This window comes from Borostomias antarcticus (assembly GCF_949987555.1).
Source record: "Borostomias antarcticus genome assembly, chromosome: 12".
Taxonomy (NCBI): domain Eukaryota; kingdom Metazoa; phylum Chordata; class Actinopteri; order Stomiiformes; family Stomiidae; genus Borostomias; species Borostomias antarcticus.
Genome location: NC_140245.1, coordinates 22,380,602 through 22,452,385, shown reverse-complemented (window position 1 = coordinate 22,452,385; position 71,784 = coordinate 22,380,602). Strand labels below are relative to the sequence as shown.

The 71,784-nt window shown below is 46.5% G+C and overlaps 4 protein-coding genes across 4 annotated transcripts; 1 reads left to right on the top strand and 3 right to left on the bottom strand.

The window, feature by feature from the left end:
- Positions 1 to 17,509: 17,509 nt before the first annotated feature.
- On the bottom strand, positions 17,510 to 30,078 carry cyp27a2 (cytochrome P450 family 27 subfamily A member 2). The gene is made up of 9 exons (XM_084447400.1): positions 29,333 to 30,078; positions 28,086 to 28,276; positions 27,048 to 27,247; positions 26,246 to 26,443; positions 24,766 to 24,929; positions 23,711 to 23,877; positions 21,549 to 21,630; positions 21,056 to 21,262; positions 17,510 to 18,405 (listed from the first exon to the last, which is right to left on the bottom strand). The coding sequence occupies exons 1-9, from the start codon at positions 29,573 to 29,575 to the stop codon at positions 18,286 to 18,288; spliced, it is 1,572 nt and encodes a 523-aa protein (XP_084303526.1). The 5' UTR covers positions 29,576 to 30,078; the 3' UTR covers positions 17,510 to 18,285.
- A 13,683-nt stretch (positions 30,079 to 43,761) lies between these two features.
- Positions 43,762 to 51,716, bottom strand: map3k2 (mitogen-activated protein kinase kinase kinase 2). The gene is made up of 17 exons (XM_084446666.1): positions 51,403 to 51,716; positions 50,436 to 50,508; positions 50,179 to 50,297; positions 49,948 to 49,988; positions 49,478 to 49,577; positions 49,199 to 49,312; positions 48,926 to 49,022; positions 47,892 to 48,022; positions 47,332 to 47,411; positions 47,185 to 47,252; positions 46,967 to 47,059; positions 46,669 to 46,878; positions 46,112 to 46,260; positions 45,896 to 46,027; positions 45,509 to 45,638; positions 45,187 to 45,364; positions 43,762 to 45,018 (listed from the first exon to the last, which is right to left on the bottom strand). Exons 2-17 carry the CDS (start codon positions 50,488 to 50,490, stop codon positions 44,799 to 44,801), a joined length of 1,917 nt encoding a protein of 638 aa, XP_084302792.1. The 5' UTR covers positions 50,491 to 50,508; positions 51,403 to 51,716; the 3' UTR covers positions 43,762 to 44,798.
- Positions 51,717 to 52,933: 1,217 nt separating this feature from the next.
- On the top strand, positions 52,934 to 56,329 carry sumo1 (small ubiquitin like modifier 1). Its single transcript, XM_084446673.1, has 5 exons — positions 52,934 to 53,057; positions 53,890 to 53,961; positions 54,232 to 54,309; positions 54,427 to 54,498; positions 54,687 to 56,329. The coding sequence occupies exons 1-5, from the start codon at positions 53,046 to 53,048 to the stop codon at positions 54,753 to 54,755; spliced, it is 303 nt and encodes a 100-aa protein (XP_084302799.1). The 5' UTR covers positions 52,934 to 53,045; the 3' UTR covers positions 54,756 to 56,329.
- An 8,079-nt stretch (positions 56,330 to 64,408) lies between these two features.
- fzd7b (frizzled class receptor 7b) lies at positions 64,409 to 66,309 on the bottom strand (the record flags this gene model as incomplete). Its single annotated transcript, XM_084446617.1, has 1 exon — positions 64,409 to 66,309. The coding sequence occupies one exon, from the start codon at positions 66,307 to 66,309 to the stop codon at positions 64,636 to 64,638; it is 1,674 nt and encodes a 557-aa protein (XP_084302743.1). The 3' UTR covers positions 64,409 to 64,635.
- Positions 66,310 to 71,784: the final 5,475 nt, after the last annotated feature.

Here is a 71,784-nt window from a genome sequence, read left to right as displayed (position 1 = left end):
TCCTCTCTCGCGATCTCTTGCCCCCACCTTTTCCCTCACTCCCGTCCTCTCTCGCGATCTCTTCCCACTCCCGTCCTCTCTCGCGATCTCTTCCCACTCCCGACCTCTCTCGCGATCTCTTCCCACACCCGTCCTCTCTCGCGATCTCTTCCCACTCCCGTCCTCTCTCTCTCTCTCTCTCTCTCTCTCTCTCCCTCTCTCCCTCTCTCTCTCTCTCTCATCACAGACGGTGAACGTGATCTCATAGCAGACGGGGAACGTGATCTCATTGACCGACGCTTAATGGCCGAAATATTTGGTGAAAGTAGTACGAATTTAGATGACATTAATCCCACAATCCCTAGTGATTGGTTTGCACAGATCGGAGGCGGGTTAGACTCATTAGAATCATTTGTAGATCCAGATGCTTTGGCCGTAAATCCTTACATTTTGTTATCTCCACTACAGCCTACTTTTGACGACAATGCAACCCCTCACGAGCCAATATGTACAGATGCCTCTAGCCTAGTTGAACCAGACGTACTGGTGAATAATATTGCATTACAATCGGCCATTGAGAAGGCGGTCCTGGCGTCATTTGCCGGAGATACACAGTCCTCAGCGCTTAAATCAATGACGCGTGATATTTGCGCATCAGTTGATCAATCTGTCACGTCTGGAATAAACACTATTGTAGCCAAGATATTGGAAAGCGTGACAGGAGCATACCAGAACGTCTTTACACAGATTATTGCGCGTCAGGATGCTATGTGTAATTCCATGACGGAAAAATTGGCTTCGATAGAATGCGTGTTAAAGGAATTACAGTGCGTCAATGCGAGCGTCGCATCACACCATACTTTATACGATCGCAAGTTTTTAGATATTATAAAACGTCTTAAAAACCAGGGGGCAGTGACCGATAGTGTGGCTGGGGTTGATTGGCGACAGCTGGCTGACTTAATAAAGACGATCGCTAATCTTACAGCTGCGCAGCGTGAGAATATTCCCTCTTTCAGCAGATCAAGCGACCGGCTGCCGCTCATCGAGAGACCCAGCGCCAACGTCAGTCCACGACGTGTCAGTCCACACCGTCGTATATTGTTTTAAGACTAATCAGCTATGAATGATTTGATGTGAGAATTATGTGATTGTTTTTTTTGTTTTCTTTTCTTAAAGGTCTGATTATGTCTGCTGTTAATTGGCCTAGATATGACGAAATATCATCTGAGGAATATGATGATGATAATGATGAGGATATTGACATTCCAGAATTTTTTAATAATGCTTTGACCGAAGCCCGTCGCATATGTAATGATGGAGTTTGTGATTATTTTAACCGTGTATTGAGTGATTCTGTAACTGTTATGGATTATAATAATACAATTTGTGATATCTCTGAACCAGACGTCTCTCACTTTAATTCATGTTTGACAGAGTCACTACAAATGTTAAATGTGATACCCCCAAATGTGTCTCAACATTTTAATTCATGTTTGACTGAAGCTAGGGGAATATTACAACAGGGGGGTCATAATTACTCACCACCTATTTTAAACGATGATGATATAATTACATTGCGTCGATCAGGTGGAAATATTGGAGAATATGTAATATTAGCCCAACCACGTTTCAATAGTGTAAGCCTAAGCCGCCGTTTTAATTTCAGAGGCTTTACGGCTGGGGATATTGTATCTTATGTAAACCATATTCATGATACGGTGAATTCGCTAATAACCTTCTCGAGAAGGATAGGGGGGGAGGGGTCTATTTTAAACATGCGTGTTACGGCGGATAGTTTTCAAGGCACAGTCCAATCAATATTATCACCCGATAACGGTTATGATCCAGAATTAATGGTAAGGGCTTTTGAGAATATATTACAAAGTGATGAGAGTATACCGAGTGATGAATCACTTCAACTGTCGTGTTCGATAGCTATGTCACAGGCGGGCGGGGGCCGGACAAAACTAGCCAGGCTAGCCCATAATGAACTACTTAAAAAAAAAAAATTATCGCTGTTTTTTCCTATGAATAGCGTAAACAAGCTATGCTTTAGTATATGTATAGCTCGTTATCTAAATAAGGAACAGACAATGAATGAGTTGGAACAAGTAGCAAAATGTTTACACCATCGTTTGGGTTTCACAGAAAATCATGAAATTTCATTTAATGAAGTGTCCTTATTTGAAAAAATGCTTAATATAAAGATTGTAATTTTCCATAGAACCTTAACTCATGAATTACTGAAATACCAAACCACCGACCAGCATAATGTTAGTACCGTTTTTCTATATCTCCATGAAAATCACTATTATTTAATAACAAAGTTAAACCGGTTTCTTGGCACCTCATATGTTTGCACCTACTGCCACAGAGGTTATAATGATGAAAGATTTCATGAATGCATTTATAAATGCGGGGTATGTAATCATTTAGATTGTTGTAAATATCCAAAAAAGACAATAAAATGTATTGATTGTAGGCGTATATGTAAATCGAAATTCTGTTTTGATAAACACAGGTTATTACAACCAATGAAAAACGGGTCATTATCTCCATCACAATGCGCTGTGGTTAAATACTGTGAAGAATGTAACAGACGATATTATAAAACATCAAAGGCACACAAATGTATTATAGGCAAGTGTCCATTTTGTTCGGAAAACCTGTCGCCCGATAATAATCATTCATGCTTTATTCAACCGGTGATTGTTAAACAACCCAATGAAAAGTTAATATTTTACGATTTTGAGACAAGATTTGAGGATGGTAGACATATTGCTAATTATGTACATGCTATCACTTTTAATGATCAAGTGTTTAGTGCCCGTGGGGATGGTTGTGTGCGTGATTTATTGAATCATTTTAGGGTATTAAAATATAGGGAATACACATGGATTGCGCATAATGCATCAGGCTTCGATAATTATTTGCTATTGTCCGAATTAACAAAAATGAATGTTACACCCTCTCTGATTTTGTCTGGTGCTAGAATAATATTTATGTACGATAATTTATTTAAACATCGCTATGTTGACAGCTATGCACATTTTCCAATGAGACTCGCAAAAACACCTGCCGCATTCAATTTGCATTGTGAAGACAAGGGTTATTTTCCTCACAAGTTTAATATAAAAGAGAATGAATATTACATAGGCCCATACCCCTCTCGTGAATATTATGGCTATGCTTTTATGTCCAATAAGGACCGAGTTGCATTTGATATTTGGTATGACAGTGTGAAGCACGACATATTTGACTTCCAAGAACAGATATCACAATATGGTGCTAATGATGTGGTTTTATTGAAAGCTGCTTGTTTGAAATATAGATCTGAATTCATAGAATGTACAGGTGTAGATCCGTTCAACTACACTACGTTAGCTTCCTGTTGTATGAATGTATTTAAATCAAATTTTTTAACCCGTGATACGATTGCTTTAACTTATAATGGATGTTATACATCGCAACATAAGAGTCATTCAAACGTCTCCATCCAATGGTTGGAATATCTAATCTATTCACGAGGCGTGCCAATACAACATGCGGTAAACACGGGCGAGGCCCAGTTTGGGCAATACTATGTCGATGGCTTTTACGAATGCAATGGCCAGAACCACGCATTTGAATTCAACGGATGTTTTTTTCACGGACATGATTGTCAATATGACTCGAACTGTATCAACCCATTATCAGGCGTTTCTTATGGGGCTTTGCACATGCGATTTAACGATAAATTAGAAATTCTTAGGAGCGTTTATAATCTAACGGTTGAAGTAATGTGGGAGTGTGAATGGAATCGAATGAAACAGACAGACCCTAACGTTATAGCATTTATGAATAACTATGAAATACCGGAACGTCTGAGACCTCGAGATGCGCTTTTTGGAGGTCGGACAAACGCGTATAAATTATATCATAAAGTCTCATGTGATGATGATGAGGAAATAAGATATTTAGATTTCACGAGCCTTTACCCGTTTTGCCAGGCTACAAAAACATTTCCTACCGGCCATCCTGAAATCATTTTTAAAGATTTTCTACCGATAGAGAACTATTTTGGTTTGATAAAAGCGCGTCTACTGCCACCTAGAGGGTTATTACATCCAGTGCTTCCTTATCGGACGGCGGGTAAATTAATGTTTCCCCTATGTGCCAAATGTGCTGACCAATTAAATCAGCTGAAACAATGTAATCATAATGACGGTGAGCGCGCCATATTAGGAACCTGGGTGAGCTTGGAAATATTGAAGGCCATAGAAAAAGGATATATATTGGTGAAAATGTATGAAGTATGGCATTTTCCCCAGCAATCTGATTCTCTATTTACTGACTATGTTAAAACATTTTTAAAATATAAGCAGGAAGCAAGCGGTTATCCTGATAATGTAGTGACCCAGGAAGATAAAGACAGATACATCGACGATTATCGTGAGAAACAGGGTATCAGTTTAAATCCCAGCAATATTACATTAAACCATGCGCGACGGTCTATTAATAAATTAATTTTAAATAATCTATGGGGCCGTTTTTCAATGAGAGAGAATTTGCCTACCACAGTACTGTTAAGAGACCCCGAAGAGTTCTCACGTTTCATTTTTGGACGGGGTGTGGATGTCAAATATTTTTCTTTCGTCTCAGAGGACGTCGTTTTATTGCAGTATGTGAATACATCCGGAACTATGACTCGTACTAACGATATTAATGTATTTTTAGGGGCCTTCACAACTGCTTATGCGAGATTAGCCCTCTATGATCTCATGGATAAATTGAACGATCGATTATTATACAGTGATACGGACAGCGTGGTATTTTTACAGAAGCCAGGTGTTTGGGCTCCAACGCTAGGACCGTATTTAGGTGATCTTACAAATGAAATTTCGGAGGGTAATTATATTATAGAGTTTTGCTCCGGGGGTCCAAAGACTTATGGATACCGTACTTCTGACGGTGCAGTTTGTATGAAGGCCAAGGGGATCACGTTGAACGCCGTCAACTCAGAGGTGATTAAATTGGACAGCTTGAAACAATTAGTAAGACAGTTCATTTCTGAACGTGATGATTCAACACATCTTTTAGCCCACACCGAAAATATCATACGCGTTAAAAAGAACCTTACTTTGAAGAACCAGACTATTGTTAAAAAGTTCAGAATCGTCTACAATAAGAGGGTGTTATTATCAGATGGTACCACGTTACCCTACGGTTATTAAATATGGAAAAACAATCATCCGTCCTAAAGGATGATGTCAATTTTGATTTTAGACTAGCCCACCCATTTTCATGTATTATAAGCGGTCCGTCTAACTCTGGCAAAACGTATTTCGTGGAGGGGTTACTACGAGAGGCCGATCGTCTAATATCTCATAAAATTGATCATATCGTATACATATATGATTGCTGGCAACCGCTATATGACCGATTGTTAACAATAAGAAACATTCATTTTGTGCAAGGATTACCTCAAAAGTTAGATGATGATGATTTACTGCCCCCAACTAAAAATTGTTTATTAATATTAGATGATATGATGAATGAGGCGTCTAGTAATCTTGAGGTTGGTAAAGTCTTTACACAATTTGTCCATCATCGTAACCTGTCTGCCCTATATTTAATTCAAAACATATTTGTACAGGGCTCTGCTAGTAGAAACATAAGCCTTAATACCAATTATATGATTTTATTTAAAAATCCTAGAGATACCTCGCAAATTTCTGTATTGGCACGCCAAATGTACCCCGGTAATACACGTTATTTTATGGACGCATTCAAAGATGCAACCTCTATACCTTACGGCTATCTTTTAATCGACTATAAAACCATGACACCGGACGCCTACCGGCTCAGAACTGATTTGTTAGCCCCGTACCAAGCCGTGTATATTCAGAAAAAACGTTTGTAATATTAACCTATCCATCACTCAACATGTCGGAGCGTATTAAACGTAATTTACCTCTCTTGAGGATGTTACAAAAGGCTAGCCCGGGGGAGAGAAAGTCTATTCTACAAACCGCATCAAAGGAATTGATACTAGCACTGTGCGAGCTAGCTTTTAACATATTCAAGGGTAATATACCGTTGAATGGATCTCAGTATAAGAATCTCTCTAAAAAGAAGGCCCAAATCAAATTTATAGCAAATAAAAAAATTGGGTGGTTTAAGAAGAGACGGGCTATTAATCAAAGTGGTAGCGGATTCCTCCTTCCACTATTAAGTATAGCGCTACCGTTCATATCAAGTCTCTTTAAACGTTCTGGTTGAGTCAAAATGAGTGCTGAGAAAATGTATCTAGTTCCCCAGCGGGAGATACAGCGTTTACGAGACGATCATGGTCCAGTGCCTATAAGACAAGCGGCTGAAAACAGGCTGGATGATAATATGAGGGAAGTGTTAAATAGGAGCGATCTAAATACTCACGAAAAAGCTCTACAATATACCGCCTTATTACAGCGCTATCTGGGGTTAGTCAAGCAAGGTGAACAGGAGACGAGCATGTTATCCCTATCATTACCACCAGATGTCGCCACGACCCCAGGTCATAATGATAATACATCCGCCAATGCAACAGGGGTCGCTGTGACAACCGCGAGCACTCGTTCAGACCGACAAATCAGTGATGACGGCAGTCATTTTTTGAAAAGTATAGCCGCGCGAAACAGAGAAAATGCTCAGTATCTCTTGGAAATGATAACCCAATCTAACGGTGTTGTGGGATGGAATCTTATGGATGAATTGATACATAAGGGTAGTATTACACGAGGGTCTAATGTAGGATTACTATTAAAGAGACTCACTACACCGCAATTGCGTAGTAACTTTAAACGACCCATAGGGTGGCATGAGTTTCTATTAGCCTGTTCCGACCTCGATATACCTCTCTCAAAAATACCCAATACCCACGTTCGGGCTAGATATCTCCTGATTAAACAAGGTAGATCAGCCAACCCGCCCGATTTAGCATCCCCCGTTAGAACTACTACTACTACTGCTACTAATGCAAAGAAACCTAGAAAACGGGCCGTGAAAGAATGGGAGGAATGGTCATAAAATCGTTTTTTTTTTTTTTGGTTTATGATTTTTTTTATTTCTTTGATTTCCTTTAGTTATCAGAATTTTATCAGAATGTTCTAATGTATGTGTATTGTGTGTGTGTGTGTGTGTGTGTGTGTGTTGTATGTGAAAATATAAACAATGATGTAATCATTTTCAAAAATGTTTTATTGATGATAAATATGTATTGATGCATCGTTATTATACAATAAAAAACATATTGAACAATAAATAGGTGTTTCATCTTGCTTTATTTTATGTATTTGAAATGTTACAACAAACTCTGAAATATATATACACAACATTGACATAACACTGACATAAGTCATCATAACACTGACATAAGTCATCATAACATGGACATAACTCAACATAACATGGACATAACTCAACATAACAATGACATAATACTGACACAAGTCAACATAATGTGATAAACATTCTATATCAAATCATAAAAGAGGGTGATTCTTTATAAATATACCCCTTGAATCTACATGCTGTAGACATTTTAACCCTGTAGATATACACACGCAGGGCAACAGTTTTCTCACAAACAATGATACTAATCTATCATTTTTATCAGTATTATTACTGTACAAATCCAAGAATTTCATATAACTTTTACCTCTAAGCATATTAGAAAGAAAGAATATGCAGTGTTCACCGCAACAGGTGGAATCATATCCCTGTATTTGTTGACTGGAATATTGAATATCGTCACAGGTCATTTTGAGAAATCTATAAATACTGTCTGGAAACATTCTATAGTCGGGGCTGTTCCCATAACTATCGAAAAAACTACCAGTCATGTCAGACGATAGATACAGAGCAATCCAATGTTCCCCGGGGAGGTGTGATGGGTGTGTGTTTACGATGGCTGTTGCTGGGAGATTAGTGACACGCCTCCGAGGAAGCTGGTCACTAGCCAACACTCCGAGAAAATGGTTTTTTGTGGATATTTTATCCATAATATTTGTCAACTGTATAGTATTCATTTTTATTTTTTCAATAACAGTCCATAAGAACCTGTCGCCTATTAGATACTTCCAACACACAGTCAAACACCGCATATACGATTAATGTAATGGTCCTGGGGAGTGGTTGACTAAACCTGACCTCCATGCGTAAGCTACCTGATTTGGCCAATGACAGATGACCTCCACACTCATCGTCCGGCGCGAGATTGAACGCATACAATGTATAGCCAGCCATAAAATCTTCCCTACTTATGGGCAAGCTACGATTCATTAAGTGTCGCCCTGTAGCCGTGATGAGTTGATAATAATCACGCGCAATACAACCGGCTTCGAAATTAGGCTGTAGCGGTTTGGTAGGGTATTGCTGGCCGTCGAGATAAACGGCTATGAATTCTAGATGATTATGTTTAAAATTAAAAGGGTTTTTATGATAAACACCCATAAATGCATCATTATCAACGAAACCCACTACTAATGATTTAGGCATGGTACCCAGAAAAAGGTTTTCTTGATTAGATATGCGTGACTGGGCCGGTAGCGAAATAGTTTTCACTACCACCCGGTCCAATGCATATCGAGCGGTCGCATTGAGCAAGGCTTCGGCATGACCAAGCCGTACCGGCGGGGAGACTGTCACCTTTTTCACAAATAACGATGCATACGTTATATTTAGCGTGTAGGGGATGTTGCCGTCCCTCATCAGACAGAATTCATCCTTTGTTCTCATAAGACGTATTTTTATATCAACCCCATTTAACATTAACTTTTCTTGAAAGAAAATATCGGCGTGTATAGGGCCAATCAATTCAGTTACATGACTTTGTTGTGTAAATGCCGCCCTCGAGTTGAGACCGGGGTTGTTACCCTGTGTGTCAACTTCGTCCATATGACCCGCTTGATCCTTGTAAAATAAACCCGCGGTGAAATTTGTTTCCAATACTTGCTGATCATAATTCAATAGACATTCGATAATACTTCTATACGGATAGGTGGACGAGCTTTGCGACACTAGGCGGTCTCCTAACGTCACATCAACTTGTGAAAAAATACTGGCTATCGGATAGTTAACCAGGGCTACATTTGCGCCGGCCGGTAGTGCTTGGCCGTCGGGTAAAGTGATTCTAACCCTTAAAAATAGTAATGTGTTATTCAAATCTATGTACTCTTCTCCACTCGAAGGGATGAAGAATTCTACAGGTGCCGTTCCGGAAAGGGCAGAGACAGGCTGGATCTCAACATATTGTGATTTCTCCACGCTCGTCTGGGTCAATGGGAGTGAAAATAAATCCAGCTCCGTTTTTAAACCTTCGTCGGATAATGGATGTAGTAGCGACATCTTTAATTAGAATATGCCTTTAAAGCCCCTCTTGACGGTGCTATTTTTACGCTGTTTACGTCTAGCGGGTCGTGCTGATAATGAACGCTTGGCCGCGCCGCGTTTACTTTTCTTGGTGACGGTCTTAGCTCGACCCCCGGGCGGCCGCTTCACACCCCTGCGTGTCATTACCATCAATCCTGACCCATCCTGATTCGAGCCTAAATTGTTAGACATAACGCGGCTCACCACATCACTGACTAAACCTTTTGCGGCCGTCTTTAAATGCGGTTTGGCTAGCGCTATACCCGATCTGAAAAACGGTGCTACCATGCGATACAGGCCCCTAAAAAGACCCCCAAATCCTCGTCCGTACTGCGTAAATGATCCTGCGTAACCCGGTAGATGCCCACCACCGGCCTGACTTTTATAATAAGAGACATACCGACGGCTGTCATTGTATGCCATCTTTACACCTTAGATATGCAACTTCTGAGGAACGGGGCGGAAGTGTAACTTGACTACCACCTTACCATGGGTAAATAAAACTGTTTGATCCTGATCGTTTTTAATATCGATACATATATCTGTGATTACATGTCTTGCAAGCGAAACGTAGTGTGCCTTGTCATAACACACTGTGACTGAATCCTGATGCTCACCCGATATATGTACACATCTCAACAGAGGCACATAATGATCCCCCACTAATTGATATCGTATAAAATCACAGTAAATAAATAATGTGTAAAACGCTCCATAAAGATCCGCGGGGTATTTTGCATAATGTCTCACTTGCCCCGTATTCAGATCTGAAATAAATGACTTGCTCCCCACAGCTTTTATCAAGCCACGACCCTCAACTAACTCCAATCCCAAAATGGATGATAATTTCACATTGAACTTTAGAGTCATAGTATCAGCGCACTGCATATAAACTTTATTTCGGACGGCATCATAAGATAACCTAGCCCGTAACCCCTCTAAAAAGATGTTGATAGCAGCGATTATGCCATCGATGCTTGTGTAGAAACCGTGAGGCACCCTCTGTGTAACAATGATCTCCGGGTCATTAAAACAAATATCAAATACACAGTCTTTTTCAGCTATAGTCTCCCATGTACGGGGGTAATTAATTTCGATGAGAGCGACTTCCCACCTACCCGGTAAGTCTAATACCGTGCGTAAATTAGTCCTGTATTTTCCAATCTCATTATCCGGATAAACAGATGCCGAAGAGTTGGAGGGGAGTGTAACGTAAAATCCTCCTGAATCACTCATTTTTGACACTATATTCATTCATGAATGAATGAACGTAGGATATGGGACTCTGCGTTTCTTATGCGTCCACCACTTCATGCTCCGGAATCCAACTGTTGAACTTTTCAGGCCATCCCAACCATTTCACTAGAACCATACGCTTCTTGCCAGTTTTCTTTCTTGATATGATTTTATCAATCTTAAATCGATATCCTTTATTCAATTTAATCTTTTGTAACTCTTGTTCATAAAAATTACCTTCAATCAGTTCTCCATCATAATCCTTTAACCGGTAGATGGGAGGGGACCGTGGAATTCGTTCAGTTATAGTGAAATATTCATGGGTGTAGGTTTGTTCATATCCCTTATCAAATATACCACGGTTTCTTGAAACCCTTACAATATCACCCACCTCATGCCTGAATCTTACAGATTGTTTTTTATTACCGTCTATACCGTATAAATTGTTAAACACCACACGCTCATTGGCAAGACAAACCTCTGACGGCCTCATCTTAATAGCCGTATGTAACGAATTATTATAGGAGCTGACCAAATCCTCCAAGACATCAATGTATCGTTTAGAATTAACCGCAGTCAAATACCTCCACATACGGCCTTTAATAGTCCGATTGAATCGCTCCACTACAGAGGCCTTTACCTCACTATTTGTTGAAAAATGGTTTATTTTATATTTCCCCATTAGTTTTTTAAACGTAGTATTGTAGAATTCGGTTCCATGGTCGGTCTGTAGTTTACAAGGTATTCTACCGCTGGACATTACATCCTCAAACGCCTTGGTGACATCACTGGCGTTTTTAGTTTTAATACATACACACCAGGCAAATTTGCTAAATACATCTATACATGTCAACATATATTTAAAGTCGTCATTATATTCGGCATACATTGACATATCGACCAAGTCTGCTTGAAATTGCTGATTTAGACCAAAGACCATGACTCTGCTACGTGGATAGTTAATCCGCTTTGCTTTATGCAATGTGTAAGTATCTTCACCGGAGAGCCAATTAGTCACAGAATTGTCTGCCGCTTTCCCCTCGAGTGCTCGTTTGAGGCGTTGTTGGCCCCCGAAACAGCCCTCACTAGTGGGATCATAATATAAGCGCTTCATACGTGACTCCATGGTATGATTTGTTTTGAAATAATGAGAGGTTGTTACTGATACAATGATTTTTATTTAGAATATAATCAAGAATAGTTATACATTTCACACATACGCTCAATACATTTTGTCATATTTTACATCTTATCGAGCAGTTTTAAAAATTGAATACATTTATCAACGTTTTTTCTTATCAGAAATTCGGCTAAAACAGTAGCCACAATAGACACATTAACGGTCTCATTTTTTAACATTTTCATTATACAAAAATCAGTCACAAACGTACAAATAACAATGAAAGTACCCATATTTAAACAACCCCATGTAGGCTGAGACATGCAATTTAAAACCAATGACACGGTCATGTGACAAGGGGCATGCGCATCGGAGCACATCTCCAGCAGACACGTCCAGTCGCTGGCTATCTCCCTCCCACGCTTCATGAGTTTCTTTAAGTTGCATAGACGCCCGGATGTCCTAACGCTCGCATCTTGATTAGTTGTAGAATCACCCCCCGCTACATGATTATTATGTATTTGAGCAATTTCATCTACAATCACAGAATACAATAATGAGGTCAAATGCCCCTTGAGAACGACCTCATCGATGACACGAGGCTCTTCCACCACAATTGATGTGAATCGGTTGCCCATCTTCTCATTGATGATGATGATGATACGACGATGATATTTTTATGAAGAAATAATGCCGCGCCACCGCATCAATGTGTTCTCTACAGCGTCTTTGACATCTTTATCCATCAACGTGTTCCGGATCTCTCTCAACTTGGTGCAGATTTGTTTTTCAGCTTGCAGTTCGTATATCACTGTTTCAATACATCCAATAATTTTCTGTGGCGATGGATAAAGACCCTTTTTTGCTAACACATCAGACAAAATCTGTGGTAGCGCCGGAACCACTATTTCAAGTAATATATCAACTGCATTTGTTTCAAGGAAATGAGCAGGGGGGTCAAATAGACACGGATGCTGCATTTGGCTAGGATGCTGTATTTTACAGCCGTAACATGTCAGCTTTAACCTATCACTAATTACGTCCTCAAGTATCATACATGTCGACACCTTTACAATATGCACTCCTAATGTAGTGAGAGGTTTACCCAATATTAAATAGGGATGGCTGGTTAATTGGTCATCAGCATAATTCATGGGTGGAATAACATCGTATCCGGCTTCTGCTTCATATTGTGAGCCCCCGTAGGCATCAACCCAACTAGATACCCAACCGTCATCTGAATCATAGTCTTTAGCTGACTCATTGTCTTTAACAGACGTTTTACCCCCATTAACACTAGCCATGTCATAGTTCTGTGTGCTTGTGCTGGCAACTGCCCCGTCACAGGTCAAGAGAGGTTTTATACCGTAGGAGTTGGAGGACAACGTGGGAGGGGCTTTACTTGACCGTTTCATCATTTAGTCTTTGATGGGATGCTGAAAGGCCTAGGGGAATGAATGATTTAAGAAAGTCTCTCATTGACACACACACACATTCATCTATCAACCGTAAAATTAAAAATTAAAAATTCATAGAAGACATTAAAAAAAGAAACCCATATCAAGTCATATCTGCCATATCAAGTCTTTTAGAATCAACCACTATGTCTGGTTGAAGTATTCAAGATTGTTTATGAATAAAGTACGTTTAATACCATTAAAATCCTCCAAGACATTCCTCCAACGAAAAATGTCATCTATTCTATCAAAAATATCGTACATTATGTGCACATCGCTTAAAGGAAAAACGAAAAGAGCATCAGAGTCTGCGATTACATTCGATAAATCATTAGGGTTTGCAATAATGGTATTTCTATAATTTCCACCGCATACATACACATAAGTGCCTGTTTTTTTAGAATCCCTGTCGGCAAAAACAAAATATTGTTTTTCACCACATTTAACGAGCTTATTGTATAAAACCTCGTTTTCAGGTATTTCCAATTGACGCAGATTTGATAAAACGGCCCCTTTAAACAACCACCAAGACTCTCTGTCAAAAACCACCCCGTTTTTATCTAGTTCTGCCGCTACATTAGTAGTTGAAATCTTGACAGTTGATTCCTCTTTATCATAGACATACCCCGCCAGTCTAAAATCGCTGAGCATCCAGCTGAACTCTCTGTCAATGTCATAATCATACAGATTACGGAGCAAACTACCAGGCCGTCTCGTTAATGCCAAATCTCGCGGCACCACTTTTTTAGGCGCACGGCATAAAGTAGGACTATGATCGACTATAGGAATTCTGATACGCGGGTGGTGGTCCGGCGTGTGACACGGAGGAGAACTCGCCATCGTCTGGGTTGAGGTCGTGAGAGAGAGAATGCAGAGCGGTGGCTAGTACCGTGATGGTCTCTCGGTTATGAACAGCCTCGGCTGTAATGAGCTTATCCTTATATAACACAGCGCTAAGAATCTCCCCGTTTAACGACCCATAATCACTCAGTAGAAACACACTCACACACACACACACACAGTGAAAAAAACACACTAAAACCAGACACCACGCCTCCAACCCCTCCATCCTTACCGTTTATAATTATGTATTTAAAACCATAAACACTGAGAAAAAATCCTATCTCTAGTGACCGTACTACCACCAGCACCGTTGCAGGCCAATATTCTATTGCAGTCTGACCTTAGCCCCATCCTCACAAACTCTCAGCCCATCCACGCACATACCGTCACACACAGAATCACCATCCACGCACACACCGTCACACAGAAGAGCAGCACACACACACACACACACAGGCCTTGTCTGGGTGGGGGACAGACAGGGGGGCACAAGTCGCGCCTCACAAACCGACAGCCACGCACACACAGGGCTTGTCTGGGTGGTGGGGGTCAGCACCGGGGACAGACAGGGGGGGCACAAGTCGCGCCTCACAAACCGACAGCCACGCACACACAGGCCTTGTCTGGGTGGGGGACAGACAGGGGGGCACAAGTCGCGCCTCACAAACCGACAGCCACGCACACACAGGGCTTGTCTGGGTGGTGGGGGTCAGCACCGGGGACAGACAGGGGGGGCACAAGTCGCGCCTCACAAACCCACAGCCACGCACACACAATATGTTATCTAAAGGACATCAAGCTCATTAGAGCACACCTCACAAACTCTCAAACACACACACACACCGTCACACAGAATACCCAAACACGCACACACACCGTCACACACACAGAATACCCAAACACGCACACACCTCAGACACACAGAAGAACAGCAGCACACACACCCCGGACCAGGTGCAGGTCATAAAATACGTTTCATCTCATTTGCATATCTAATTAGGGGTCATAAATCAATCACATTGACAGGTGCCCTCTATATTAGTAGTGCCTGCCTAGTTAAAACAAAGACAGCCAAGAACACAGGGGTTTGGCAGCGAGACACGGGGGTGTAGGAAATTGCTGTAGACATCTCTCAGGATGCTTTCAACAGCACAGGGTTCAGACACTGACTCTTATAAATGGTTATAACTAGGCTATAACTAGGCTATAGCTAGGCTATAACTAGGCTATCTATGGCTGGCTTTGTCTTTAGGTCAGGGTGTCAGTACACTTTGGGTTACAGAATGAGACCCTTCTGATATTTCAGCAACCACAGGTGATCAGGTCATTGTCATCAATTGTGACCAAACAGAAATATCTGAGCAGATTTGGGAGAATAGGCTACTTGAACCCTAATGTATCATGACTGTATGATGGGGAGAATAGGCTACTGAACCCTAATGTATCATGACTGTATGATGGGGAGAATAGGCTACTGAACCCTAATGTATCATGACGGATTTGGGAGAAGAGGCTATTGAACCCTAATGTATCATGACTGATTTGGGAGAAGAGGCTACTGAACCCTAATGTATCATGACTGTATGATGGGGAGAATAGGCTACTGGAACCTTAATGTATCATGACTGTATGATGGCGATAAGGCAGGTGAGAGATCCTGGGCACACTATGATGCCATCTGACCCCAATAAATTAAATTCGCTTAGATGTAGGCTAAACGCCCTAGTTTCGTAGGATTAAACAATGCCACCATGACAAGTGGCCTACATGTTGGCGTGGGTCTCCACCAAGATGAATTCTGCTCCCAGACCTCATATTTCTGTGACTGAAATCGCTGTTTTTTTTAGTCAAGAAAACATATTTTGACAGGGATGCGCCTGCGGCAGTGTGCCCATTCAGATGGACGCTGTGAACAAAGAGGCGAATCGTAATCGACTTGCCTAGGCGACTTACCATAGCAAGGGCGCTGCATAACAGGTCCGTGAGCCGCTTCATCAGTTCTGCCGACCCTGGGCATCAGCGTGCATCTTCCCCAAAATGGGCATCATGGGAATCTCAGCATCATTCATTTCGACCCCCACTCCATTCGAATACGGTCGATAGAGCTCCGTTTCAGTGGTTAACCAAATCGGCATAGAGCGTCGTATTGTAGCGGAATCTATTTCGCTCTACGAATGATGATGCACGTAATATAACCCTAGTCTGTAACATAAAATAGTGACCTAAATCATCGTCCATTCTCATCTTAAATGTCCAAATCGGTGTTTGCTGGGAGGAAAAAATATGCCAGCAATTGGGACGAACAGCCGAGGTAGCATCAGCAGCGCGCCCGTGTGGAGCGTCCCACTTTACTGGAACGCGCAGGACCGTGAGTGGGAGTTCAGAAGCACGCAGCTGCCCGGACGGAGTGGAGACAGTCGGTATAACGCACAAGAGGTGTTTGCAAGGGTAGAATCAAATTAGCCACAATATCTGAAAGTATACCGACTTCCTGTATGTGCCCTAGCCTTACCATATTGTGAGCCGTAGGCTACGTAGGCTCCAACTGAGTAGGCTGGTCGGATTAAACAAACTGGAGCAGCTGCATTCATTGACCGACTTCTGGTTTGAGTTTTGGAATGATAAAACTCTCGAATCACAATGGTGCTTCACATCATCCACAGATGGCAATTACCACGTATCGGTCAAACAAAACAAACTATCACACAGCAGGTCACAGACAATTCACCTGCAAACCATACTTTTACTCTTTGCTTTTTATTCAAGAGTGTAAGCCACCTGTTTCGGCATGCCCAGGGAGGGACTCCCGCTTGGGAGGCGGACGCCCTGACAGTTGCGCAATAGGGCAGCCTGTCAACTCTCCTTTGAGTTTCACCAGTCACGTTCCACTCGGTTACAAGAGCACTGTAGAAACCGTTTATATTATACCTCCATGGTACAAACAGTCTTACCATGTGCTTCCGTGATTGATGATCTACTGGTAATTATTAACTAGTGCATTTAGAAATCTCAGGCACGCACACCCAAATCCTAATCAGTTACAATGTTTAGACAACACTATGATCATTTATGACGGGATTAATTAATCATTGTGTGGGTCAAAGACTACCTAGATTTAAAGGAGTAGTAAAGGGAAAATGCATGTTTAGCCCTGTTTTAAGGTTACTTATGATCATATACAATGGTTCAGATCAAAACGTTGACAAAACTAGCACTTTTGAGAAAGTCTGATAATTACTCTACCACCGTTTTGGTCATACAATGGATGTGGGTGGGCACCTTGAAAAATCTTTCAAAAACATGTTAAACTCTCAATTTCAAAGACAATAAATAATAAACCCAATAAAACATATCTTACTTACGGTATGAAGTTGAAGTTTATTGAGTAACAAATTGCGTCGAGTTATAACTGAATAACACATAAAATGGTGCTGATTAAGTGGTCAAATGGCATGCATACAGCAGCATCATATTTGGGGTATCTATTTATTTTATTTCCAGTGTTATTTTTACAGGGACAGTACACATTCATGAACATTGCTGTAAATGCGTACACATTCATGAACATTGCTATAAATGCGTACATATTCATGAACATTGCTGTAAATGCGTACACATTCATGAACATTGCTGTAAATGCATCAGTATTAGCCGAGGCTAATTTACAACTGTTGTCTCTCGTGTGTGCGCCACTGCGCATGACGACAGACGGTCACACGTCACATACCTGTCACACACACTCGTGTTGTAAACACTGTAAACACTAGGATTGGACCCAGTATTTGACTGTATTACTGATGGTGGATTGTGTCCACCCTCGTGCATCGTTCAGAGCTCGTGACAATAGCCTTTTCTCCTCCTCAGGACTCTAGTTTACACAAACACTATATGTGGTTTCTGAAATAAACAGCTCATAAAATACAGAGGGGTGTATAACTGAACATGCAGGTAAATACCATGTCATATCAACAGGGTCTGAATACATCATTTCTATAAATAACAAACTGACTGAATAGCGACTCTTCCTAGAGAGATACTCTGATCAACCCTGACTTCCTCCTGTATCCACACCATCTTCCTGAATCCTTCTCATCATCTTCCTATACTGAATCCTTCTCATCATCTTCCTATACTGAATCCTTCTCATCATCCTACCATATCCACATTCATCATCCTCCCATATCCACATTTATCATCCTCCCATATCCACACTCATCCTCTCTCATCTTCCTGAACCCTTCCTCCTCTTCCTCGTCTTCAGGGGCGGGGGAGGAGACGCAGGTTGATTGGCCTGGAGGGGATCAACAGTGTTCTGGTTTTGGGTTCCACAGTTTGAAACGTGTCTTTCTCATGCTGGATCTCATAATGCTGCAGTACCTGTTGTAAAAAGACAAGGTCATAGGTCAAGGGTTAATGTCAATGTCAATGTCATTTTAGCACCATTCATACAAATCAATGTAGCACATGGTGCTTTACATAAAGAAGAGATGGATAAAAACATACATCATGTAAACACAATGAGAACAGATTTAAAAGAAGCAAAAATGTATAGAATAAAAAAAAAAAAAGAATAAAAATGAATAGCTCAAGATATTAACACAAGTAAAGCTGCATGATAAAAGCAATATAAAAAATATATGTTTAAAGATCTTGCTTAAAAGTTTCCACGGTCTCAGACATTCAGGTCCTCTGGCAGGATGTTCCAGAGACTGAGGGCATAAGAACTGAGGGCTGCCTCCCCAGGGCTCTTAGTCCTGACTCTAGTACCTCCCCAGACCTCTTAGTCCTGACTCTAGGACCTCCCCAGGCCTCTTAGTCCTGACTCTAGGACCTCCCCAGGCCTCTTAGTCCTGACTCTAGGACCTCCCCAGGGCTCTTAGTCCTGACTCTAGTACCTCCCCAGACCTCTTAGTCTTGGCTCTAGGACCTCCCCATGCCTCTTAGTCCTGACTCTAGGACCTCCCCATGCCTCTTAGTCCTGACTCTAGGACCTCCCCAGGCCTCTTAGTCCTGACTCTAGGACCTCCCCAGGCCTCTTAGTCCTGGCTCTAGGACCTCCTCATGCCTCTTAGTCCTGACTCTAGGACCTCCACATGCCTCTTAGTCCTGACTCTAGGACCTCCCCAGGCCTCTTAGTCCTGACTCTAGGACCTCCCTAGGCCTCTTATTCCTGACTCTAGGACCTCCCCAGGCCTCTTAGTCCTGACTCTAGGACTTCCCCATGCCTCTAAGTCCTGACTCTAGGACCTCCCCAGGCCTCTTAGTCCTGGCTCTAGGACCTCCCCAGGCCTCTTAGTCCTGGCTCTAGGACCTCCCCAGGCCTCTTAGTCCTGGCTCTAGGACCTCCCCAGGCCTCTTAGTCCTGGCTCTAGGACCTCCCCAGGCCTCTTAGTCCTGGCTCTAGGACCTCCCCAGGCCTCTTAGTCCTGGCTCTAGGACCTCCCCAGGCCTCTTAGTCCTGACTCTAGGACCTCCCCATGCCTCTTAGTCCTGACTCTAGGACCTCCCCCTGCCTCTTAGTCCTGGCTCTAGGACCTCCCCATGCCTCTTAGTCCTGGCTCTAGGACCTCCCCAGGCCTCTTAGTCCTGGCTCTAGGACCTCCCCAGGCCTCTTAGTCCTGACTCTAGGACCTCCCCCTGCCTCTTAGTCCTGACTCTAGGACCTCCCCATGCCTCTTAGTCCTGACTCTAGGACCTCCCCAGGCCTCTTAGTCCTGGCTCTAGGACCTCCCCAGGCCTCTTAGTCCTGGCTCTAGGACCTCCTCATGCCTCTTAGTCCTGACTCTAGGACCTCCCCCTGCCTCTTAGTCCTGGCTCTAGGACCTCCCCATGCCTCTTAGTCCTGGCTCTAGGACCTCCTCATGCCTCTTAGTCCTGGCTCTAGGACCTCCCCAGGCCTCTTAGTCCTGACTCTAGGGACCATTACAAGCTCAGTGCCAGAGGATCTGAGGGACCTACTAGGTGTATATTTTCACATCTGACATGTATTTAGGTGCATGATTATGGATGGATTTATAGACTAATAAAATCATCTTAAAATATATTCTAAAACTGTCAGGTAACCAGTGTAGTGATTTTAAACTGGTGTGATGTGAGCCCTCCGTCTGGTCTTTGTAAGAACACGTGCTGCAGCGTTTTGAATCAGTCGGTAGTTAATCACTTTTTTGGGTCTAGGCCAGACAGGAGGGCGTTCTCTGGAAACGTGTGCAGCTCGTGATTGATATTTCTGAAGCTTCCATCACATCCTGCTCATCCTGCTGGTTCTGTAGCCTCTGCATCAACACTGTAGGCCCAACCCAGACACCCTTACTCAACACTGTACGCCCAACCCAGCCACCCTTACTCAACACTGTACGCCCAACCCAGACACCCTTACTCTGCATCAACACTGTAGGCCCAACCCAGCCACCCTTACTCAACACTGTACGCCCAACCCAGACACCCTTACTCTGCATCAACACTGTAGGCCCAGCCCAGCCACCCTTACTCAACACTGTAGCTGATGAACACATTCAAGGCGCAGCCCAGCCACCCTTACTCAACACTGTAGCTGATCAACACATTCAAGGCCCAGCCCAGCCACCCTTACTCAACACTGTAGCTGATAAACACATTCAAGGCCCAGCCCAGCCACCCTTACTCAACACTGTAGCTGATCAACACATTCAAGGCCCAACCCAGCCACCCTTACTCAACACTGTAGCTGATGAACACATTCAAGGCCCAGCCCAGCCACCCTTACTCAACACTGTAGGTGATCAACACATTCAAGGCCCAGCCCAGCCACCCTTACTCAACACTGTAGCTGATCAACACATTCAAGGCCCAGCCCAGCCACCCTTACTCAACACCGTAGCTGATCAACACATTCAAGGCCCAGCCCAGCCACCCTCACTCAACACTGTAGCTGATGAACACATTCAAGGCCCAGCCCAGCCACCCTTACTCAACACTGACTCAACACATCGACGATGTTCAACATCAGTGCGTCCCAGGAAGTGGGCAGCAGCAGATCTCTCTCACTCACCCTGGAGAGGGCGAAGTACATCTCCAGCTCGGCCACTCTCTTGCCCAAACAGGCGCGCACCCCGACCCCGAAGGGGATGGAGCTGTAGGGGTGGTGCTGGTACCCCGCTGGCCCCCGTCTCAGCCAGCGCTCGGGCACAAACCGCTCGGCGTCCACGAACTGTCCCTCGTCGTGGCTGGCCGCGTAGTGGCAGAGATGGAACTGGGTCTGAGAGAGGTCATCAGAGAGGAAGAGCAGAGAGGAAGATGATGACGAGAACGTGGCTTGTAGGTTCTCCGTAGGAGAACAGCGTAGAGGAACGGAACACGGGTCGACTGATCCTCACCAATGATAAAATGCACTCTGCACATTATAGAGGGAACCCTGGACTAATGGTAGCAATAGAACGTCTTGAAAACAATTTAAAAAGACACAGTATGTTGTCATATAAATAACAATAGAATTAAAATGAAATAATAGTAGACATCAAATTATTTTCTCATCCTGTTCACACCTTTTTGGGAAACCAATAGTTGCCCACCACCACTTCATTGTCCATCGTCAACCGGCCGTTGCCAGGGACTACGGGGTACAACCTTGAATGAGAGCAACAGGGTCAGAGGCGTTCAGTTAGCATTGTGTGTTGTCTTGACGACAGTGAGGTAACGTTAACTGTGAAGAGACAGATGTTGTTCCCCCTCCAGGCTCACCCTGACCCACCCAGCCCAGCTCACCCTGAACCACCCAGCCCAGCTCAGCTCACCCTGACCCACCCAGCTCAGCTCAGCTCACCCTGAACCACCCAGCCCAGCTCAGCTCACCCTGAACCACCCAGCTCAGCTCAGCTCACCCTGAACCACCCAGCTCAGCTCAGCTCACCCTGACCCACCCAGCTCAGCTCAGCTCACCCTGACCCACCCAGCTCAGCTCAGCTCACCCTGACCCACCCAGCCCAGCTCAGCTCACCCTGACCCACCCAGCTCAGCTCAACTCACCCTGAACCACCCAGCTCACCCTGAACCACCCAGCTCACCCTGAACCACCCAGCTCAGCTCAGCTCACCCTGAACCACCCAGCTCAGCTCAACTCACCCTGAACCACCCAGCTCAGCTCAGCTCACCCTGAACCACCCAGCTCAGCTCAGCTCAGCTCACCCTGACCCACCCAGCTCAGCTCAACTCACCCTGAACCACCCAGCCCAGCTCAGCTCACCCTGAACCACCCAGCTCAGCTCAGCTCACCCTGACCCACCCAGCCCAGCTCAGCTCACCCTGAACCACCCAGCTCAGCTCAGCTCACCCTGACCCACCCAGCCCAGCTCAACTCACCCTGAACCACCCAGCTCAGCTCAGCTCACCCTGACCCACCCAGCCCAGCTCAGCTCACCCTGAACCACCCAGCCCAGCTCAGCTCACCCTGAACCACCCAGCTCAGCTCAGCTCAGCTCAGCTCACCCTGAACCACCCAGCTCAGCTCAGCTCACCCTGAACCACCCAGCTCAGCTCAGCTCACCCTGAACCACCCAGCTCAGCTCAGCTCACCCTGAACCACCCAGCTCAGCTCAGTTCACCCTGAACCACCCAGCTCAGCTCAGCTCACCCTGACCCACCCAGCTCAGCTGACCCTGAACCACCCAGCTCAGCTCAGCTCACCCTGACCCACCCAGCTCAGCTCACCCTGAACCACCCAGCTCAGCTCACCCTGACCCACCCAGCTCAGCTCAGCTCACCCTGAACCACCCAGCTCAGCTCAACTCACCCTGAACCACCCAGCTCAGCTCAGCTCACCCTGAACCACCCAGCTCAGCTCAGCTCACCCTGAACCACCCCGCTCAGCTCACCCTGAACCACCCACCCAGCTCAGCTCACCCTGAACCACCCAGCTCAGCTCAGCTCACCCTGAACCACCCACCCAGCTCAGCTCACCCTGAACCACCCAGCTCAGCTCAGTTCACCCTGAACCACCCAGCTCAGCTCACCCTGAACCACCCAGCTCAGATCACCCTGAACCACCCAGCTCAGCTCAGCTCAGATCACCCTGAACCACCCAGCCCAGCTCAGCTCACCCTGAACCACCCAGCTCAGCTCAGCTCACCCTGAACCACCCAGCTCAGCTCACCCTGAACCACCCAGCTCAGCTCAGATCACCCTGAACCACCCAGCTCAGCTCAGCTCACCCTGAACCACCCAGCTCAGCTCAGCTCAGCTCAGATCACCCTGAACCACCCAGCTCAGCTCAGATCACCCTGACCCACCCAGCTCAGCTCAGCTCACCCTGAACCACCCAGCTCAGATCACCCTGACCTGGCAGAGACTCAAGCATGTGGCCTTGATGTCGGTCCAGGGCAGGGGGCACGTGCTGATTGCCTCGACTCAAAATGAGTGTAGAGTGGAAGGGTGTCTTTTATTGATCCTGCCAGGGGTAACAGTGGGGCAGTTGGCTCCCTTGCTAAGTGGAGGATATGTTATCTGAATCAACTTATCTGACATGTTGGCCACAAGCCCACTGAAGAGGCCAAAAATCAAGGTGAAGCTAGAACAGGGGCGCAGTTCTTTCGCGACTCCGGCTACTTTAGAGAGTGCGTAATCGGGTCAGCCCAACTAACTCAGCTGCTAGTCGGGTCAGTGCGTGGTTCAGATCAGGTCCGAGCCGACCGGGCTCCAGACCGCAGCTCACCGGAGAGTCTCCTTGATGACGGCCTTCAGGAAGGGCATCCTGGTCAGGTCCTCCGTGCTGGGCGGCCGGCGGCTCGGACACACGGACACGATCTCCCGGTACAGCCTGTCCTGGACAGACCTGTCCCCTGCTAGATGGTAGAACGTCCAGGATAGTGTGTTGGATGTCTGAGATGAGAGGAAGAGAGAGAGAGAGAGAGAGAGAGGGGGAGAGAGAGAGAGAAGGGGAGAGAGAGGGGGGGGGGAGAGAGAGAGAGGGAGAGGGAGGGGGAGAGAGAGAGAGAGGGAGAGAGAGAGAGAGGGAGGGAGGGGGTAGAGAGAGAGAAAGAGGGAGGGGGGGAGAGAGAGGGATGGAGGGGGAAGGAGAGAGAGGGGGAGAGAGAGAGGAGGGGGAGAGAGGGAGGGGGGAGAGAGACAGAGCGATAGAGGGAGGGAGAGAGAGAGAGAGTTTAGGGTTGTTTATTCCCTCAGTCTACAGATTCCAGAAACAAGCCCCAGCCGGACTATACCTGGAATGCAGCCCAGCAGGTTCTGTGCATGTGAGCCCGTTAGGGATGTAACGATAACGATTAGTGATAAACCGTGATCAAATTTGATTAAATTGATCGCAATAAAAACTAAACTAAAACCGTGTTTGATTACCATGCTTTGAAAAACTCACAATGTAAATACTGTCCACCATCAACCAAAGACGCATTATTTTAATGTTTATGCAAACAAAAAGTGCAGTGCTGCTAATATTCTTTGTGGTTTTCAATATAAAACTTGATGAAACGATTTCAGTTTGTGTATCAGTAGTTTTTGAACATTTTCAGCACATTTTACAGTACCACGATAACCGTGATAATTAAGATCGCTCTAATCGTGATGTGAAATTTTCATAGTGAAACATCTCTAGAGCCCCCCCCCCCCCCCGCTCAACGTGTCCACCCCCCCCAGGTCCTGTGAGCCCGCCCCCCCCCCGCTCACCGTGTCCACCCCCCAGGTCCTGTGAGCCCGCCCCCCCCCCCCCTCACCGTGTCCACCCCCCCAGGTCCTGTGAGCCCCCCCCCTCACCGTGTCCACCCCCCCCAGCAGCAGCTCTGTGATGCTGATGTAGACCTCCCCAAGGGTCAGCTTGTCACATGACAGCAGGTAGGTCAGGTACATCCCCTCCACCTGCTTCCCAGCTGCCACCTGGGCATTGATCTCCTCCATCTTGCGGTTAACCAGGAGGTGAGCTATGTGGCACAAACGCACGCGCACACACACACGCACACACACACACACGCACAGTACAGAGACACAAACACATTCCATTTGTGTAATATGGGTCAGTCAGGGCAAGCCAAAGCACATACATTCAGTGCTGCAAATGATCAGTCAATGACTGTGTCGACATTGTGTGTCCTATTCCTTCCCTACGTTCAACTCAAGGTAATTGAGTTCAAACCTTTATTTAGGCAGGGGAAGCCCGTTGAGACCAGGGTCGCATTCACAATGGTGCCCTGGTTACAACAATCAGTGAACAGTACTACAAAGAAGCAATAAAATCATATAAAAACATAGTTTATTAGAAGAAATAGATTCCCATGTACCCGCATGACATTTTTTGTAACATAGTTTTAGGACCCTAATGGTGTCTTATTTTACTTGGTGGGGTTCGTTTGGCGGCCATCTTGAATTGATGTCTAAGCAAATTACAAAAAACACAGATTTTCATAATCCTGAACCAGATTACAAACAAAGACAAACCATGATTACACAAAAACTACCAAACTCTCCTCACCACGTATGAAGAGACTAAACATCTTATTTCTTCAGGAAAAAACAATGGTTTAAGTTAGATATGTGGAACAAAGATAAAGAAATATGTTTTGATGCAACTCACTACACTGGAAATGTATCCTTGGGCAGGTAACTGTGCCGAGGAAAACATTCCTGCCAACACACCCCTGGAACACCACATGAAACCCCTGGAACGTGTCCAGAAAGCTGCTGCTCGCCTGGTGTTCAACCACCCCAAGTCCCACACAACTTCCCTCCTGTGTTCCCTACACTGGCTCCCTGTAACGGCTCCAGTTTAAAACTCTGGCGCTAACCTACAGGGCAATGAAAGGAACAGGCCCCTCCTACCTGCAGGCCAAACACTACACCCCCAAAACCACCAGGGATTAAAAATATGCGTTAGGGGCCGAGCTACAACTGTAACAGCTAACCTCAGAAGACCAGGGTCCAAACGATCAGCCCCTGTGGAGAGGTCATAGAGGTCGTCCCAGGCCCTCCCTACTGTACCTACCCACATCGTAGAGGTCGTCCCAGGCCCTCCCTACTGTACCTACCCACATCGTAGAGGTCGTCCCAGACCCTCCCTACTGTACCTACCCACATCGTAGAGGTCGTCCCAGGCCCTCCCTACTGTACCTACCCACATCGTAGAGGTCGTCCCAGACCCTCCCTACTGTACCTACCCACATCGTAGAGGTCGTCCCAGGCCCTCCCTACTGTACCTACCCACATCGTAGAGGTCGTCCCAGACCCTCCCTACTGTACCTACCCACATCGTAGAGGTCGTCCCAGGCTTTAACGAAGCGCTTCCAGAACGGCAGGACACTGCGTGTCCAGCGGGGGAAGAAGAGGACGGTCTCGGACAGCTTCATCATGTCGTTGAGGGCGGCGATGAAGCGCAGCGTCCCCTCAGGGATGTCCTCCTGGAGACAGCCCAGCCGCGTCTCAAACAGGACGGACGAGATGCCTGAAACAGGCCGGGCCAGATTCATCATCCACTTATGAGATCATATTCCAACACACTTCATTTCATTCCAAATCTTTATTTATACTTGTAAAGTTTCCCTCATTTACAGTGTTGATGAGTTCACACAGAGACACAAATAACCACAGAGCACATGCAATACAGAATAATAATAATAATAATAATAATTATTATTATTATTATTAATAATAATAAAAACAATTACAGGTTGAAGTACAAATGCCAAGAGCCAAGGATTGCGACTGACGGAAGTACCTCAAGCTTGTGCTGTCTAGCTCAAGAGTGTGTTGTAGAGTATTCCAGGTAGGAGGCGGAGTTGGGGACACAATGAGAGGAGGGGGGAGGAGAGGAGCCATGTGCATGAGCGGAGGGGGGGAGGAGCCATGCGCATGAGCGGAGGGGGGGGGGAAGGAGGGGAGGAGGAGCCATGCACATGAGCGGGGGGGGGGGGGGGGGGAGCCATGCGCATGAGCGGAGGAGGGGGGGAGAGGAGCCATACGCATGAGCGGAGGGGGGGGAAGGAGCCATATGCATGAGCGGAGGGGGGGGGGGGGGGGGGGGGGGGGAGCCATGCACATGCGCTCACCTTCAAAGCCGAACTTGTAGAGCTCAGCGGCGATGTCCGTCACGGTGGCCTGGTCAGGGCTGCGCAGACGCAGGCGCTCCACATGCTGCAGCAGGTCGTCCACCACGTGGTGAATGACCGGGGCGTACGCAGACACCTCCTGCAGCTTCAGCATCTTGGGGTTCAGGACGCTGCGGATGCGGTACCACTCCGGGCCCGTACTGCAGGACGGGGGGGGGGCGGGGGGCAGGAGGGGTCAAAAGTAGAGACGAGGAAAGGTCCTAGAAAGATCTGTTCTATGCTCAAAACAAGCAATGTTTCATGGACTGCACTTATATAGCGCTTTTATCCAAAGCGCTTTACAATGAAGGCCTCTCATTCACCCATTAACACACACACGCCAATAAAGGTAGCTGCCATGCAAGGTGCTAGCCTGTCACTGGGAGCAATTTGGGGTTCAGTGTCTTTGCCCAGGGACACTTCAACATGTCGTCAGAAGGGGCTGGGATTCGAACCGCCGTCATTGGACGACCCGCTCTACCTCCTAAGCTACAGTCTCCCTCATGTTATCAAAGTCAAAGTCAAAATTTTCACTTGCTACATCATAACAAGTACAGTGAGCAGTGAGATGTGTTCGCTCATAGATTGTGCCCACTAACCACAGTAGAGAGGGGAAACCTCAGCGGAGCGAACAGGATGACCACGGGAATGGCCCGCACCAACTTCAATCAATGAATCAATTAAGTTATACAATTGGGTTGGACAAAAGCCTCAAAAGTACAGTACCGAAGCCATGTTTGTCTACTGTACCTCAAACAATATGTACCAACCTCAGACGGCCTCATTCATACTCTTCAGAGCAGTGGTAGGCCTACTTAGACAGAGCAGGACAGAACACACATGCAGGTGGAACCAGACTACAGCACAGTAGGTACATTTATTTTAGATCTTGGTCTTTTCCAATCATAATATAATCTTAATTCAAGGCTCCAGCTGTTCCCTTAATACTGAGGCAAGGGTGTCTTTAGTAAGAGGTGTGTTTGGGATCATGGCCCTTACTCCACATGGAGCCCGTAAGCCTGGCCTCTCATGTCCCGGTATTCCTTCCAGTGGGGGAGTTCGGTCCGGACCGGGTAGCGCCCCTCCTGTCGGATCATCTGGGATATCAGCTCCGGCGTCGCCACGTTCACGATGTCGAACGGGCCGAACCGTGAGCGCCAGATCGGTCCGTACAAACGCTTATGCTCAATCTGGATTATGGAAGAAGGGAACAGAATCTTAGAAATATAGATTTTAAATCAGGAGAAATATAGATTTTGAAGCGTTGGTTATGAGAAGTTATGTCACACAGGTCTTGCAGAGCTTTGCAGGTCTTGGTTTGCAGAGAAGGACTAAGTCACTACGGTGTATCTTACAAGTCACAAGTCGGTCTCAAATCTTCACCTTACTAGAGTCTCACATGAGGGTCAAGTCTCAAGTTAAGTGCCAAATTCACAAGTCTTAGATTTTAGTCATTTAGCAGACACTTTTAACCAAAGCTACTTACAATAAGTACATTTGCCAAGAGTAGAATGAGTGAAACAGCTGTACATGTTTTCTTGTTGACCCGGCCTTACAAAGGGCATAGTGCATGATGCACTATCAGCTGAGTTCTCTCTGTAGTTCCTCCCTGGCTGAACAGGTGTGCTAATTAGAATCAGCTGGTTAGGTTCATGGGTGAAGGAAATACATGGTTTACTTTCTGAAGCCGTGTTTCATGCCCATGATTGGTTCAGGCTACTGGGCAGTTTAGAAGTTGGAAATAAAAACCACTACTGCTGGGCTAGCATGTTGCAATTTTACAAAACAACGTAGCCGACAATCAGATTAATGTTTGCCTACCTTTATAACCAATTCATCTAATCTATCTGATCTTTAATGACACATGGAACTTTCCTCAGACTGTTTATGCAGGGGTGTGTGGGTGCGAGGGAGGGGGGCGTGGTTGGGGTATAATCAATTGCCTTTTGAGACACTATATCTGACTGTCTCAACTCTCTTAAAAGGGCCATATCACAAATGCAGATAGATAGATAGATAGATAGATAGATAGATAGATAGATAGATAGATAGATAGATAGATAGATAGACAGACAAATCACAACGGGCACAGGTGCACTTTGCACTATCATCAGAAGTTACAGTAAGCTCTTTGAGTGAGATAGCCTATGCCACAAAAACATAACTGGGATAAATTCAGCCATGGCAAAGCAACAGCTGTTTATGCAATTTATGCACAAAAATAGTAAATATTATATCGTACTCACCTGCATCGCATGGCTCTTGTCTGCATAGCCCTTCACAAAGAGCCAGTACGCAGTGGTTGCCAAACTCGGCCCGGGAAGATCGTCTATAGTTTTATACTTCCCAGGAGCTATTGTGGTCTGCAAATTGATCTGTCTAGAAGTTCCGGATTTGAGTCTTCTTCCCGAGCCGTCCAGGGCCGCTGCTTTTGATCGGCATTGGACAGCTGCGAACCGCAACGACCTGACCGCACCTGGGCTGCCCATCTTGCGTCTGGCGATTAAAAATGACTTAACAGTGTAGCCTACTACTACTACTACTACTACTACTAATACACTTAGGTCGCGGGCCGCCTATAGCCTACAACACGCCCATCAGTGACTCATAAGAATATTGCCCATCGGGACAGACGGCCTAACCATCCTGATAACCCACATTCTGTTTCTCTCAACCTCTTGCATGTAGCAGCTAGACTGCGGTCAAGACAAGTTCCCGAGTTATGAAATCGTTCTTCCGACATTGGGATGTTCATGAGCTTTTAAGTCAGATAAGTAAGATAATGTATTGTATTGCCCCGGGCTAGCTGTTTCTCGTTTTTGCGTGACAAAGAGTAAAGGATTCTCTCAAAGATATTGCTTTACCTGACTTGTTAAATAGCCTAACTTGAGCTAATCTAGATCAGTCTACGTGTATAGCAACTAAATTACAACCTACCATATGGCATAGCCTACGATGTGAGCCAAAAATAAACAGTTTATTACCGCCACAACTAAACTTTTAATCTACTTTCGTCCGCTACTTCCTGCCTATAACGTCACAAATCAGCAAGTCGTGTATCAAATCAAATCAAACTAGCGCATTTCCTACACAGAGACAACACAAAAAGTGCTTTACAGAGAGCAATGGGGGGCGGGCATAGGTCCCACCCCTACATTCCAGAGGGAAGCAAAAAAAACGGGGGGGGGGTCAGAAAAGTGAGCTGTAAAAAATATTCCCTGAACTCTTATCAACGAGACGATCGAGCAAGCTCCTGGAAAATGTTTGTCTATTGGCTAAGAACATATATAGAACAGATCATAAGAGAATGCTTCATAAGAGAGACATGACTAACAGTAGAGTTCACAAATAGTTACTGTTAGAGCCATTTTTCCTTTCATCCGTACGATTATACCTAATTGATTAATTTGCTTTATTATTGACATGTCTGCCTATTCATTATTCACTTTGCCTGAACCAGCCAATGTTGAGCACTCCCCCTGCTGTTGTTTCATATGCATTGTGTAAGACAGGAAATGACTTCATGAAGGGGTGTTGGCATAAAGGGGTAAATGAGGACAGGTGTATGAGAGATTGTTTGTTTTGAGAAGATGGGAGCGGTATAGTCTTTTGACCGCTAGCTTTTTGTTAATATTATTTGGACAAAGTTCATCACAGATTTTTGTAAGTTGTGTTCCTGTGGCTGCATCACCAAAATAAATGAAGGTAAAGCAAAGTCCTTGAATCTCTGTGATTGCTTTGATTGGATGGAAGCAAAGAGCCAGTGTGTCCAAAACCACATACCCAATGCAAAGACAAGTGGCTATCATTTTGAAAGTAGTAAGAAGCCATTACATTGTCAAAAGACTCCGCAGACTGTGGTTTTTTGTGTTATCTTTTAAATGAAGACAAAGGAGAAAGATAACTCCATGAGAGGAGGGCAGGACTTCAACAGATTCCTAGGCTGCACAAGGAGGACATAGGAGGCTGTGAGCTGCACAAGGAGGACACAGCATGCCGTGAGTAAAGTGGAGCACTGGGAAAAGTTATGAAGGAAACCCTGTCAAGTTGGAATCACTTCTCAAACTATGGAAATGCCAAACTAGGCGTGTTGATGGAAGTTTGACAAAGTGCAAATGGGAAAACCAATTATATTATTGTGGAACCTGATGTGAAATAAACATGGAGGACAAAATGTCAGATAAGGACAAAGACCAAGATTGGTCTCCTGCCAAGGCAGAGGAAAGGTTCAAAGCACTCAGTGGATCCCGCAGAGGGAAACTTGGAACATGCACCCGCAAAATGAATGAGGTTAAAGCACTACTACAGGTGCCTGGTGTAGATGCCTTAAAGGTGTATGAAGGGGTTGAATCACTTCAAAGGTCACTTGATGAATGGCATGAGGTTCATGAATCTGTTCAAATTTTTTTGTCTGAGGAACAAAGGGAAGATGAGAGAGTTGATTGGTATGAACCCAAAATGTCCACATTCAGGGATTTCCTAAAGGATATTAAAATGTGGAAAAAATCTCAAACAAGTCCTCACACCGAATCTCAAGTGAATCCTCAGATCGAATCTCAAATGAGTCCTCACACTGAATCTCAAGTGAATCCTCAGACTGAATCTCAAATGAGTCCTCACACTGAATCTCAAATGGATCCTCAAACAGAACCTCCAGTGGACTCTTTGCTGCTTGATTCTCAAATGGATCCTCAACTCCTTATTGATGTCCATGATAGCATTTCCAATACAAGGCGCTCACATGGCTCAAAACGTCTATCAAAGCATTCAAAATCATCACGTTCCTCAGGCTCAACTTCAACTTCTGTAGCTGCAGCCCGCCTTAGTGTGGCAACAGCTAGAGCTGCCCTATTAGCCCGTGCAGCAGGACTCAAAGGAAAACATGCACTGGAACTGGAACAGGCTCAGCTCAAAGCTAAAACGGAGCAAATGGAACTAGAAATCAGCTTGGCTGAATCTGAGGCAAAATTAAGGGTCCTGGAAAACTTTGAGTCTGGTTCAATAAAATCAACACAGGTTCAACCACAATCACAAGGTGATGGAATGAATGATTATTTGAAAAGTTATCAAAGTAAATATGAAGGGTCAGAAAACTCTATAATTCAATTTACCGATCTTGGAAATGTTCCCAGATAATTGAGTCTGGTTCAATAAAATCAACACAGGTTCAACCACAATCACAAGGTGATGGAATGAATGATTATTTGAAAAGTTATCAAAGTAAATAAGAAGGGTCAGAAAACTCTATAATTCAATTTACCAATCTTGGAAATGTTCCCAAAACCTCACTTCAAAGGCTGCTTCTAAACCAAGGACCAACACCACCAGCACCGGTTACAATTCCAACTCCAAGGCTTCCTCAGCCCACAACCCATAGACATCATCCCACAATCCCTCCCCCCACAACTCAAAGCTATCCCCAGTCACAAAGAGGCAGAACTGGAGAGACAAATGATGCCAATGCAACTATAGGGCAGGTTCAAAAGGATATTGACTTTTTAGCCCTCCAGCACAAACAGACAAAACTCCCACAGAGGGAAATTCCTGTTTTTGATGGCAACCCTCTTAACTACCAGACATTTATGAAGGCCTTTCAATATGGAATTGAGGAGAAAACAAGTAGTTGCCAAGACAGGCTGTATTACCTTGAGCAATATACTTCTGGACAATGCAGGGAATTGGTGAGAAGCTGTCTTCATATGGATGCTACCACTGGCTTTGCTGAGGCAAAGAGATTATTAAAGGTACACTTTGGAGATGATATGAAGATTGCTAGTGCTTACATGACAAAGGCCCTACATTGGAGTAGTATAAAAACAGAGGATCGAAAGGCCCTGCATGGCTATGCGCTTTTCCTAAGGGGCTGCTGTAATGCAATGATGGACCTGCAAGACATGAAGGATCTTGATTTGCCATCCAACCTAAAGCTCATTGTGTCCAAGCTGCCTTATAAATTGAGAGAGAAGTGGAGGACCACAGCATGTGACATTTGGGAGCGAACCAGCAGGAGAGGAAGAATGCATGACCTTGTCACTTTTATTGAAAAGCAAGCTAGAATCCTACAATACCCAGTATTCGGCAACATTCATGACCCTCTCTCCAATGTAAAGACCAAGTCTAATGCTGAATCAAAATCTAGCAATTTCAAGAGCAAGGGAAGCAGTTTTGCTACCACAGTGGCAATTGTGTCTGGCAACAAGTCCTCACTAGAGAGGCCACCTGTTAAAGGTGGCGTCAACATGTCCTCAAGTGCTGATGTCATCTCATGTCCCTTTTGTGCAGGCAAGCATTTTTTAGCCGAATGCCTGAAGATGGTTAAACAGCCACATGAAGCTAAAATTGAGTATATCAGAGAAAAAGGATTATGTTTTTGATGTTTGAGAGTGGGGCATTTAAGTAAAATGTGTAAGAGAAGAATGACCTGTCAACAATGTCAAGCCAAACACCCTACGATTCTACACATTAAGAGTACTGCCAAGCCAGAGGCTGACAAAAGGAAGGCAGTGTCAAAGCCTGAAGAGACATCTCTTAGTAGTGCCCTTGTCTCTCTTGAAGGAGGTGAATGTACCGGGGCTGGTAGAGACTGCTTACTGGCTATAGTGCCAGTGCACGTTAAACTCTGTAACGGGAGTAAAGGTGTACTTACCTATGCATTCCTGGACCCAGGTAGTACGGATACATTCTGTACAGAGAAGCTCATGAGACAGCTCAAATCAAGAGGTCGAAGAACGGATGTCCTTCTACAGACAATGGGTACAGAAAAGGTTGTAAAGAGCTATGAGCTAGATGGTCTAGAAGTGGGAAATTTGGAAGGTGGTTCGTTCTTGAAGTTGCCAAAGTTATACACTCAGAACAAGATCCCTGTTACTAAAAGAAATATTCTCACACAAGCAGAACTTGACAAATGGCCTTACCTACAGGAAATCCAGATAAAGCAGATTAATGCCGATGTAGAACTTCTCATAGGAGTGAACACTCCAAAGGCCATGGAACCATGGAGAATAATAAATAGCCAAGAAAATGGCCCCTATGCAGTCCTGACACTGCTTGGGTGGGTTGTCAACGGTCCACTTAACACTTCCAGCTCCATGGATGATGAACAACCTACGGCGTTAGTGAACTGGATTTCAGTTGTTTGAGGAGCTTCTGGAGAAGCAATACACACATGACTTCCCAGAAAAGGATTATGAAGGAAAAAGGGAGATGTCTGTTGATGACCGAAAGTTCAAGCAAATAGTGTCAAGCTCTGTGGCTCTTAAGAACGGTCATTACTATTTACCTCTACCTCTTCGTGACCAGGACGTCATCATGCCCAATTACCATCAGATGGCAGCACGACGAGCTTTACACCTGAAAAGGAAATTCCAAAAGGATCAAGTTTATGCAGCTGAGTACCAGGGCTACATGAGTGATATCATCATGAAAGGATATGCGGAGAAAGTGCCACCAGAAGATCGACAGCTAGATTATGGCAAGATATGGTCATACCCCACCATGGTGTGTACCATAAGCGCAAAAAAACCATCCGTGTGGTCTTTGATGCTGCATCTTCCTATCAAGGCACAGCTCTCAACAAAGTACTCCTTCAGGGCCCTGACTTGGCGAACTCACTTATTGGTGTGCTGCTCAGGTTCCGCCAAGAGCCCGTTGCAATCATGGCGGACATTGAGAGCATGTTTCACCAGGTGCGGGTCAGTGAAGCGGATGTGAACCTGCTGAGATTCCTGTGGTGGCCAGAGGGAGACACTACCAAAGATCTTGAATAGTACCGAATGACAGTCCATCTCTTCGGCGCCGTCTCCTCTCCAACTTGTGCAAATTTCGCATTGAGAAAGACTGCGGAAGACAACAGAGACAAGTTCGACAGAGAGGTGGTTGACACAGTTATGTCCAATTTCTATGTTGATGACTGCCTCAAGTCAGTAGCGACAGAAGAGGAGACTATCAGGTTAGTCAAAGGGCTCAGGGAAATCTGCTCGCTGGGTGGATTCAAGCTAACCAAATGGGTTAGTAATAACCGAGCAGTATTGGCAACCATCCCTGAAGAAGACAAAGCCGAACAAATAAAGAACTTGAATTTAGACAGGGAGAAGTTGCCTAATGAAAGAGCACTCGGAATGTTCTGGGACATTGAAAGTGACACCTTTAGCTTTCGTGTAACTGTTAACATCAGAAGTCCCACTAGAAGGAACATGCTCTCTACTGTCAGCTCAGTATATGATCCTCTTGGTCTTCTCGCCCCTTTCACACTGAAGGCAAAACAAATACTTCAACAACTTTGTAAGGCCAAGTATGGATGGGATGAAGTAGTTCCTGTGGAATTCTCAAAGCCGTGGAAACAATGGCTCAAAGACCTGGACGAGCTCACCAGATTTCAAGTTGCCAGGTGTGTAAAACCAAATAATTTTGGTAAAGTGAAAACGGCACAACTACATAACTTCTGTGATGCCAGCGAACAGGGTTACGGTGTAGCAAGCTATCTAAGGCCTACCAATGACATGGGAGATATACACGTTGCCTTTGTGATGGGGAAATCAAGAGTTACTCCCCTCAAAGCAATGACCATTCCATGATTAGAGCTCACTGCTGCCACCCTTGCTGCACGACTGGACAGAATGCTTCATGTAGAGCTCAAGATGGAGCTCCAGGAATCCACTTTCTGGACTGATAGCCAGTCAGTACTGGAGTACATTCGAAACACGACCAGGAGGTTCCACACTTTCGTGGCCAACCGGATCGTAGTGATCCACAACCTGTCAAAAGTGAACCAGTGGAGATTTATAGACTCCAAACAAAACCCAGCTGACGACGCATCACGGGGAATGAGCATAGAACGCTTCTTAAGGTCAAAAAGATGGCTTCAAGGTCCCCAGTTCCTAGAGAAACCCAAAACACAGTGGCCAAAGATTCCAGAGGAACTTGGCTCCATCCTCTCAGATGATCCTGAGGTACGGAAGGAGGTTATTGTTACCAGCATCGTCACTGGTGTGGCAGAGAGAACTCCAACGAACAAGCTCATTGAGTATCACTCATCATGGAACAGCCTAAAAGGAGCCATAGCTTGGATGTTGAAAGTCAAGGAACTCCTGCTACAGATGAGTCAAAAAAGGAAAGAGCTTGGTCTTAAATCCAGTCCTGATAAAGGGAAGTCACTGAAAGACCAAATGTGTCTGCTCAAAATGCCTCCAGCTCATGCAGTGAGCCTTTCAGTAGAGGACAATGAAAATGCTGAAAAGGCCATTATCCGCCACGTGCAGAAACAATATTTCAAGGAGGAGATCGCTCTACTGGAGACAGGAAAGGAGCTCAATAGAAGAAGCCCTTTGTATAAAGTGGATCCTGCTATTGACAGTGGCATTCTCAGAGTGGGTGGAAGAACTAGGAAGATGGCTATGCCAATGGAGGTTAAACACCCAATGATCCTACCCAAATCCCATGTATCAAAGTTAATACTGAATCACATTCACACACAAGTTGGTCACTCTGGCAGAGCTCACATGCTCTCCAGACTTCATCAACGGTTTTGGCTGTCTGGTGCCAATTCTTCAGCACGGAAGATTATTAAGGACTGTGTATTTTGCAGACGACAACAGGCCACAGCCGGAGAACAAAAAATGGCTGATCTCCCACCGGATCGAGTAACACCAGACCTACCCCCTTTTACCCATGTGGGCGTGGATTATTTCGGCCCTATTGAGGTAAAACGAGGCCGTGCTCATATCAAGAGGTGGGGAATCATTTTTACTTGTCTGTCAAGCCGGGCTATTCATCTGGAAGTTGCAAGTCATCTTAATACAGATGCATGTATCAACGCCCTTCGGCTGTTCATCTCTCGTCAAGGTACAGTAAAAAGTATCCGATCAGATCAAGGCACTAATTTCATTGGTGCAGAGAGAGAGTTGAAGGAGTGTGTGAAGGCTCTGGAAAATGGCAAGATCCAAAAAACACTTCTCAAAAATGGAATTGACTGGACGTTCAACCTTCCCTCAGGAGCACATCACGGAGGAGTGTGGGAGAGGTTAATAAGATCAGTGAAAAAGGTCCTCTATTCAGTTTTAAAGGAACAAACTTTGGACGATGACGGTCTACACACAGCCTTGTGTGAAGTCGAGGCAGTCATAAATGACAGGCCAATTTCAACTGTCACAAATGACCCAAATGATCTTGAGCCCCTGACCCCAAATCACTTGCTCCAGTTAAGGACGAGTCCTATCATGCCGCCCGGACTGTTCCACAAAGAGGACCTATACTCCCAAAGAAGATGGAGGCAGGTACAATACCTAGACAACCTGTTTTGGAGACGATGGATCAGGGAATACCTTCCATTAATGCAGGGGCGGCATAAGTGGAACAAAGTCAAACGAAATTTCACCCCTGGAGATCTCGTTGTCATTATTGACGAGAATGCACCAAGAAACTCTTGGCCACTAGGTCGGGTGGTCAGGGCGCTTCCAGGTTCAAAGGGACTGGTCCGTAGCGTCTTAGTTAAGACTAAGACCAACATCATTCAACGGCCCATCACCAAGCTTTGTCTGCTCATGGAGGCAGCTGACTGAGCCTATTGCCCCATATCCTGTCAGTCACGTGCACCTCTGACTGTGGGATAGAAAGACTTTTGGCTTCTTGATGCCTCCAGCAAAGGTCACCTACGCAAAGCAGAATGATGGACTATCACACAAACATAAACATGCACTCATCACTGATCTTAAATGAACTTTGAAAGAGTCTTCTACTATGAACTGTAAATACAAGAATGTAAAAAGAGTTCCTGAAAAAGAAAAAAGAATTGTAATTGATTTGATGTTTTGCCGTAATGGCTCTATTGATGTAGTATTTGGTAATTGCCTTGTAATAAGCAATTAGGGGCTGGTATGTTAGAGCCATTTTTCCTTTCATCCGTACGATTATACCTAATTGATTAATTTGCTTTATTATTGACATATCTGCCTATTCATTATTCACTTTGCCTGAACCAGCCAATGTTGAGCACTCCCCCTGCTGTTTCATATGCATTGTGTAAGACAGGAAATGACTTCATGAAGGGGTGTTGGCATAAAGGGGATAACTCCTCTTCCTCCATGTAATGGACATTTGAGCATGTTTACACTGGTGGACACAGAAATGTATCCCAACTCAACAGAGATGGCATTAGTCACAGTTGTAGCCTAAATGACCTTAGATGTGTGTACAGATGCTGGTTACCCTGCAACTGGCACGTTCTGTTTTAATATCTGTGTTGCTTGTATGGCTCTGTGTGCTACTAACCCTTTTCTGCCTCCCTTCTCCCTAGTGCCTCTCCCTCCTACTTTCTAACCAGGTCCAGTGGATGCCCCACTGTCACCCGCAGACCACCCTGAGTCCAATAGATACCCCCGTGTCTGTGGATGTCCAGTACAGCCACTAACCCTGTCCTCCTCCCTCCTCCCTAGTGTCTCTTCCTCTTATACTCTAAACAGGTCCTGTGGACACCCCCTGTCTCCTGCAGGCCACCCTGTAGCAGGTCCCAGAGACCCCCGTCCTCGGCCAAGGTCCACCTAATGGCTCCTGGAAAGGCCCCCTGCCCCCTCGTATCCAGCTCCTCCCCACTCTGTGTAGTCAGCTGTCCCAATCCAGCCAACCCTCTTTTTCTCTCTCTCTCTCTCTCTCTCTCTCTCTCTCACAGCTGTCCCTATCCAGCCAACCCTCTCTCTCTCTTGCTCAGTCTCCATGAGCCTGTTCTGCTAAGTGCTTACTGTGCTTTATTATATGACTCACTTAAGAGAAGTTTTACCTGCACCGTTTTGCCTGTCTGCCTGTTTGACACACTCTCTCTCTCTCTCTCTCCCCCCCTCTCCCTCTCTCTCTCTCCCCCTCCCTCCCACTAGGCCACTCTGAGCCTGAACTCTGGATTCTCAGAACCAAATAAACTCCATTTGATTTTGCTCAGACCTGGTTATCGGCCTCATTCTGGCAGAGCGCTGGAGGTTGGTCAGGGTCTCCAACGGGCTCAGGTGCATCATGAACAGTGACATCACTGTGAGGGACATTACAAAAAAACCTGCTGTTCTTTACAGTTAGCAGCTAACATTGTGATATGTAGTCTCATATAGAGCACATGTAATCATTGTGATATGTAGTCTCATATAGAGCACATGTAATCATTGTGATATGTAGTCTCATATAGAGCACATGTAATCATTGTGATATGTAGTCTCATATAGAGCACATGTAATCATTGTGATATGTAGTCTCATATAGAGCACATGTAATCATTGTGATATGTAGTCTCATATAGAGTCCTTAAAAAGAACAACCGTCGACCCCAACATTTCCCCACCCGGGGGTTCCAGGGTGAATTATGCCCCCATAGTTTCCACCACATCATGTTGTTGCATTTCAAACTCGAGGCACACAAAAACCACAACGAAGGACTGAAATAAATATCTTTTTATTTTCACCGTGGTCAAAATTATTAACACATCGAAGTGTCAGCTGTTCCAATAGTCGCCCAACCAGCATTCTTTCACAGCGTGCCGAAGGGCACACACGTCTCTCCGCCTCCAACCATGCATAAAATAACCCATAAAAAATAACAAAAAATAAAAAAAATATATTAAAAAATTATGCGTACCACTGATATACAGATCTGATATAAACAGGCTTATTGGTCACAAACCAATTAGAATTATAAACATGGCTTCTTTTACAATACACAGAGACCAAACGTGAGGGATATAAGAGTATTTTGTTTCTATTTAAAAAGGGTACATTTTAATTTTATACATTTGTACATGATTTTTTATTTTTATTCTTTCTTTTTTACAGTCAGAATGCGCAAGGCATTGTGGGCGCAGTGTCCACTGAGCGCCAATTGCAATTATGCATGTGCGCGCACCACACACACACACAGACACACAAGACACACAAGACACACACACACACAGACACACACAGACAGACACACACACACACACAGGAGTGGCAATAGAAGCGCAAAGGTTTTGTTCGGTGGCTGACCATATCCTGATGGTTTCAAACGGTGGAGAGAACGGCCGTCTCAGCCTGTCTGCCACCGTGCTTTCAAATTCTTGTAATGCATTCTTCCATAAGCACTCTTATCCTCCTGGACATAAGTAGTGATCTGACATGGCTTCACTCCAAGCTGGGGGAGAACATCTTCTGACCGGTGTAGGCATGTTAGATCTCCAGCGAGAAGGAATGCATTGCAGGATTTGTTGATAACTTTTCGGCCAAATTCTTAGCGCCAAACACAGAAGGCCATGAGAGGGATTTCAGGTTACAGGCAGACACCCTATTTTCATAAAATGGGATTTACCATAAGGAAGTGTTAATCCACAAAGGCGAATGAGGGCACCTGGTGGTGTAAATGAAACATTACATTCCTGTGAGATCCTTGGGCAACTCAACCACTCGATACACATTTCCAGTCATGTCACACACACACACCTCTCACATACTCAATCTCACAGCTCTCTCCCTCACACACACACACACACACTAAAATCTGTAGAAAATCAAAATATTAAAATGTGCAAAAGGGTCATCGCAAATGAAAAGACAACAACAGAAGTACATAAACATTATACTCAACCAAACATGTGTACAACATCAAATGAGTAACCTTGAAGAAGCATCAGTGAAAAACATACAAGGGGGATCCCAGTGTCCATAGATGACTCAGCTGTCTGGCTTGTACCAGAGACCAAGCCTAGAGAGGCAGGAACATGGAGGTGCTCTTAATGCTTGGAGACCAGCTGGACAACAGACGGCAGTAGAGTACAGTAGACCCATATCAGTCCTGTATCTAGTGGGGATCAGCACAGTAGAGTACAGTAGACCCATATCAGTCCTCTATCTAGTGGGGATCAGCACAGTAGAGTACAGCAGACCCATATCAGTCCTCTAGCTAGTGGGGATCAGCACAGTAGAGTACAGTAGACCCATATCAGTCCTCTATCTAGTGGGGATCAGCACAGTAGAGTACAGTAGACCCATATCAGTCTGATGGGGAACAGCAGTCGTGGGCAGCGCCCGGTGCAGAACCACGAGCACAGGCCGAGAGCCAGGCCCAGGTCAGAGCCAGGTCAGAGCCAGGCCCAGGTCAGAGCCAGGTCAGAACCAGGCCCAGGTCAGAGCCAGGTCAGAGCCAGACCCAGGTCAGAGCCAGACCCAGGGCAGAGCCAGGCCCAGGTCAGGCCCAGGTCAGAGCCAGGCCCAGGGCAGAGCCAGGCCCAGGTCAGAGCCAGGCCCAGGGCAGAGCTAGACCCAGGGCAGAGCCAGGCCCAGGTCAGAGCCAGACCCAGGGCAGAGCCAGACCCAGGGCAGAGCCAGGCCCAGGGCAGAGCCAGGCCCAGGGCAGAGCCAGGCCCAGGTCAGAGCCAGACCCAGGTCAGAGCCAGGCCCAGGTCAGGCCCAGGTCAGAGCCAGGCCCAGGTCAGAGCCAGACCCAGGTCAGAGCCAGGCCCAGGTCAGAGCTAGACCCAGGGCAGAGCCAGGCCCAGGTCAGAGCCAGGCCCAGGTCAGAGCTAGACCCAGGGCAGAGCCAGGCCCAGGTCAGAGCCAGGCCCAGGTCAGAGCTAGACCCAGGGCAGAGCCAGGCCCAGGTCAGAGCCAGGCCCAGGTCAGAGCTAGACCCAGGGCAGAGCCAGGCATAGGCCGAGAGCCAGGCACATGGCAAGCTTTGACTGGAGTTAACACACTGACGAACTCAAGTGTTGCCAGGAATATACAGTACCTACGGTAAAAGCTAACTAACAGTTTACACTGAACCTACCCAGCTTACAAGACGTCATACTGAGCACCACAGGCCCTACTGAACACACCTATGCTAGCTTGTAGATAGCCCTACTGAACACACCTATGCTAGCTTGTAGATAGCCCTACTGCGCTAGCCCATGTTAGCTTCAGGCAGTGACTACACCACCTGGAGTCCAAGTCACAACGACAGTCTACATTAGCTACACCCAGCCTCGGAACTAACAGAGCAACTTCCAACAGGACCTTACCGAATTAATCAGGTACAACAGATCTGACAACGCCAATCATATTAACAACTTTTAAAACGGTCGTTCAGGGGTAGAGAGAGAAACGGACAGCAATATAATAAAACGTATTCTCATACAAGTGCTTTACGTAGGCCTAACCTCACTGGACGAGCCATGTTACAGCTGTACCCTCTCCCGGTGTGTACCACCGGCTCCTGTGTGTGTGTGTTCTTCACCGAGTGTGTGTGCCGATTAGAGGAGTGTGTGTGTGGGAGGAGCATCGGGAACGAGACATAATAGAACACGTTACTACAATACAGGGTCTGGACCGACGCGTGGGCAGGTCACCGGGCAGAGAGGGACAGTCGTTGACACCGGGGTGGGGGGGGGACAGACTGGGGCCGCTGGGTGTTACTGCATAGGGCTGCTCAGTGCAGTGGCATCTTAATCTAGATTGTAAACTAATGCAGAGTGCAGAAAAACTAAAACAAAAAGCGTACAGTATGAGCAATGATGTGTCCAGACGTTTTATGGATGAAGGTTAATGCAAAAAGGGAAGGAAAACATTTGTATAGCCTAATCAAAATGGGTATTTTCTTAGCTTTACATACAAGTATCTATGCCTTTACATTTTTTCCCCTCATACCTGATTTACTAAGCAAAGTCTTTATTCTTTACTAAGTAAAGTCGGTGTTTTTGTGTGATGCAGAGGAGCTTAAAGCCCCTGACTATGCGCCCAGAACAATAATCACTGATGTGCAATTCTCCACTCTGACTCTACAGATCATGGGATCAATCAGGGTCCCAACCAATCAGAGCTCAGGCAGCCTGCATGGGAGGACCAATGAAAGACCTTCTTTCCACTGTGATGGTTTGAGACCCATACCCAGTTAAGGTTAGGATGCTTTGGTGTGTTCTGATACTGTGTGTAAATGAGCTGACCTGGGACCAGTCGGAGGCCTGTGGCCTCAGTGAGGAGAGGGCAGTGTCCAGTGTTGGAGCTGGACTCAGACCAGTTTGACTGGAGACTACAGAGTTGAAGGCGGCCGAACAGAGCAACTGAGACACAGAGGAGGTCCAGTTCTGCTCTACCAGCTGAGACAGAGGAGGAGGTCCAGTTCTGCTCTACCAGCTGAGACAGAGGAGGAGGTCCAGTTCTGCTCTACCAGCTGAGACACAGAGGAGGAGGTCCAGTTCTGCTCTACCAGCTGAGACAGAGAGGAGGAGGTCCAGTTCTGCTCTACCAGCTGAACACAGAACAACAAGACGTGACCGGTACCGTCTAACGTACCGTCAGGACCGTCTAACGTAGGGTCAGGACCGTCTAACGTAGGGTCAGGACCGTCTAACGTAGGGTCAGGACCGTCTAACGTACCGTCAGGACCGTCTAACGTAGGGTCAGGACCGTCTAACGTAGGGTCAGGACCGTCTAACGTACCGTCAGGACCGTCTAACGTACCGTCAGGACCGTCTAACGTAGGGTCAGGACCGTCTAACGTAGGGTCAGGACCGTCTAACGTAGGGTCAGGACCGTCTAACGTAGGGTCAGGACCGTCTAACGTACCGTCAGGACCGTCTAACGTACCGTCAGGACCGTCTAACGTAGGGTCAGGACCGTCTAACGTAGGGTCAGGACCGTCTAACGTAGGGTCAGGACCGTCTAACGTACCGTCACGACCGTCTAACGTAGGGTCAGGACCGTCTAACGTACCGTCAGGACCGTCTAACGTACCGTGAGGACCGTCTAACGTACCGTCACGACCGTCTAACGTACCGTGAGGACCGTCTAACGTACCGTCACGACCGTCTAACGTACCGTCACGACCGTCTAACGTACCGTCACGACCATCTAACGTACCGTCACGACCGTATAACGTACCGTCACGACCATCTAACAGAAGAATGCGTACCGAACGACTTCTGAAGTTTGCAAACTCAGGACAGGTTTTTTTCGACACTGTTGAAAAGGCACACGGCAAAGACAGGGGTTTAGGGGACAGGAGGGGGGACAGACAACCTGACAGACCTCAGCAGACAGACAGACAGACAGACAGATGCACTAGTTGGAGGATCGACTAAACTCCTGGCAACAGTTCCATTTTCAGCATCGGGGTTCAACTCTACAGTAAGGAACTGTGTGGTCTGGGGACTACCTTCTGTGTTGGCAGAGGGGGTCGTGGGGGGTCAGATATGTGGGCAGAATTGTGAGAAGTGTGTGTGTGTGTGCGCGCGTTCTCCGCAACACTGTGTTCTGGTGGGGGTGTTCTATAGCAGCGTTTGTTCCCAAAGCCCGGTGCTCTGGGTTCTGGGTTTGGCGGTACATTCTGGGTCGGGGTCAGGGGTCAGGGGGCCGTTTCAGGTCACTTCCCGATCTGTCTCCCATCAAGGTCCAGAACACACACTTACACTCGGACATTAGAAGGAGATGCCATACAAACATAAAAAAAGACAAACATTTCAAAGGAGTTCTGTTCATCGTTTCTGGGCACTTACCCCATTGTGAAATTAAGGTGCAACTTTGTCTAGATAAGTGAACGTCCTCCATGACCGTCTCAGAGAAACAGAGACTCCTCAACAACCAGCTCCCTCCTCCAGCCAACAGATTCCCCACAACGTCTTCCTGTGGTCCAATGAGGAGTATGCGTGAGGCTGGAGTGGGCGGGTCAGAGGCAGAGAGAGCCAATCGGTAAGGCCGTCTCTGGCAGTTCGGGGGTGGGAGTGGGCGGGGCTAATGAACAAAGAAGTGCCTCAGTAGCTCGTCGGCCGACGGCCTCTGCTTGCTGTCCACAAAGATGCGCTTGAGGAAGTCGCGGCCTTGGTCCGACACGTGGACCGGCAGCACGGGGTTGGTGGGCTGGGTGGCGATCTTAAAGATGGCGGCCATGGCTTCGAACTCGGCCCAGGGCGGACGCTGCGTCAGCATCTCCACCACTGTGCATCCCACGCTCCTGTGGACAAGACGGGGAGGTTAGCGCCACAAGCCTCATCTCATTCCCTTCCTGATCTCAGAACTCTACAAGACAGAACCCGTTAACGGTTCCCTATCTGTCGTCGGGCAGAGAAGACAGAGACAAGGTGATTAGAACGCAGCCTTGGCTCCCGTGGTTCTGTCTCACCATATGTCGGCTTTCCTGCCGTAGCCCTCTCCGCTGATCACTTCCGGGCTCATCCAGTAGGGGGTGCCGGTCACCGACTTGATGCCTGTTCCCGACAGGCAGATGGTCTGCAGCCGTCGGCTCGCCCCAAAGTCCCCCAGCTTCACGTTGCCCACAGAGTCCCTCAGGATGTTGGCCCCTGGACAGGAAGAGGGAGGAGGTGGTGAGGTGTGGCCAAGCAAACTCTACCGACTACATTACCCAGAACTCTCTGGACACATCGCTTCTCTACCCTCTTAGTGTCCCTTCCTGGACGTCTCCTAGTGCACATGAGCAGTCTGACCTTTGATGTCCCTGTGGACGATCATGTTGCTGTGCAGGTAGGACACGCCCTCCAGGATCTGACGGGTGTATCTGCGCGTCACGTTTTCGGTCAGCGCTCCGTACGACTTCAGCTGGTCCTTGATGGAGCCCTGGAGACAACGAGAAACAAGCCATGCACAGCTGGTAAACACCTGTGTGTAGTGGGGGTGAGGGCCCGCGGTGGTGTGGAGGTCTGGTGCAGCTGTCCACCGGGTACCGAGGTTCGGTCCCTGGTCTCGCCGGATCCCACAGGGGGAGTGGCCTATTGGGCCGTCACTCCCGAGGGTGGTTAGTTTAATTTCGGCGCAACCCCGTCTGGTGTCGGAGTCACCAAGCTAGAGTGTGTGGCGCCTCTATAGCCACTCACCCCCGGCATGTACTCCATGAAGATGGACAGCGTCCTCTCGTTGGAGTCTCGGAGGCAGCCGTAGTACTGGACGATGCGCTCGTGGCACAGGTTCTTCAGCAGCTGGATCTCACACTCCAGAGCGCTCACCTCCTGAGGACGAGACCCAGCAGGGAGCACAACATCAACACAACGCCACCACAGCCATCGGTCACGTGGGACTCGCCGTCATCTCACCTTGCTCGTCTCTGGACTGTCCGGGTCAAACTGGACCTGTTTGACGGCCAGTTCTCGTCCGGTGTCAGCGTCGTAGCACAGGAACACCCGTCCGAACGCCCCCTGACCCAGCAGCTTGCCCAGGCGCCAGTTGGTTGGCGCACGAGGAGCTGGACAAAGTATTTAAGGGAGGAAAAAAAGACAAAGCTAGGTACGTTTCTCATGGTTGATATCTGCTGATTTATGTTGTCATCAACATAATTTGTATGTGAGAATGCATGGATAACCAACTGTTCTGTCTTGTTGTTATACTGTATGTTTGCCTATAACATTAAAGTATATAAAATTTAGAAAAAGCTAGGTAAATTTCTGAAAGAACATTTTCAACAAGCATGCTTAATACTTTTTTCTTTTCCATCAACTATTTTATGCCCAATAATAAAACATAACTGAAATATTTGTCTCTTTATCACTTAACCCAAAGATAACACAGCTGTCTCTTAGCCTCCTCCCCCTCTTTCTCCCATCCCCTCCCAACCGTTGCCAAGCTCCTCCCTCCCCCTCCCCCCCTGACTCACATCGGCTGGGGGGGCTGATGTCCATGACGGAGAGTGTGGGCGTGGCCTCGATGTCGCTGCCGCGGCGCCGGCGGCCCGGCTCCTCCAGCTCGGGGGTGAAGATGCTGCTGGCGCTGCCGCTGCTGGGGGACTGATCCGTGGGGCTGAAACTGACCGGCGAGCGGAAGCCGTGGACCTGCGTGCGCCGCGCGCGGGGGAACGTCTTGCGGCCTGTAAAGAGGTGAGATGACATGGTTTGGGGACAGCTATACGACTCGGGGTCCGAAGCTCAGCGGCTGGGGGGGTGTGGCCTCCTCACCGTCGCTGTAGTCCTGGAAGCCAAAGGGGACGTGGTATCGGCGCGGGTACGTTCCCCCCTTTCCACACTTCTCGAAAACCGGGAGGTCGTACTCTGCCAAGGTGGGGGGGGGGGATGGGAAGGAGGATGACGATCGTGAAAAAGACAAGACATTAGCCAACAACATCCTTACACAACGCCAATACTAGTACACAACAGTAACGGTGGCAGCGGTTTACCTGTGAAGTCCTGGTGATTGTCTGGGTAGCTTTGTGCTCTGGGCATGCGGGACTTGGGATAATTATCACTGCAAGGGAAAAAGGCCAGGGTTAAAACAGACCATCTGTGGTAGCTGGTTGACCCTTTGTTTTCCTGGTAAGGCTCACCTGTCCAGTGGACTGTCCAGCGAGGGGCAACTCCCCGAAGCAGAGTTCTCTGGACTGCTCATGGACAGAGGGTCGAGGGGCTATGAAAGGGAGAGAGGGGGTTTATCCGCTCTGCTTTTGTCTTATTATATTGACAGTAGGACTAGTATATAGTCGTTAAGTCCATTGGCCTGGATCTCAATCAATTTGTTTTGTTTTTTGACCTTATACAAATACACATACCCTGTAAACGTATGCTGACAACAATATAGTTAGGCCTGGAAATATTTGGACAGTGACACAATTGTTTTGGCCCAAATCCAATGGATTTGAAATGAAATAATCGAAATGCAATTGAAGAACCCTTCCTCCAATTTTAATGTAAATAACTTCATATTGAAGCTGAAAGTCTGCTCTTCAATTGCATTTTGATTATTTTATTTCAGATCCACTGTGGTAGCATACAGGGACAAAACATTGAAAATTGTGTCACTGTCCAAATATCTCCGGGTCTAACTGTATATCCTGATTATGCAGATACCCTGATAACACAACAGTATGTCCTTAGTTGACTGGGTTACCTGGTCCATCCTCTCTGGAATGAACTCGCCCTCGCTGTAGATGCTGGTGAAGGAGCCGTTTGTCCCCACCTGCTGGATGGCGTCGGGAATGTAGCCTGGAGGAGGGGAGCTGCGGTCGGTGGAGTGGGACCCTGCAGGGAACACAGCAAGGAGGGGAAATGGCTTCCACTGCTACCAGACCTGGGTCCAAATACTATCTGATCTGATTCAAATACCAGACCTGGGTCCAAATACTATCTGATCTGATTCAAATACCAGACCTGGGTCCAAATACTATCTGATCTGATTCAAATACCAGACCTGGGTCCAAATACTATCTGATCTGATTCAAATACCAGACCTGGGTCCAAATACTATCTGATCTGATTCAAATATCAGACCTGGGTCCAAATACTATCTGATCTGATTCAAATACCAGACCTGGATCCAAATACTATCTGATCTGATTCAAATACCAATCCTGGATCCAAATACTATCTGATCTGATTCAAATACCAGACCTGGGTCCAAATGCTATCTGATCTGATACAAATACCAGACCTGGGTCCAAATGCTATCTGATCTGATTCAAATACCAGACCTGGGTCCAAATACTATCTGATCTGATTCAAATACCAGACCTGGGTCCAAATACTATCTGATCTGATTCAAATACCAGACCTGGATCCAAATACTATCTGAAATCCTTTCAATAACTTTAGTGTTCGAGTCTGGTGGTGGGGTTTTGCATTTTGGGGAATCACTTATTGGTTCCATTGTGCTAGAAAAGAACAATCAAGCACAGATGAGTAATGAAATAATTACTCAATAATCAATAATAACAGACCCAGGTCTGATAACTAACCCTGTCCACACACCTGCCCTGGTGTGCTGCTAACTGATCTATGGTGGATGAGGACTCAGGAGGACAACACAGTGCATCTCAGTGGGGCTTAACTAGTAGTGTTAAAAGCGCAGAGGTGTTTTGAAGATTTCCTGAGTCAAAGCCGTTGATCAGCACAAGGAGGGAGAGGAATCCAATGTAAATGTCCAACCTATCAAAGCCAGCATGCTCTTCTTGTCTGTGCATCTGAAGGCTGTGTTGTCCAGGACTTCGTGGGATGGTAGCAGATCCATGCTAGATGGAGAAGTCTGTAGATGGGGAAGTTCATATATCAGAATCAGGCTTACAACAAGCATGTTTTCAATCTATGTGATATCCAACATTGTCTATGCGAGCTATGCAGTCATGGACTGTCTCTAAAGCAGTGTGGGGCACTACTGTGGTCAGGGAACTTTATTATCTCTATGATGTGCTGAGTCCAGACCTGAGAGATGGCCTGGAGCACCAGAAGGATCTTCAGGCTCTTCATGTGGACACTGCGATCTAGCAGCTCCACCGCCTTGTCTAGGTCATCCTGAGTGGTCAGGGGAATGACCAACTGACGTGGGAGAAACAGACAGGTAAGCAGAGTAAAAGGACAACAGAATTTGAGAGAGGATTTCTCCCCCTCACAAAGTGAAAGACAAAAATATGACAATTTAGAAGGTTTTAGAAATGTATTGCGCTCCGTCAGAGCAGTAACAGGTGATGTTTTGACCGCTACCTCATTGTTGGTGTAATGAAGGTCCATTGATTGGCCGAAAGCCACCTTAGCCTTGAATCCCAGGTCATCCAGCTTAACGGGGCGAGAAAACTGCAAGATCCTGGAAGAAAATGGAAATACCATAGAATCAGCAGGAACATTTCTGGTATTTTTATTTTATTTTATTTGGGGAATCCAGCTAAATTGCACAGGCCACACATTTATTTTTAACAAAGCTCCATTTACTTGACTGAATGTCGCTAGCATTCATGCGATTCGTTGGTGGTGTTAATTCAGTTATCTGTGGTTGCAAAACACACTGGGAAACGAGAACCCTTGAATGGTTCTTACTGGAGAGATGCCATTTTGATGTCAAGTGAAATGTGAGCATAGTAAAACTTCCTGGCAGTTTGCAGGATTCTTTGAACCCATTTCAGTTCAGTCAATAAAACAAGAAGCATCTATTGAAATGAATGTATCACATTTCTCACCGCTTCTCCCCTTTGAACTCGAACTTGACTCGTACGTCGTTCTGCAAGACAGACACACACAAGCACAGGTTCTGTATTGAAACGGTCATGAACAACCCATTTCAAACTTTAGTTGATGAGGAGAACTGGAAGAGGAAAGGGCTTCCTTTGATAGTACTGAGACGATTACCTTGACTTTTCATTTCTAACACTTAACACATGGAGTACTAGGGTGTTTGTGCAGAGCCACACCTGGTTCTTGGGGGAGGAGGCCTTGGGTTTCCCCAGGTCAGACAGAGACATGGCCGGGCGACTGGAGCGGTGAAGTTCGGCCAGATCCTGCATGATGGAGTTCAGTGCCTCCTGCTCATCTGTCCAGGGCAGAAAAGGCCCACTCAGACAGAACACTCCAATAACACTCAAAGACATTCACAGTATCAACTTGGGGGATAAAACATAATGGAAGCTTTCATATGTGTAGAAAAGAAGGCAATAAAAGACATATCTACCCATCATCATGGCACTTTGATTCACCCAAGAGTCCAGGAAAGAGGATTCTCCCATCAAAGGGGCTCCAATCTCCTGTGACAACAGAGGATCATAGGTTAATGACGACTGCAAAAATACCCTAGCAGCCATTTATAGCCCTGTCTTCTCTTAGCTTGGCTGTGAGTAGTAAGCATCTAATGCTGTATACTCCTCAAATCACATGTCACCTTTGTTTACATGTTAATTGATTGCTATCCAAGTGTTGATGTCGATCATGTAACTGTTGAATGCGATCTGCCAAACGTATTCTAGAGTTTAGGACTATTCAGACTAACACTAACTATGTATTGCTAGCTAGATAAATTCACTTTATTTTTTAACCTGCCAACTGCCAACTGTCTGGGTCTTCAAGTGAATGTTGTTTGTACTTCGTGCATACTTTCATCAATCACATGCAATTACCTGCCTAGCTAGAAAGAACCCTCTCAAACTATGTCCTAATGTATGCTTAACAGTTATGCGTTAACTGCCAGATTAATGCTTTGCGTCCTCAGATTATGAAAATGACAGCTAGCATGCTAGCAAGCTGACTTTAGCTAGCTTGCACTAGCTACATATCTCCCGAATCCAATCCATCCATTCAAGATAGCTAGCCTTGCTTATTTTCGTGACTCGACCAGTCTCTAAGCTAACAGTTGCTAGATACTTGATAGTTGGCAGGTAACTAGTACACCGTTGCACTTTATCGTCATAAATCTGTGATTTATGAATTCAGTCAAGCAAGTTGTGTCTGTCAAGTTAGCTAGCTATCGGCTAGCTGGTGTGCATGCTAGCTAACGCTGTCTGTTGGTACTGGTAGTGTAAAGTTGAGCTATTCCAGCTAACGTTAGCCACAAACAAACGTCGTCCAACGCAGTCACTTAGGTCGTGTACGTGCAGGTTGCTAAACCCTAGGGGTTTCACTATCAAATGAAATGTTTATTTTACCTGGGTGGGTTTGATTCTTTTACTTCCTCATCCACAGGGCCAGTGGAGCCCCGGGCCTTGCTCACAGTCCTCTTTGAGGAAGTAGAAGTTTAGAGTCCGCTTCCAACTTTACTGGAGTCCCGGGCCCCGATACTCAGGCCCAAAGATTAATCACGTTCCTGCAAGATCCTTTCAAATTGTCAACGATATGACTCATTCTATTTCGCACATAAAAAACCGAATTCGCACCCGGGACGTCTGGTTTGTTCCGCGACGAGCAAATGTTCCTCTCTAACAGTCAGCAAGCTGGCTAACGTTACTATTGCTGCTAGCTAGCTGGCTAACGTTACCCCCAGAACAGCAGTCTTGTTGGATTTGTCCAACAACAACACGCGTCCTGTGATGTCAGAGAAATGTGTGCATCTCATTTGTGGCATTCCGACGTCAAAATGTGTGCTCATCTTTGGATATTATCATTCATGTCTATCAAGCTCTGTACTCGGGTCTACTATTTACTATCATTAGAAGATGTGACTGTTTGCGTGTGTGTGAAAGTGAGAGAGGAGAACACATCAAAGAATAACCTAATACCGGGAATGAGAGACTGCAGTGTCCATTCCAATGGGTCAAAGCATAATCATTGATATGAGAGCATTTATTGCAAGTGCACTCAGGGAAGAAATGATGGATAATTGGATCACATTATGACAAACCCAGCTCTGGTCCAGGAGTCGATTTGTCATAACTGCATTCGCTGCAATGGCTACCTCCCATTGTAGGTGGCAGTAGTGAGTAAGTGGCGAGTGTCGACCCGCCCGGAAAATGTAGAAGAACACTAAGGACATACTGTTTATGTGTATGTGCTATCCGGTTTACCAGGCTACTATATAAGTGCAAAAAGTGCTTTTGGGGGACAAGAAGTAAAGCTACATTGGAGAAAATGCTTTTGGGGTTCGAAAACCGTCTTCACTTCGTTGAGTAACGAAATAAATGTATATTATATCTAGCTAGTGAGTAGACATGCATTAGCCTCGCGTCACCAGGCTCTCCTCGGGAGGAGCATGGTTTGTATTCGCTTGGTTTCCGGTCTAGTGCCCGCTGGTATCCTGTCACACAAATGCCGAATCGAGCAGGCTAGTCTCGCCAGTGGCTACGAATTAGAATAAAACATGCACATACCAAACGAAATAGCCTATTCCAGAAGACGTTCTTGCCGCATCGTATTGCAGGTTTATGGGTAGGCTTGTTTTTGGACAGGGGGATCACTATCCGCTTACACCGGAAACCACAACTGCAAAGCCAATAGGCCCTAGGATGTGGTCACGCATAAGTGAGAGCTGCCTCACTAACGCCTGGACCAGAGCCAAACAAATCCCTTACTTTAAATTGATATCTGGTTAACGTTATCACTTGATCACGTCTGAACCATTGACATGTATTAATCATGCGTCTTCTTGACACATATCTTTGGGACAAAACAAAGAATATATGATAACACACAATTAATGAGGACTCTTACTTTGGAAAATGATGCGAGACGAAATGTGTGATACTTCCGGTCGGGGTCGGTGTGGTTTTCTCACAACAGAAGGGAGACCCGAGTCAGTGTTTACATCGCAACAAACGTTGGCTATTGATTAAAGAGTCCCAATACCCGAAATACCATGTCAGATACGGTAAGGATCTGTTTTGATATGATCGATGTATTACTGTCAGCGAAAGATGGCAAACTAGACTGATTCAAGTTTGTGGTGCAATTGGGCCGAGTACTAGCTAGCGCTAGCGAGTGTGGCTAAACTGCTCCATCTCTTCAGTGCATCACTGCAGTATAGCTGGATGTGGGGCGTAGAGAGAGACTCTTCGGTGGGAGAGACCAATAGTCTCGACCAACAAAGAGTGCTAGCTAGCTGAAACTGGTGCTCCTCTGTGATCGTTTGACTTTCGTTTAGCTAGCACAGTAGCTAGCTAGCTACATTGTTTATAAGCTAGCCATTACAGAAGCGGTTACGGCTAACGTTACTGGTTAGCTAGCTGTTTAAACTGGCTAGCTAAGTCTGTTTGCTGCATCTCACTAGCTAAACAATTTCACCAAACATCACATAACGTACAATATAGCGAGATATGCTGTTATCATTAGATCTGGTTTATATGTAAGTTAATCACCCAACGTGTAATACAGACGAAAGAGAGTTTGTAGGCTAGCTCTGATTTTTACATAACTATTGGGTCTACTCGTTTTGTATATTTTAGATCGCTTAAAAATTTTGCTCCTTCCGTTTTGTATTGCTGGCGAAAACTCCGCCCTCCCGTGGTACTCGGGGTAGCAAATCTGATGTCCTCTGTTTGGTTCTTCTTGGTAATGGTGGAGGTTTGATATGGGACAGCAAATGTAACATAGTGCTTTACAGAATCGTGTGTTATTCTGTAAAGCACCGTGTTACATTTGCTTGTATGAACATGTGCTATATAAATAAACTTGACTGACTACGGTTGTTTGTTTTGATACAGGAGACAAAACCGTCGAGCCAAGACGGGGAGAAGAAGGATGGAGAGTATATTAAACTGAAGGTTATTGGACAGGTAAAAGCTTGAATTGGGTGCATCCATCACAATAGTAGTTATAAGCTACTTTAAAAGAGTTGGAAAAGTGAAAGAATTATCTTTTTCCCAATCCCAGTGCAAATGTATAGCTGTTTTTCACAGGCCAAAATTAACCCTCTGAGCCCTTAACCCTCTTGTGGAGATCTGAGTAGATTGGACAGGAACGGCAAACAATATGGCGATTCTGATCTGAATGTAAGCTGCATGGGAACTGTCCCGATGAGTGAATCTCGTTTTCTCTACCCTCAGGATAACAGCGAAATTCACTTCAAAGTGAAGATGACGACACATCTAAAGAAGCTGAAAGAGTCATATAGTCAAAGACAGGTACATTTATCTTCCTGACCAACATTGTTTATATAGTTTTGAAATCAGTGTTAAATGTTGTGACATGATGGGCAGTGGTGGCTCAGAAATGATTCATGCTTTGTGAATCTGTTGCAGGGCGTTCCTATGAACTCTCTAAGGTTTCTCTTTGAAGGACAGAGAATCGCAGATCACCAAACACCCAAGGAGGTACCCAAACCCACCTTCCCTGTATTACCTATCCTTTAAGTAACACATCGAGCCTAATAAGGCTCCCTAAATCCATATGATTTTCCTTGATTATTGAGTGTTTATAATTATTTATAAATCAAACTTGAGAGGTCCCAACTCCTCTTGTGTGTCTCTTTACAACTGTTATGCTACTTTTCCCCTTTCAGCTTGGAATGGAGGATGAAGACGTCATTGAAGTGTATCAGGAACAGACCGGCGGGCTTTGGAATGATTAAAAAAAAATCTTCATTTTTTATTTGAATTTTTTTATGTATTTTCTTTTTCTTTTTCAAACCATCTGGATCAAATAAACTCTTTTGGTGTCCATCTGCAGAGGCCCGTTACCCATCAGTGCTGCTCATAGAGGAGCTGCAGTCTAGTGATGAGCTGCAGATATAGCTCTGAATACTACCATGACGCAGTCAAGATAAAGCTCTGAATACTACCAAGTATGTGGATTTCACATATGGTCGCCATCTTTTGTACGCATACGCGTAGTTTAAAACAAGTATACCGCAGGCTTGACTGCAGTAATTCTTCCAATTTTGCCTGTCCACATTAATGTTGCTAGCTGTGAATGTGTTTCTGTGTCAGTGACGATGCAAATATATAATACACATGTTTTGCTATTGTTAGTAGCACATAAAAAATTGTGAATTAATTAATTCAAAATGAATAATCAAGTTAAATTCAGGAATTTGAAGTATGCTTTTACCGTTTTCCAACTGGATGAATTAACACTTTACAGCTACACATACCTGAAAAATCAAACTGCTCAAGCTAACTTATGCCGGGTTCACATTACAGGATTTTTGGGCCGATTTATCCCTCCCGACAATCGGAGGAGAAATCTGGTCTGGAACGTTGGTCGGTACCGATGTTCGGCACAGGTGATCTTGTAATGTGAGGGGTTTACACATCCAATATTAACCCTCCACACTGACTCACAGGTGATCTTGTAATGTGAGGGGTTTACAGATCCAATCTTAACCCTCCAAATTGACTCTCAGACCCATCGGGGCGGCCCCAATAATATCAAACATGTTTAAGATTATTACGTCACTACTTTACCAGCGAGGGAGGGGTTCATTGGGATAACACCCTGTAGTGTGTGATGAGCTGTTATTTTCAAATCGTACTCTGTGTGCATGTTTGAGATTCCAGAGAACATCTTTTAAGATTCTCCTCGTGTGCGTGATGCAAACCGTTTTCCAAATCAGTTAGGATTGTAAATATCCTGAAATGTGAGCCCAGCATTATTGAACACATTAGAAGAACAATTAATAGAAATAACTTTATTAAAGCGTCTCATTCAGTCCAAACTTCCAATTCACGTGACCCCTTGCAAAACATGAGAGATCTGTATTATGCAGTGATATTCCACCTCCTATCCAACATGAGAGATCTGTATTATGCAGTGATATTCCACCTCCTATCCAACATGGCCAAATCCAAAAAGCTTAAGGGGTCCAAGGGGTGTTCAGAATTGTATATTTTGTATTCAGTATTTGTATGTAATTCAAAATGTTTTCTTGGTGGCTTTATTTAAATATTTTTACATTGTACTCGTTCATTTAATTTCAAGATGTTTAGATCAACTGGGATTGACTGGTCTGATCTTAGCCTGCATCTTTGACTGATGCTAGTGTTTCTGAGTCATGCATTGTGTACTAGTTACATGGCTCTGGTCTCCTCTGTTACCAACCAATCACCCTTGTGGTTCAGAACCTCATCAGAAGCAATGTCACCACAGTAGATTCCTGCCCATAGAGGAATGTTGATGCAGATGGTTTGAAATTATGGGATGATCACTCAGCTTTTTTTTCTTCTTTTTTTTCTTTTTTTTTTCCAATAAAATGTTAAACCAACACGTTGCTCCTCTCATCGTTTGACCAGTGTCCTTATTGCCTTGCCCCAGAGGGGCAGGTGAGACTTGGGGATTACAATTTCTGTCTGTCCTCCACATCATGGAGGTGTAGTCGTTAGAAGTTCTCAACCAATCGGCAGCAAGTTTTTAGCCAATCACACCGCATTGGGCAGGTGAAGTCTCTTAATTGCGTTGGACAGGTGCCGCCTATTAAAAGTTTTTATCTTGTAAGAATGGAGGCTGAAGATCAAGGTCAAACAGTATGTAATTACCCCAATAACAATAAGAAACCTAATACAAAGTTAGTAGCGCACACACACACAGACACACATCAGGGTTTGCCACACCTCTCCCATGATGCTCTTATCCTTTCTTGCTCTAAAAATGTAGTTTGATGTAATGTACTGCTCTATATATGGCTCTGTGTGCTACTAACCCTGCTCTGCCTCCCCTCTCCCTAGTGCCTCTCTCTCTCCCTCCTATCTTCTAACCAGGTCCAGTGGATGCCCCACTGTCACCAGCAGACCACCCTGAGACCGATAGATACCCCTGTGTCTGCTGCAGATGTCGTAACAAATTAGTTAACACACTCACACGTACACACAGACATACAACAGTCCACTTCCGGCTTTAGGCCTGGGCCCAGTACCCCTACCCCTCACCCTAACCCGGGTCCGTATCCTCTTCCTACCCCAACCCTACCCCTGACCCCTGCCTCTACCTGGACCCAGGCACACTCACACACACACTGACATACACCAGTCCTGGGCTCAGATCCCCTTCCCCTCACCCTAACCCGGGTCCGTATCCTTTTCCTACCCCCCACCCTACCCCAACCCCTGCCTCTATCGGGGCCCAGGCACGCACACACACACATTAGTGTTTGCCACACCTCTCCCATGATGCTCTTAGCCTTTCTTGCTCTGAAAATGTAGTTTGACGTAATGTATTGCTCTATATATGGCTCCGTGTGCTACTAACCCTGTTCTGCCTCCCCTCTCCCTAGTGCCTCTCTCTCTCCCTCCTATCTCCTAACCAGGTCCAGTGGATGCCCCGCTGTCGCCAATGGACCACCCTGAGTCCGATGGATGCCCCTGTATCTGCTGCAGATGTCGTAGCAAATTAGTTAACACACACACACACACACACACACAGACATACAACAGTCCACTTCCGGCCTTAGGCCTGGGTCCAGTACCCCCTTCCCCTCACCCTACCCCGGGTCCGTATCCTCTTCCTACCCCAACCCTACCCCTGACCCCTGCCTCTACCTGGACCCAGGCACACTCACACACACACTGACATACACCAGTCCTGGGCTCAGATCCCCTTCCCCTCACCCTAACCCGGGTCCGTATCCTTTTCCTACCCCCCACCCTACCCAAACCCCTGCCTCTATCTGGGCCCAGGCACATTTATGCACACACAGACATACACCAATGTTTTGCCATGTCTCTCCTATGATGTTATTAGCCTCTCTTACTCTGAAAATGTAATTTAATGTTATTTATTGCTCTATAAATGTTCTTAGCCGGTAGACAAACATACTCCAGGAGCTTGCTCGATCGCCTCGTTGAGAGGGGTCAGGGAAGAATTTTTACAGCTCACTTATCTGGCCCTCGGGTGATTACTGTTTTTTTGCTTCCCTCTGGAATATGTAGGGGTGGGATGTCTGCCCACCTCCCTTGTTCTCTGTAAAGCGCATTGTGTTGCCTCTGGGTATGAAATGCGCTATATAAATAAAGCTTTGATTGATTGATTGATAGGGTTGTCATTAAGAGGCTGCCTTTGCAGCAGGAATATTGGTTGCAAATGCTGAAGAGGACAGATTCCAGAGCCCAATAATGATATTGTAATAAACCAGCGCTCTGTGGGAGGCCAAGCAAACACAATCCAGCCCAGGAGTGTAGGGAAATAGGTCAGCCTTTATTTTATTGGGCTAAAATTCCTAGTGGGGATGCAGGTGAGTCACAGTCCTTACTACCCCTAACACAGGGGCTCTGGTGCACTCTGGGCGGGGTTGGGGGGTATTTGCCAGGCAAGGTGCTAGCCTGCTCACTGGTTATTTAGAGTTCAGTGTCTTGCCCAGGACACAGCCGTTGGACGACCAGTGCTGCCTGCTGAGCCACAGCTGCCGATGGGCAGAAGGTGCCCTTTCTTTCTGCCCCTGCCCTTTCTTTCTGCCCCTGCCCTTTCTTTCTGCCCCTGCCTTTTCTTTCTGCCCCTGCCCTTCAAACAGCCTGACTACGCCACCTCCTGGTGTCTTATCAGCTGCCTGGGAGACCTCAACACAGCTCACCTGACCACTACAAACAGCACTCTTGAACACAGCACACCTGACATGGGTTAATCACTGAAAACAAAATGCATTAATGGGCAGAGATCTGTGCGAGACCCTTTCCTGGGTCTGAGCTTGTGGTTCTGTCCGAGGCCGGGGCGACAGTGTGACAGCGCACAGTACGACGGGAGAACCAATACAGAGTTCTACAGGTGGCTGGCGTGATAGAACAGAGTTCTACAGGTGGCTAACTTGATAGAACAGAGTTCTGCAGGTGGCTGGCGTTATAGATATGAACTTTAATAATCCCCCTAGTAGGAAATTGGAGTTGGCAATCACAGCAAAAGGTTGGAAATGCAGAATACAGATTATACAGTACATAGTACAAATAAGGAGTATATGCATCCATACATACGGCATGTGTAAAATATAGAATATGTGCACATATAGGCTGTGTCCAGACTGTAGATTATAGACTAATAATACTATACATACATACATACATTCATACTTCCATCCATCCTTCCACCCATCCATCCATCCATCCAGCAGGCCACGGCAAAGACCAGTGTGCTGGGTACCACAGACTGGTAGAACATCCTCAGCTGCCTGCTGCACACATCAAAGGACCTGAGCCTCCTGAGGTAGAACAGTCTGCTCTGTCCTCTCCTGAGGTAGAACAGTCTGCTCTGTCCTCTCCTGAGGTAGAACAGTCTGCTCTGTCCTCTCCTGAGGTAGAACAGTCTGATCTGTCCTCTCCTGAGGTAGAACAGTCTGATCTGTCCTCTCCTGAGGTAGAACAGTCTGCTCTGTCCTTTCCTGAGGTAGAACAGTGTGCTCTGTCCTCTCCTGAGGTAGAACAGTCTGCTCTGTCCTTTCCTGAGGTAGAACAGTCTGCTCTGTCCTCTCCTGTAGACTGTCAGTCCAGTCCAGTTTGTTGTTCAGTTGCACTCCCAGGAACTTGGATGAGTCCACCATCTCAACCTCCTCCCCCTGGATGGTATTTTTGAGAGCAAGAACAGTGGACCTCTCAGTACCAAAAACATGTTTAAGAAGACGAGTAGGAATGCTATCAGAGGGACAGTTTGAAGGCCGTCATTTCTTAACCACATCAGATAGTGAGGAGAGGGACACTGACTCAAACTGATCTAGGACAGCAGATAGTGAGGAGAGGGATACTGGTGAGGAGACGGATACTGGCTCAAACTGATCCAGGACAGCAGGCAGAAGAGCAGCAGAGCGCCTGACCGCCCGGGGCAACATGCGTGGGAGCAGCTGGCCTTAGAGAAGACATTTTTTTTCAATAAAACATTTTAAGAAAGCTCTCACAGATAGAGAGAGAGAGTGGCCGATGGCACCACGGGAGAGTCAATGTATTGAACAGTACCTGAGGCTTGTGACTATTACTGGAGACAAGATTAGATAGATACTCCATTTTGGCAGCTTTAACGGTTCTCTGTTAGACTGAAAAAACATTCACGCAGAATTTGGAGAGAGACTTGGAGCTTGTTTTTTTCCACTTTCTCTAAGCACGGCGACAGGAATGTCTCGGGGTCATTTAACCACGTCTCTGAAAGTGCTTTAGTGCGATTAGATCTAAACGTAAGAGGGGCGAGGCTCCATCACAATGTTAACGTTACATGTTAATGTTGCTTTGGGGGTGTATGTTTGCTATGTCAGAAGTAGGCTAGCCTGCTATCTGAATTGTTGTTTCGTAACGCTGACTCGGCTTAGGCCTCGTGAAGCCCTATTCGTTACTCTGCGTTAATGTATTGGATTTAATGTATGTCAGCATTTTCAGCAGCAGTGCCCTTTAGCCTATATAGACCATTGCTACCGTTTGAAAGAGATCTTTTGTTTTCCAACAGTGAAGCTAAAATATGTTTTGCAACTCTCAATAAATACTGACTGCCGGATGACTCACCGAATCAGCTGCCCTTGAGGCGCGCGAGCAAATAGAGGTCATGCGGTCGAAAGCGCGTATGGAAGATTTTCTTTTAAAAAATCTAAAATGGTGAATTGATGAATGCGTAATACCACGTTTGCATGTCCTTCTCCTAAATAAGTAGGCCTATGCGTTGTTATTTTATTATTATTATTATTATTTTTTAAACAAAACTCAAATTCCATCATTTTCTATCTGCATGCTCTGTCCTGTGTTAGACAGCTTTCTCCACTATTATCATCAAGACACCAAATAATATTTTTGTTTGTTTTTTTGTTTGTTTGTTGGGGCGGTGTTGTGGCAATGTAGGGCGACCATGGAGTAATAATGGGGGCCGAGTGAGGGACTGTTACAGTTTTTCTCCAGCAGGTGGCGCTTTGTTCACAGTTTTGTAAATTTGCATTCACACTCCCACGCCCATGCCTATTGGAAATGACTGTTAGTGCACGCACGCACACACAACTATTCCATTCAGGAGTGTTCCATCAACTGTACATGACTTCAGTGATCTCCAGACTGCATGCGAGGTTTTGTGCAATCTGGACTGTGCTATGCATTGTCACGTTTATAAGATATATATAAATATAATTGAACAACATTGTTGGTATAGTGTTCATGGCAATACATGCAAACTGGTAGGAAATACTATCATTTCACACAATGTACTTCGCAATGGGAGAATATATATTTGAAACAACAGATATTGTTCAAGTGGGAGAGGCAGTGGAAGGCTAAAGGAAGCAGAGCAGAGAGAATATTTATTTGGAAAGAGTCTGATTTCATGGAGGCCCTCGGAGGGGTGGGGGTGGGGGGGTAGGAGAGGGAGGGTGGGGGTAGTAGAGGGAGGGGGTAGGAGAGGGAGGGGTGGGGGTAGTAGAGGGAGGGGGGTGGGAGAGGGGGGGGTAGGAGAGGGGTGGGGGTAGTAGAGGGAGGGGTGGGGGTAGGAGAGGGAGGGGTGGGGTGGGGGTAGGAGAGGGAGGGTGGGGGTAGGAGAGGGAGGGGTGGGGGTAGTAGAGGGAGGGGTGGGGGTAGGAGAGGGAGGGTGGGGGTAGTAAAGGGAGGGTGGGGGTAGGAAAGGGAGGGGTGGGGTGGGGGTAGTAGAGGGAGGGTGGGGGTAGTAGAGGGAGGGGTGGGGGTAGGAGAGGGAGGGGTGGGGGTAGTAGAGGGAGGGTGGGGGTAGTAGAGGGAGGGGTGGGGTGGGGTTGGGGTAGTAGAGGGAGGGTGGGGGTAGTAGAGGGAGGGGTGGAGGTAGTAGAGGGAGGGTGGGGGTAGTAGAGGGAGGGGTGGGTGGGGGTAGGAGAGGGTGGGGTGGGGTTAGTAGAGGGAGGGTGGGGGTAGTAGAGGGAGAGGTGGGTGGGGGTAGGAGAGGGAGGGTGGGGGTAGTAGAGGGTGGGGGTAGTAGAGGGAGGGTGGGGGTAGTAGAGGGAGGGGTGGGTGGGGGTAGTAGAGGGAGGGGTGGAGGTAGTAGAGGGAGGGGTGGGTGGGGGTAGGAGAGGGAGGGTGGGGGTAGTAGAGGGAAGGGTGGGGTGCGGGTAGTAGAGGGAGGGGTGGGTGGGGGTAGTAGAGGGTGGGGGTAGTAGAGGGAGGGTGGGGGTAGGAGAGGGAGGGGTGGGGTGCGGGTAGTAGAGGGAGGGGTGGGGGGGGTAGTAGAGGCATTGACCAGAGACAGGATAAAGGAAACAGCACGGTGAGGGAGAGAAGGGTCAGGTCAGCAGACAGAGCCTCTTGTCAGTCCCAGGGTCCGGGGCCGGGGTTAAGACCGGCCTGGAGGGGATCACATTTCCAAGCCTGGGACACCTCACAGTGGCAAAACACTACCAGATGTGGGCCAGCCAGGAGAGGGGGAAGGGTGTGTGTGAGAGAGAGAGAGACAGAGAGACGGAGAGAGGGAGAGGGGGAGAAAGAGAGAGAGACGGCGAGAGGGAGAGGGAGAGAAAGACAGAGAGAGAGAGAGGGAGGGAAAGACGGAGAGAGGCAGAGGAGGAGAAAGGGAGAGGATGAGTACAAAATATCTGAATCAAATCATTCAGGGGCATGGGGAATACCGCTCAATCTCTCAAGCTGCTTTTCAGGGTGCTGACCCAGCCCAAGCAGTTACATCACTGGACAGAAATGTTCAATACAACAAGGGATACTAACCCAAAATTGGACAGATTTTTCCCCAAGTTAACTTAGTGTTGCAAAGTCTATGCTATAGTATGTTCTAGATTTATTGAATTATGCTGTAAACCACTTAATGTCTTGACTGCCGCTGAAAGAGGGTAGAATCCTCAGGCCTCACGTGATTGGTCAGGCGACGCCAGGCTACAGGAAAACATGCAGAAACCCTCAATATTATTTTCAAGAAAGCAAGTCCTCTGTTCATTATCTAAACTCAATAGTTTGATGCTCTAGTTTTTATGTGTGCACAGAGCTGTATTGTCACTGGTGATAAACACAGATAAAGACCAGGAGCTAGACGTCAGGATGTTGATTCTACATCATTTACACACAACTGAAACTCTTGATAAAATTACTGTCTTTAAAATGAATACAAATGTTCTGATCATAGAGAGATCTTCATGAACAGAAGCAGTACTCTATTCGATTACTTTTGGATTACTTGAGGTGAATATAAATCAAATTAAAGATGTTGAATATGCCATACTGACCTAACCAAATGTCACGCAACACAAGGACACAGGGCACAATTGGCATGGAGGCGGGTTTTGGTCGAGGTGTGGATCCTCCTCGAGTTCCACACAAAAGATAAAGACACTAACTAACGTCTTTGTTTCTCTCCACCCTTCTAGGACACGACCAGAACAAAGAGGGGTGAGGTGAGCCAGCAGAGGAAAAGTGCAGTTGCAAAAAAAGGGATCACATTTCTTCAGGTAAGAAAGACATCAGCTGTCTAGAGGCACACTGGGACTTCCTGTGGCTAAGCCAGTGTCAAATCTCACACTGCCTCTCTGTGCAACAGCTTAGATTGGAGGTATCATGCTGTTCTGTTTGCCCAAGACAATATCTAGCTTCCCTACTGCAATACAAGGGTATTGTCCTGACACCTATAGGGGCTGAAGACAAGCCCAGAGCCCCAGGCTAAAGGGATGGTATACCATGTGTATGTGAGAAGACAAGCAGTGAGTTTAGGGTGAGATGAACATGATATGCTGTAAACGATTGAATATTGTCAGGGTTTCTAAGCAACTAGTATTGAGACTCTGGAGACTGCGAGTTAGAAACGGTACCTTTTTATTTCATGAAACTGTACATGAACAAGGCAAGCCAGATATCATTGAAAACAGGTAAAAACAGCATGATTATATTTTCTTATAAATACATATGTTCTTTTGAAAGAGTGTATATTTACAAAGTATGTGACCTGTAAATGAGTCAATTTGCTAATTCGTACAACTTTACACAAGCATATTACGACCCTATATTGAGTGTCTTATTACTCAGGCAGTCTGGTCCATGTGATTGTTCTGGGATGCTTGCGTTAGTCCTTGTCAAATCAATCAGCAGCACGTAGAGAAAAAACATGTACATACAATTGTTTGGTGGAAAAAAGAACTCACTTCAAAAACATCTGACATTGGCCTACATTTGAAATGCACAGAGAGAAAAAAACAAACATACAAAGGCATCCACACCCAGTTAGGATCACTTTACAACAGCCTGTCCTCTCCCAACATTTGATAATCTCACTTCCAATACAAAGATAAAAATAAAAAATGAAGACAGTTTATGTAAAAAGAAAGACATTGTCACTGTGGTGGGGGACACGGTCTCTAGGACGTAGCACACTGTGGTCCTCAACGGTCCGGTTGAGTCACTTTGAAAGAGGACAAGTCTCTGTGGCGAGCGCGTCCAGCGAGGTCACGCGCCATGTTTACGCCCCGTCACGACCGAAGGCTCGGAAACTGTCTTCCTCGGCCTGATGGGACATTCTCAAAAGAGTTCAGCTCAATGTCCTCGTGTCCAGAGATGTCCTCAGTTACATCAACACAGCAGTTCCGACTGTCCTCGTCCTCTCGCCAGGTTCTATACCGTCGTCTCGCCCTGGTTGTTGTTGCTGAGGCGCTTGTAGAACCGGCGCCACGACTGCAAGGTTTTCCCCGACCAGATCCAGAACCCGGAGGTGATCCCCACGATCATGGTCATGAGGTACTTGATCATGAACACGGTGAAGTCCGGCGTCATGGGGGCGAAGTTGGCGGCCGGACACGGCACGGCGAAGCGCTTGCACGTCTGGATGTGCCAGGTCTTCTCCCACTGCTCCCGGAAGGCCTGCTCGTAGAAGTAGCAGGCGATGACTATGGTGGCGGGGACGGTGTAGAGCACGCTGAACACGCCGATACGAACCATCAGCTTCTCCAGCTTCTCCGTCTTGGTGCCGTCGTGTTTCATGATGGTTCTGATCCGGAACAGCGACACGAAGCCGGCGAGGAGGAAGGACGTCCCGATGAAGAGGTAGACGAAGAGCGGCGCCAGGACGAAGCCTCGGAGGGAGTCCACGTTGTAGATGCCAACGTAGCACACCCCCGTCAGGAGGTCCCCGTCCACCTGCCCCATGGCCAGGATGGTGATGGTCTTCACCGCGGGCACCGCCCACGCCGCCAGGTGGAAGTACTGGGAGTTGGCCTCGATGGCCTCGTGGCCCCACTTCATACCAGCCGACAGGAACCAGGTGAGGGACAGGATGACCCACCAGATGGAGCTGGCCATGCCGAAGAAGTAGAGGATCATGAAGAGGATGGTGCAGCCCTCCTTCTTCGTACCCTGGGCCACCGTCTTGTACCCGTCGTCCTTGAACTTGTCAATGCACACCACTTTGTCCTCCAGGAGGAAGCCGGCGGTGTACGCCACGGCCACCATGAAGTAGCAGCCCGAGAGGAAGATGATGGGCCGCTCGGGGTAGCGGAACCTCCTCATGTCCACCAGGTAGGTGAGAACAGTGAACAGGGTGCTGACGCAACACAAAATAGACCAGATGCCAACCCACAGTTTACCAAACTTCAGTTCCTCCTCGCGGAAATACATGAGTCCGTTGGGCTTCGTGGCCTCGCAGGGGGCGCCGCAGTCCTTCACGCCCAAGAAGTGGTAGTTCAGGTAGGATGGGACCTGGAGCTGCAGCGGGCAGAAGAAGGGCTGATGGGGCCGGCCGATGAACGGAGGCAGAGTCATGAGCTCGGGCAGGTTTGGGGTAGGGTCCGAGGTCGGTATGTCCGTGTCGGACGTGTTTTGACCGACACAGATCTCCCCCGCGCCGTGGACGGGGAAGTTCTCGCAGCGGAGTCTCTCCGGCCACTGGAAACCGAATTTATTCATGAGCGCCTCGCAGCCCTGACGCGCGCGCTCGCAGAGTGACCGGCACGGCGGGATGGCCTGCTCGAGCACCGTGCACACGGGCGCGTACATGGAGCACAGGAAGAACTTGAGATCCATAGAACACTGCACTTTGACGAGCGGGTAAAACTGATGGACTTCCAGCCCCGCGTCCTCCTGGTTCGTGTGACCGAGGAGGTTTGGCATGATTGTCTGATTGTATGCGATGTCCGTACATAGGGGGATTGATATGGGTTGACAAAAACCGTGCTCTGGTATTGATATACCCTTCTCACCATGGTATTGACTTAGGCACGGCTGAATAAGGGCAACAGAAACCAAAGCGCACCCCGTTATCCAAATCCACTCCCAGGTTCTCCTCACCGCCATGATAGCAGCCCCCGCGTTTGTTCAGTTGGAAAAAAAAGGAGTAAAAGTTCTCTACACAAAGCACTGCAGTCCGCTCTGACGGCAAAACCCACCCAAACTCAGTCCTTTCTTCTTAAAAATGGTAAAGTGAGTTCGTTGGAAAACAGATTTTTTGGGGAATGTTTCGCCTCGGTCAGTTCATTTCTTCGCATTCCTTATTCCGAGATAGTTCTCACAACTCTCCAAGAAAATGGAGGATTACTGGATCTTTTCATACTCCGCTCAGGACACTAGAAACGTGGAAATTCCATTAAATACAAGTTTATCGTGCGTTTCTGTAGACGGTCACACGATTGACTGTTTTCACAAAAATATATCCCATACACGTTATATGCTATTCCTACCCGAGTCCTCGTTAGTGTAGCACTTATTAGGCTACTTGTGAAGTCTGTGAATCCTCATGACTTTCCATCACGTTTCTCCCAAACTCGGAGGAGATATTCTGATGAACGTGGACAGTGTTCTTTTGTCATCCGTTGCGGTCAGTAGTCCGGTCGTTGGGGAGTCAGGAGGGCAGCGTAATTCCAAAAGTTGGGCTATTCTTCACTCTCGGCGAGGACTGAGATCTGCCGAGCCGCGGATACTAATCAGATTGATTCCCCACACTCAACTCGGTCGGTTTCAAGGTGCCCACCATTCACTGTATTGACTCCATCGCAGGGGCGCCTTGAAACTACACTCCTTCTCGTCCAATTGTATGATTTGTTTTCTCTAACATCTCGTCCCTGATTGGAGTTCAGGCAGAAGGGTGGAGCTGAATCTTTGCCTTTTTTCAATCCATCTCTATCTTCGAAGTAACTTTTTAACAATAAAATGTAGCCTATTAAAATGGATCTTTCTGGGTGTAAGTCTACCGTTGCAACACTGTAGGCTGTCACACGGCTGAACGAGGGCACTATAAAGAGAGCATGCTACACCCACTATAGAAGAGAGCATGCTACACCCTCTATAGAAGAGAGCATGCTACACCCTCTATAGAAGAGAGCATGCTACCCCCTCTATAGAAGAGAGCATGCTACACCCTCTATAGAAGAGAGCATGCTACACCCTCTATAGAAGAGAGCAAGCTACACCCTCTATAGAAGAGAGCATGCTACACCCTCTATAGGAGAGAGCATGCTACACCCTCTATAGAAGAGAGCATGCTACACCCTCTATAGAAGAGAGCATGCTACACCCTCTATAGAAGAGAGCAAGCTACACCCTCTATAGAAGAGAGCATGCTACACCCTCTATAGAAGAGAGCATGCTACACCCTCTATAGAAGAGAGCATGCTACACCCTCTATAAAGAGAGCAAGCTACACCCTCTATAAAGAGAGCATGCTACACCCTCTATAAAGAGAGCATGCTACACCCTCTATAGAAGAGAGCATGCTACACCCACTATAGAAGAGAGCATGCTACACCCTCTATAGAACAGAGCATGCTACACCCTCTATAGAAGAGAGCATGCTACACCCTCTAGAAGAGAGCATGCTACACCCTCTATAGAAGAGAGCATGCTACACCCTCTATAGAAGAGAGCATGCTACACCCTCACTCAAATGCAGGCCTGATTATGCTGCAATCATGAGACATTGTTTCGTTTATAGCCTTATATATAAATGTAAACATTGTGACAGGCGACTCTTATTTAACTAAAGAGAGACTATCTTGACAACAGAGTTGCCCTTCCTTGTCTCTAGGGGTTCAGTCTCCAGTGTTGAAGGCATAAGTCAGGCCTTACCAAACTAAGGCAACTATGTTTTAGTATATAGTGTGCCACTGGTAAATCACGTGGGTTTGCAGGGAGACTGGGAGGGAGGTTACATGAACACATGACAGGAAAATCCAGAAACTGTGAATATTATGCCTCCCCAATGGTCCATTAGACAAAAATGAATATATTCAAATTTGATCTGTTTCAAAAGGAAGGTCATGATGCAGCAGCTCTGCCTTCAAACGTCTTTCTGATGATAGATGGAAAATTGATCATCATGAACCATTTTGAAGGGATTCGTTCATTACTCTGCACCAGAAAATGTGTGTTGTTTCTGTGCAGATCTCTGAGTCACAATGTGTGGACTCCAGTGTGGGGAGCTTGTGGAGGGAAAAAGCCTTGATGTTTTTCCATATGGAGATGCAGAAGAACCCTCTTTCTTCTCTGCTCTGTTATTCAATTGCGGCTCGTAGAGAAAGAGTATCACCCCTCCTCTGCTCCCCTCAGAGACCCACCGAACACAAGCCCTGAGGTCCGCAAGCTATGTATTTATAACATCCCTCAGAATCCACTAAGTCATATGGGAATGGTTTTGACTCAGGGCTGAAAGCAAGCTGCATTCTGTGTGTGTGTGTGTGTGTGTGTGTGTGTGTGTGTGTGTGTGTGTGTGTGTGTGTGTGTGTATGTTTGTGTGCGCGTGTCTGTGTGTTTGTGTTTATACTTGTTTAAATTAAACTGCTGTTTCTCAATGGCCTGTTGCACCACGGCAACATTCTTCTCAACTGTAGGTCACACTCCACCTCACAATCACACATCCCTGATCCAGAACACGGCCCCCGTAGCAGCTGAGGTTTCAGGAGCGCAGATCTACTCACGATATCTAAACCCCTGATGGGACTAAAAGAGGTCTAATTGGAACGCACGCTGATCAACTCAATGCCAAATGAATCAAATCTGGTTTTACACCAAAGGAGGGGGGAGAGAGAGAGAGAGAGACAGAGAGAGACAGAGAGAGAGAGAGAGACCTAACTATTCTTACTGCAGGATCTCAGTGCTCCCCAGGTCTCAGAATGTTCTGTCTGCTGTGTTCTGTTGACGACAGAGTGCCATTCTTAACACACCAGCGCGGCTCCCACAGCTCCCAGGTAGGAGGGCCTTTCTCTCTGGCATCCGGCATGGCTGCTGTTTATCATGAAAGAGGAAGAACCAGGACACATTTTTCGTGAGATTATTTCGAAAGATTAGAGCTTTTAGTTCGCGAGTACTTATCTGGTGAGCCTACACTTTATTCTTTGAGAGGGAGTGGTGAAGAAAGAAATGCTGTTTCAAACCCTCACAGAGCTCGTCTCACAGTAGGGCATCTGTGGAAAAACCAACCGGTCGATCAATTAATCATGCCTTTCTACTCAACAGCAATGGTGGATCCAGTTCAGTTATTGATTAATTTACAGTATTCTCCCTCTCTCCATGATCAACCACTGGAGAAGCTTTAAATATAGATCAGAGTAGGAGTGTGGGGGTGAATCTTCAACTGAGCAAGTTGAGGACGACCTCCAGTTCTCCCAACGTCAATCTGACTGAGTTCTAAAGGAACAAACAGGGAATGGCCTTTTGATTCCCTTTATTCAAGTCCACAGGTTCTCGTCTACAGGTTCTAAAGTCCACGGGTTCTAAAGTCTACAGGTTCTAAAGTCCACGGGTTCTTAAGTTTACATGTTCTTAAGTCCACAGGTTCTAAAGTCTACAGGCTCTAAAGTCTACAGGTTCTAAAGTCTACAGGTTCTAAAGTCTACAGGTTCTAAAGTCCACAAGGTTCTAAAGTCTACAGGTTCTAAAGTCCACGGGTTCTAAAGTCTACAGGTTCTAAAGTCCACGGGTTCTAAAGTTTACATGTTCTTAAGTCCACAGGTTCTAAAGTCCACAGGTTCTAAAGTCTACAGGTTCTAAAGTCCACAAGGTTCTAAAGTCTACAGGTTCCAGAGTGGAACTGGACCTAAGACACCTCTAGTATTTCAGTTGGAAGCTGTGGCTGGCAAAGCCAACGCAGTGGGCTGGTTCAGGGCCCGTGAGCTGCAGAACCCTGCATGGAGCGGTCATGTGCTCGGGGATGAGGTCACCTCGGGGTGACTCTCACTGCTGGATGAGGGTCAGAGCGCCGCCATGGAGCTCCAGGTTTGAGAGGCTCGCTACAAATGCCCCCCTCACACAACAGACTTACGTGTGACACACTAAAGCTGGCCAGTTAAGCACATTATAAGCACGGTAACGCAATGTCCCACAAATCCATGTAACTGGTTCAGTAACCGTGGTGATAACACAGGAAGACACGGAACACAGTTGCAGATGGCATGGTTTTAATAACAGCTCTCTTTCCGTTCATTTCATACTGACATCCACAAGGCTTGGGGCAAATCAGCTTGCTAATCATGCATTCCTTCACCAGAATTCCCTGTGGTGAAACGTGGTCCTGTGGGAAGGTTGGTTGAGTGTATCTTTGCTTACACCAGGAAGTAGAGGGAAAAAGAAGGCTCTGGTTCTAATTAGAGAATCCCGACCTCCTTACATCTCTCCATTCTATATCTCTCCCTGCCCCCCTCCCTCCCCCGCCCCTCCCCCGCCCTCCCCCATCTCTGCTGCCTGGAGCTTCTCCCATACAACCTGAACCTGCGAGGGGTCGTTGTGAGGTCACAGGGTCACGCTGCTTATCCTGCAGATAACCGCAGAGAGAGGAATGTACATCTGGAATGTCTTGACTCAAAGTTGGCTCTTTTATCCTGTGGCTGGATTCATCTAATTCATTACAGAATAGTTAGAATGCTGCGCCATGGTTACTCTACACTGTGTTCTGTAACACACATTTCTCTCTCTCTCTCTCTCTCTCTCTCTCTCTCTCTCCTCTCTCTCTCTCTCTCTCTCTCTCTCTCTCTCTTCTCTCTTCTCTTTCTCTCTCCTCTCTTCTCTTTCTCTCTTGCTCTCTCTTTCATCCATTCTAATTTACCCTCTGTCTTTCCAGTCCATTCTCTCTCTCTCTCTCTGGCTCTCTCTCTGTCTCTCCCTCTCTCTCTCTCTCTCTCTCTCTCTCTCTCTCTCTGTCTCCCCCCCTCTCTCTCTCTCTCTCCCCCCCCCCTCTCTCTCTCTCTCCCCCCCCCCCCCCCTCTCTCTCTCTCTCCCCCCCCTCTCTCTCTCTCTCTCTCTCTCTCCCTCCCTCCTCATCCCTACAGTTGTTAGCCAGACTCGGGAGGCCAGCTGTCGTCTGACATGTCTGACCCGGGGCATCTCCGAGCCCTGTGGTTCTCTCTCCTCTGGCGATGTGTGAGGAGCGTAAACATACCAGGCCTCTAACCCAAACAGGCTGCGCTGCGCACGACCATGTTAGGCAAAACACCGCGGACCTCTGCGGCACGAAACGCCGGAGTCAAGCTGGTATGGATCTGTCACCCCCCCACCCCCCCCTCCCCTCCCCCCCCCTTTTTTTTCTCATTCTCTCACACGCACACTATACAATTGTTAGACAAGTCTGGTATGTTCTACCTTCGTACGGAGGGGGTGGTTAGAGGAGGAGAGAGTGAGGGGAGATGGCCACGGGAAGAGTGTACTGTAGATTGTGGTAGATGTATCCGAGGGGCCAGCTGTCTCAAATCCCTCTACAGTTTACAGGGGCCTCCACAGTCCAGGGGCGAGGGTACATCTCCTCCCCAAAACACGGGAATAGAATCAGGGGTCCGGGGAAAAGCG

Bases quoted from the DNA above. Each gene is read 5' to 3' on its own strand.
- cyp27a2 (XM_084447400.1), bottom strand. From the start codon at position 29,575: ATGGGCAGCCCAGGTGCGGTCAGGTCGTTGCGGTTCGCAGCTGTCCAA. The intron at 26,444-27,047 runs GTGAGCGCATGT...GGCCTGTTTCAG, and splicing joins CTACAAGTTCGGCTTTGAAG to GCATCTCGTCCGTCCTGTTT. The intron at 23,878-24,765 runs GTGAGGGGGGGG...CTCTCATCTCAG, and splicing joins TGCTGGGGGGGGTGGACACG to ACATCCAACACACTATCCTG.
- map3k2 (XM_084446666.1), bottom strand. From the start codon at position 50,490: ATGGGAGAATCCTCTTTCCTGGACTCTTGGGTGAATCAAAGTGCCATG. The intron at 49,578-49,947 runs GTGAGAAATGTG...ATTTTCTTCCAG, and splicing joins GAGTTCAAAGGGGAGAAGCG to GATCTTGCAGTTTTCTCGCC. The intron at 47,253-47,331 runs GTGAGCCTTACC...TTTCCCTTGCAG, and splicing joins CTGGACAGTCCACTGGACAG to TGATAATTATCCCAAGTCCC.
- sumo1 (XM_084446673.1), top strand. The intron at 54,310-54,426 runs GTACATTTATCT...AATCTGTTGCAG, and splicing joins AGTCATATAGTCAAAGACAG to GGCGTTCCTATGAACTCTCT. The intron at 54,499-54,686 runs GTACCCAAACCC...TTCCCCTTTCAG, and splicing joins ATCACCAAACACCCAAGGAG to CTTGGAATGGAGGATGAAGA.